General features: G+C 39.6%; 3 protein-coding genes across 5 annotated transcripts in view; all 3 read left to right on the top strand.

The window, feature by feature from the left end:
* Positions 1–3838, top strand: part of lars1b (leucyl-tRNA synthetase 1b) — a 32426-nt gene extending 28588 nt beyond the window's left edge. The window contains exons 29-32 of the mRNA XM_057820458.1: positions 1245–1349; positions 1455–1550; positions 1627–1759; positions 3383–3838. Of these exons, the coding sequence (XP_057676441.1) occupies positions 1245–1349; positions 1455–1550; positions 1627–1759; positions 3383–3588 (540 nt within the window). The 3' untranslated portion in view covers positions 3589–3838. The remainder of the gene's footprint in view (positions 1–1244; positions 1350–1454; positions 1551–1626; positions 1760–3382) is intronic.
* Positions 3839–4003: 165 nt separating this feature from the next.
* Positions 4004–15733, top strand: plac8l1 (PLAC8 like 1). Its single transcript, XM_057820466.1, has 4 exons — positions 4004–5606; positions 9685–9902; positions 9971–10107; positions 13271–15733. The coding sequence occupies exons 1-4, from the start codon at positions 5356–5358 to the stop codon at positions 13337–13339; spliced, it is 675 nt and encodes a 224-aa protein (XP_057676449.1). The 5' UTR covers positions 4004–5355; the 3' UTR covers positions 13340–15733.
* A 35301-nt stretch (positions 15734–51034) lies between these two features.
* Positions 51035–71169, top strand: LOC130906724 (glutaredoxin domain-containing cysteine-rich protein 2). Of its 3 annotated transcripts, none has more exons than XM_057821294.1 (5): positions 51035–51196; positions 56313–56470; positions 60950–61059; positions 65156–65368; positions 69979–71169. In XM_057821294.1, exons 1-5 carry the CDS (start codon positions 51081–51083, stop codon positions 70204–70206), a joined length of 825 nt encoding a protein of 274 aa, XP_057677277.1. In that variant the 5' UTR covers positions 51035–51080; the 3' UTR covers positions 70207–71169. The 3 variants fall into 3 exon arrangements, with proteins under 3 accessions (XP_057677277.1, XP_057677276.1, XP_057677278.1); XM_057821293.1 differs by having other exon boundaries at positions 56289–56470; XM_057821295.1 differs by having other exon boundaries at positions 56284–56470.
* The last annotated feature ends 920 nt before the right edge of the window (positions 71170–72089 follow it).

Raw genomic sequence — 72089 nt, 5'->3', positions numbered from 1 at the left:
CCCCCAAAAAGTTGCTTCAATCAAAAACAATATTTTCAATCAAAGAAAAAAATCATTTGAAAAATAAAATTGCCCTCCCCTAAATTTTTATTCTTATTTTTGAAAATCATTAGCAAAGCAAATGACCGTCTGAGTTGCCAGTCACATGATCTGTTCTAAAAATAATTTTGACCCATTATAAAAATATATTTTTTTGTTTATTTCGTTCATTTTTGTTGCAGTTTTATTGCTTTACAGCTTTTATATATACAGTGTATTTGATACAGTGTATCAAATACTTGTTCTCCCCACTGTGTATATGAAAGTCAGTTACATGCATTGACACTCTTCGGCCACCAGGGGGGGCATGGCCCCTCCTTAAAATCCGCGTATGACAGTATTTAACACATACACAAGGCGCACCGCATTATTGGGTGCATGAAAAACATACGTTAGCATGCGTGCTAGCATTTTTTTTTTTTTAAAGGCAGCGGGAGCAAAACTGAGTTCAATTGAACTTTATTAAAGAATTGATAAAAGTACTCACATCAATCTTAAACAATCCACAAATCTGTCAAAGTGCTCACCTTCTTCCTCTTAAAAATCACCATATGTGGAAGTTCCTTTTTGTTTCGCGTAGGTGATAGTCTTGAGTTTAAACCGGGCTTGGTAAGCGTGTGTCTTCACAGTCGATACCATTTTCGGGGGTCCTTCGCCAAACCAATGTTATTTAGCCTAACCCCAGTAACACACCAGGCACGTCTATGGCGCGTCAGTGATGCCAGCGCGACAACGCACCACTGACGCTCGCCCCCGATTTCCATAGGACGCGTTTTAGGAGCAGAGCGTCTGTGGAGCGGTTCGATAGGTTCACACGACCATTTGCCTTTCAGACCCTGCGTATTGGTCAGCTTTCTTTCTGACATATGTACACTTACGTTCAGAACGACACACATTTTTACAATAAAACACTTGACACAAAATAATTGGTGTTCAAACGTCCATCTAGTCTGATCAAAATGTAAATTTAGTTGATTAAATCAGCCTAATTTGCCCAACAAAAGTCCGCTAGCTTAAATGCTACAAATGCTAACGTATTTACAATTCTCATAGCAAATCGCTCACACGCAACTCCACAAACTGTAGTTGTAAACTTAATTACAAATGCATACACAAACATATATTAGCTGAAATAACTTACAGCCTTATGTGGGCCAAAGCAGAGCACAGCTTTATCCAGTCTAAACTGATGCCATCTGTTGCAGGAGAACCTTGAAAAAAACGGGCCCAGGGTTTTGGACCTTGAGCTGGAGTTTGACGAGCGGGCAGTTTTGATGGAAAACCTGGTCTACCTAACCAATTCTCTCGAGGTATGTTTACGATAGGCATCTCAACATACAATTAGCTGATGAGTTAATTAGCAAGCTTTTGAATGCATTTCTCAAGTGTTTGATGGATTTCCATGTTTCATGCAGCTGGAGCAGATCGACATCTTATTTGCATCCGAGGGCGACGACAAAGTGAAGGAAGACTGTTGCCCGGGGCAACCGTTCTGCGTGTTCAGATCCGAGGTGACTGCTCATGTGAAGGACGGCTTTGTGATTGTGAAGGTTACATGAATCGGAAATGGACAATTTGTCTCGACAGTTGGCGGTGTGCGTGTCTCTGGTCAACCCTCAGCCGTGCAATGGCCTCTTCACTACCAGGGTCGACATCAGACAGGGGGACAGCAGGGACAACATTGTCCGCAGACTGGTCAAGGTTAACAGACTCATCAAAGGTCGGTTATCTGTGATGGTTCATTTTAAGGGTGCTATGAAATACTACAGCAAGTGATTTTAAAATGATAGCAGAAGCTATCTTGGACACAAATAGTAAAAGGAAAGGCTTCATAATGAAATTCAATCCTAATTAGTCTTCCTTTCTCAGCTGCCTAGGCCCCGCCCACTAAAAAATCTCCAGATTTTTGCAGTTGGCTAGAATGCTCTCCATAGGCTTTCTCTTCTCTTGTTGACATGCGAGCGTTATGCCATTCTGTCAACATGTACTAGCTAGCGCAGCACTGGAAAGCTAGGCATGATCATTAGTTCTGGTTGTGATGTCACAACCAGAATTGCTGAAAAAAAAGTGGGGGGAGTTCCCTCATGCATTGTTTTGGATGGAATAACTATGAAATGGTCACCCGGCAAACCAGATTGATTATTCCATATATGCACTATGAATATATTGAACATATCAATCTGGGAAAGATCTAATCGAGATCTGCATTAATGTCTGTCATTGTGTTGTACATGAAAGTGTGCAGACAAAGTAAATGAGGAAGTGTTGACGACATGTTTTATTTGACAATACCACTGCAATCCTTCTACATGTACAACAATACTTTAATTTAGGGCTGTCAAATGATTAATCGAGTTCATCACAGCTTAAAAAATAATTAATCGTAATTAATCGCAATTCAAACCATCTATAAAATATGCCATATTTTTCTGTAAATTATTGTTGGAATGGTAAGATACTGTACATAAGTACTGTATTTGTTTATTATAACAGTAAATCAACAAGATGGCATTAACATTATTAACATTCTGTTAAAGCGACCCATGGATAGAAAGATAAATGTTAGTACAAGTTAGAGATTTTATATTAAAACCCCTCTTAATGATTTCGTTTTAATAAAGTTTGTAAAATTTTCAATCAAAAAATAAACTAGTACCTCACCATCGTTGATGTCAATAATAATTATGTTGCTGAAGCCTGAAACCCATAAAATCAGTCGCACCCAAGTGCCAGCAGAGGGCGGAAAAACACCAAAAAACACAAGTAACAAGTGGAAAAGACACTTTCCTGTCATTTTAATCTGTTTGAGCGGGGCATGTGCGTTAAATGCGTCAAATATTTTAATGTGACTAATTTAAAAAAAAATTTAATGCCCGTTAACGCGATAATTTTGACAGCCCTACGTTATTTACATCATGAGATAAATTGCGTAACGCCATGAGTAAGTGTATTGCGTCCCAAAGTTGGCTGAGCAAAAGTAGCAGAACCGCCGTTAGCCATGGTTATTGTTGTTCATGTTCTTGACTGCGCGCTCTCGTGGAAGGAAGTGGAAATGCAGAAGAAATTACGGCAGTTTAGATTAAAAAAAGGGGCATTTTTTTAAAAGTACCGATTTGAACGGTTTAAAACATTGTTTTAACCCTTTAAATCAACAGTAATTACAGCATAACAAGGCTTCAAAAATGATATGCGTAAACGTGTCTCTGCGGACATGTCCGGTGTTAAAGGAAAGTCTGTTTCGGTTCAAAATCGATTACTGGAACAGCCTTAGTTCGTGCTTCATGTTTTCATCTTGACACTGTTCCGTTTCTAGATGCGTTAACATCACATTTCCTTTCACCAGATCTCTCTAAAGTGAAGCTGATGAGGTACGAAGACCCCTTGCTGGGCCCCCGTCGGGTGCCCGTGCTGGGGCAGGAGGAACAAGGCAAAGTGGTCATTTCTCCTCAGTCAGTGTTTAGCATCAACCTGGAGGAGAAGAAAGTCACCGTGGCTGATAACGGCCTCACTGTGGACATCGGCGACACGCTGGCCTATCTGGTTCATTAAAATTTAAAGCAAGCTGTCATCATGAAATGTTACAACATGGCAACCAGTCATTTGATTTCAGAACTACAACTAGAAGAAAAAAAACACTTTCTAGAAGCTCATCGTTAAAAAAGTAAGACGGCTATTGTTGTTTTTGTACTGATGGACTCGTGTCTGCTGCTTTGTTTTGTACATCGAAGGCGAGGCATCACAGTCCCTTTTGTTGTGTCTCTATAGATGCTGTTTGCCTACAGTTTTTTTCCCAGAGAAATAATAAAACATCTGAAATGAAATGTTTATTGTGGTGCTTGGTAAAAGAGGGAACTTGTAATTGAAAACCACAATAGACGTCCCATATATTTCAACTGTTTTGGATTGGACGCCTATTTCTGTCAATGCCTGCCAAAAAGCTTTATGAAACAGAAAATAATACAAAAACGGGCCCTCCCAGTTTGGTGCAAACCGGACGTCACGCCAACTCAGACGGCACGCAGGTCAGGGTTGTGGCAGATTGTCCTCCTCTCGTAATCTCATGAGAACCTAACTTGCTCGAAACTCTCCTTAATTCAAGGGGACGCCACTGAGCCATTTTGTTACGGTTTTTCGTAATGTCGCAAGATTATCGAAATTTACGCCAAGTCGCATGTACGGGCAAAATTTGGTCAGTTTTCGTGCCTGTTCAGGCCTCCAAATATAAACTACTATAAATCGATAAAAATTTCACATTCGATCCAAAATACCCGATTTCCTGTTAGATTTGGAATATGGGTGCAGCGACTTTTTGGAGCAGTTTTGCGTAAGGTAACGACTCCCCAAATTTCATTGCTCCATGATGAAAAAACCTAATAGGAGAGGCCTTTTTTTAAAACCCCTGTCACCACTACTTCACGCTGTAGGGTTGACGCAAATGACCCCTACAGGACCTGTCAGAGTATGACTCAACAAGCACAGGAAGTTTGGCCCAGAAATGTTGTATATCTGCCGAGTTATGACTTAAAAAATTTTGGGTGAGACAAAATGTTGACATTCATTTTCGCTTTCCTGCTGGACCCTTCTGCTTCAACCAAACCTCAATATCTTTCATCAGGCACCTGAACACATGTCTTAATCTCCCCTGATGTAGGTTTGAAGTCAATAGATTTTTTTTCCCTTGGAGGAGGAGCCTGTCTCGTTTAAAAAAAAAAAAAAAAAAACATTTCCTGTTCCCACTCGGGGGTGCTAGTCCTAATGGGTAATATTTCAATGCACTTGTGTTAAGGATGGGATACCGCATATATATGAGCGTTGTGTCAAGGAGCTATCAGTCATTTACTGAATGTCATTTTGCCCAAAAAAATGGCCGACTTTGGCACCACCACGCCCAGGTCAGACCCATGAATGAAAACACACCGTTTTAAAAACTTAAGATCTCATGTCTCCTGAACAGTCTCACTGATTTTGAAGACGATCCAACTAGCTCCCTCAGCGAAAAGGTCTCAAATCTGCACCCTGTAAATTGATAAAAACTTGACATTTGATCCAAAATATTGTTGCAAAATTATTGAAATTTAAATTTTGCCGCAAGTATGTGCAAATTTTGGTGAGTTTTTGAGCATGTTCAAGCCTCCAAATTGACTGTTTTCATTTGCCGAGAATTTATTTATTTATTTTTTTTAATCCTTTGCAGAACAATAGGGCCTTTGCACGCTTAGTGCTCGGGCCCAAATGACTAGTGAGTTCATAACTTTCAATTTGAATTGAAGGGGGGAAAAAAGTCTAAAATGGCACATTTGCATCACGTTTGTTTTCATGTCTACGTCCTACATGTATTTTCTATATCATTTAGTGCCGAGGACAGCGAACAGACTTATCTCGACTGAACAGCGCTTTTTTACCGAGCCTTGCGTCGGGCTGTTTTATCTGCTCCTGACATGCTTCCTCTCACTGGGTGAGTGTCACTTCTTCCTTCTTCTCATCCTTACCGAATCTCCCAGGGCCTCGCTCACTTTCTCCGGATGCCAGCAGCTTGAAGTGATGGAACAGAACATTGTCACACACCAGTAAGTGTTTGGCTTGTTTTCGCCACTGAACATTTCCCAATATTCTGTTTGGTTCCGCTGCTGTGTTGATTTCCTTCTTGGTGTTGCATTCACAAGCTAGAATTGTAATGCAATTACGGTATATGAAAATGTGATGGCGTCCAATATCTATCTTCTCGCCAGCCTGTTCTATCACGTGGCGTCTTTAAAGCACCGTAAAAAAATAAGTATTTGATATAGAGCGCTGCCATCAACATGACTCGAAAGCGCGGACTTTAAACTCCCAGTTTTATTTGGCACCGATTGACCACAAAAAAAGAGATGTGATCCTTTTAATTTCATAATAGGAACTATGAAGGAACTGTTCACTGTTCAACTATTTGAACTAGGAACTATTTTCACCACTAGAGGGCAATCATGCTCTTTGGACAAATGATTTTTCGGCTCTAGATTTTTTCTCTCGCCGGATTACAAGGATTTTTTTGTATTTCTTTGGCTTGATGGGGTTGTGTAATAGGTTATGGTACAGTACAATAATTGGAGGAAAACACTCAGGTGACTTGAAGTTCTGCTCTGAGACCCCCAATTTGGCCAACTTTCAAAATGGTCCGATATACATGTGTGATACATCATTGGAAAGCTTAAAATCTCAATTTTCTGGGGGAAGAAAAATTTTGAACTGGACGGCATTTTTGGGACCAAAAAAAAACAAAACAAAAATTAAACAGCAAAACCCTAACTGTAGGTGAGAGCACACGAGAGCAGAATTCAAGACGCCAAGACTTTAACGAGATATTATCGCATACTTACCTTGTTTCGATCCAAAAACTCCATGTAGCATGTATCACTGAGTGTCAAGACACAGCTGTGAATTGAAGGGAATAGGTACTGTTCTCTCACACACCATATAATTGTTTGCATTAGTCTAACACATTTATCATAGTAAAGCATCTAGCCATAGTTTAGGCAGACTCCATGCCCTTTGACACAGTAAAGTGAATCACCTTATCAGCCCTGTCGCGGCTCGTGAGGGGGAATGAAGGAGATGGTACCGTTTCACGTAGGCACTGTCTAACTGTTTGCATTACTCTAACACACGTAATATAATCAATCAGGGAATAGTATCATTTCTCATATTTACTATAGGACTGTATTAGTCTAACACACCTAATATAAGATATATAGCATTTACACCATAGTTTAATGAAAAGAAGCAGAATAGAGGGCATAAAAGATACACAACGCCATCTTATCACAGAAGCCCAACGCATCATGAGCAAGATTGATGTACCAACTCTTGCAATCAGTTCTCCCGAGCATTCCAGGACAAAGAGCAGGGCGCTCTGTCCTAAAACAAGTAGCATCGGAGAACACCCTCGCCCAACCAGGATAACAAGATGATAGCGCGGGCGCCTTGGATGTCAAGACCTGCGTCGGTCACCGTGGCAACCACGTCCCAGCCACGAAGTATGACGCACGAACCTGACCTGCCACAGAGGGATGATCCCAAGACAACACCCAGCCACGCCTTCGGCCCGGCCCACTCCACCGCAGCTTTCAAAAAGAACTGAACATTTCGATAACAACTGCCGCTGCTCTGGAACATTTCAATGTAGCCTTGTTTTGCCAACCCTGGACCCAGCAGGGTCTCTCAGTCGTCTGTATTTGACCATTGTCGACGAATAAATTGTCAACCTGTTTTCGGTGAGCCTTCGTCAAACTTTTGGAACATGGAGTCAGTACAAAGGGTTAATACCGGAGAGAACACGCGGAATTTTGGCCCTTCCGGCCGACTTGCGGGAGCGGTGCCAGCGGAACACCCATTTCGTTTGGCTGTCGCTGTTTCCGCGGCTTGGCTGGGGTGGCCGAGTTCCTTCAAAATGGTCACAGCTGGATTTTTGGGGGGATTTTATGGGTGAAACATGGTAATATAACACGGGTTGCGATGCAGAAATCACAGACATCAAGGAGTGGTCGAGATTTTCTTTTCCATATATTTACGCTTTTAAACGTTTTTTTTTTTTTCTTTGTTTGGATCGATTATTTATCATCTAAAATATCGCAGAAAATGCTACAGTAATAAAAAAAAAAAAAGAATTAAGCGATAGTTATGAGGTAGATATCCATGACGTTTTTTTCAGACGTTTACAGACATTTTTTCATTGTGATGTAATTTGTTTAGAAGTTCAAAATATGCGAGTGAATAATTTTTTAAAGTTGTTTTTTTTTTTTAAACAAAATATGAAACCTCAATTAATGATTCAAAGCTAAAAACGACAGACATTTTGAACAATAACTATCATTAATTACCTTCGTTTTATGGCTGGGTTGAAACAAAAGCGGTTGCGCGACATCTGTAAACGGGGGTTTCCAGGGTAAAACGGTCGAATTAAAAATAGTTTGTGGACTTAATGCGCCATGAATCTGCAATTACAGCATATAGACATATTGTTCTAGCAAACACAACAGTTCTTTTGGCATAAAATACAGTAGTTTATTTTAAAGAGGAGTGCAAGAGCAGAAACTGCTTTTTCAGTCTGTTCTGTGTTTTCCGCCATATATTCTATAATTCATATTAGGGCTGCAGCTATCGAATATTTTAGTAATCGAGTAATCGACTGAAAATTCTATCGATTAATCGAGTAATCGGATAAAACAAATATATTTTTAGGTGAAGAGCAATTATACATATACATGAGAAAACAAGACATTTCATCTAATCTTGAACCATTTTCAGTCAATCAATGTCTTTATTTTCGTTGTATATTGTTGAAAACAGCCAACAATTGCATCTCAGGTGTAACTAGAATTAAAAAAAAAAAGACTAATTCACTGCTTTCACTCAAAAAACTTTTAGATCTTATTAATATATATATATATCTTACCTAAAAATGCCGTTACGCTTGATAACACACATCACTTAAAAGTTAGGATTTTTTCCCCACGTGTTTCAATTGAATTTCTCTTTGTGTCAAGCCATTTTTAAGTTCTAGTTAAGTTTTAAGTTAGTCTAAACTGTAAGTCCTGACAGGATTTTGAGTTTTTGCAGTGTTCAAAATAAATGTATGATACAGGCTGTATTGGAGCACATTAGGGACCAGTGCTACTTGGTGTTTTATCCAGCAATGACTACTGAGCTAAAATTGATAGTTAGCATGATTAAGTTTTTATTTTACACCCTCATCACTCCACAATGCTATGTTATGTTAAAGCCTGTATGTAAGACACGTTAGCCACGCATCGACAGTGGTCATAATTAATTGAAACCTAGCCCTCCGCAGGGCTAACGTTCCGTGAGCTAGTAGCGACAGTAACGTTAATCTTATTTATTAGCGCTTAGCGCTCTTTATTAGCGCTCTTTATTAGCCCTTAGCGCTGTACTGCTTTAAGATGGCGGCTGTTTACAAACGCTGCCCAGACGCGGCAGAGTCTGTCATTTAGCATCTAGTTCAACATACATGTGATCTCTATGAGACGCGCCAGACGCTGCCTGTTACCAATGTAGCATTGTGCGGGCTAGTATTTAGCAACGTCGGCGTCGTTTGTGGCGGCTGTCGGCTGCGGTAAGTTTTTTTTTTTTTTTTCCCTTCTTCCTCTCCGCACGTGACAGCGCGTTGTCCCGCATTAAAAGTTGTCCTAGCAAAACGTGATGCTTAGAGCTGTCAAAATAAACGATTACTCGAGGTGAATAAAATTACTCGGATCAGTTTTTAAACTCGAGTTACTCGAGTTGCTCGAGTAATTGTTTCAGCTCTAATTCATATAGATTACTTTGTGCTGTGAAAAAAAAAAATCAAACATCGTAAGCAGTTACTCACAATGTTACTCTCTTACTTGAGTAATATTATTAAGAAGTAAAACTAGTAAAGATTTTTGCTATTCTACCTACCTCTGGCTGTAAGGATAATTTGCTATTCATTTTTATTTAGAAATAATAACTTTCCCACAGTGTTTTGGCTTTAAGGTGAAAATACAATATCTACAAAATATACAATATTTCAAAATCATATTTTGTCATTTTGTGGAGGGGGGGGTCAAGGCTACACATTCACCTTGGGCCAGCAGGGTCACCTGTTGTTCATAAATCTATGTGAAAAAGACCCTCTCTGTCAGGGTCCATGTTCCAGGAGAAGGACGACAGTGGCTTCACCATCGGACATGACATGAACTGGAGGTTGAATAACATACCTTACGCGAGCTCAGTTGCACTGACTCAACCCGGCACGGGAGTCACAAGGACCACGGTCACCACCATCACGCAAACAGGAGGCGACTGGAGCAGCGGACTCTTTGACATCTTTAAAGACAAGTTCACATGTAACTCATGATCTGCATGCATTACTATTTTTTTGACAAAAGGTTAAAGTTGTCATATTCCTTTGCAGGCATTGTTGGTGCTTTGGCGCCGTGCTGTTTGGACCTGAATCTTGCTCACCAGTATGGTGAGAGCCTTTGTTTTCCTTTCCTGCCGGGGTCCACCTTTGCGATGCGGGTTGCACTCAGGGAGAGGTACAAGATAAAAGTGAGTGACATTTACCTGAAAACTTCCAAATTTAGACATGAAGTCCTTGTTTGAACGAAGCACTTTAACAAAAAGGCACTGGAAGTCACAGTTAGGGGTGTTTTATTTTGTTTTTCTCCCATACAAAAACAGCCGTTTTGGTCCAAATTTGTCATGCTAGTGCTTTTTGTCCATGCAAGGCGTGCACAATTACACTACATATGCATGCTGGATAGTACATGCTACTACTAGGCTACTATGAAGACAGCGTTCTAGTTCTCCTACAGTGTGTGTTGTAGTTTTATTTTTTCATAGTTTGGCTGGAGGTGCGACTTATACTCCGGGGCGACTTATGTGTGAAATTATGAACACATTATTCACTCATATCACGTTATTTTGGTGTTTTGGAGTGAGTATGGTAAACGTGTTAGTATGTTCTTTATGCTATAGTTATATGAATAACTCTTAATAACTATGTTACGTTAATATACCGACCACGTTCGCATTTCGTTGTTCATGCATCATGTAACATTATCATACTGTACACTTATTCAGTATGTTGTTCTCTATTGTATTTTCATTTTAAATTGCCATTAAAGATGACATATATGTTGTCTGTGTTGGATTTTATCAAGTAAATTTCCCCCCAAAATGCGACTTACACTCAGATGCGACTTATATATATATTTTTTTCCTCTTCATTGGACATTTTATGGCTGGTGTGACTTATACTCAGGTGCGACTTATAGTCCGCAAAATACGGTAAACACCCGCTTTTCACAACACAACGGTAGCTCAACAGCAACAACAAACAATAAGTATGGCTACAATGCAAACTATCTGAAATTCTCTACGGTCTAAATCTGCAGCTAACTTTTCCTCGCGAATAGGCTATTGTTTCAATTCGTTTGATTTATTAATTTATTTTTGACACACACAAAAAAAAGAAAAACCTACCAAAACTTTTTTTCCCTCCCCAACACCAGGGGGTGCTAGAGCACCCTCAGCACCCTACTTCCTGCGCCACTGTAACGACCGCATTCTGGCCTGTGCAACTTGACACACCGATCTCCCTGCCTACTATAGTGACTAATCCGACTAGAGATATGTGAACTTCACCCCCTAGTGGTGGTGGCCGTTACCGTGGTGATTAGACACCTCAATAGTAGCCCAGCCTCAGTCAATGAAAACAATAACGTTAGGCAAGGCAAGGCAAATTTATTTATATAGCACAATTCAACACAAGGCAATTCAAAGTGCTTTACATCACATGAAGATCATAAAAAGTTAGTTAACAAAAGAAAAAAAAAAACTTTCTACATATATATTTAATCCCTAGTCAAATATGCTATTGTTTAAATGTTTTTACGTTTCCCCCCCTCCCTAACAACCAGGGGGTGCTGCAGCACCCTAATCACCCCACTTCCTGCGCTACTGTAACGACCGCATTCTGGCCTGTGCCTCTAGACACACTAATCTGCTTGCCTACTCTACTGACTAATCAGAGTAGAGATATGTAAATGTCACCCTCTAATGGTGGCGGCCATTACTGTGGTGTTTACACACCTCAGTAGCAGCCCAGCGTCAGTCAATGAAAACATTAACATTAGTTAACAAAAAAAAAAACTTTGCACATATTTATTTAATCCCCAGTCAAATATGCTATTGTTTCAATGTTTTTAATTCACTCCCAGCCATTTTCACCGGTGCAACCCCCTTCGCTCCTGGCCCACTGAAAATTTTTGTTCTATTGGTATATAAAACATGGTACCCACCAAAAGAAAGATTAGACTCTCTTCTTTCAGCAGCAAAAAAAGTTAGTTCATATCTTTTTCCATTCTGTAGAAATCATCATTAGAAAATAGCTTAGATTGAGCAATTTTCCAATTTCTGGTGAAAAAAACAGAAGTTGAGCTTTTTGTGAAAGCATACATTTCATAACTTTGACTTTAGCACAGCGATTTTTTGCTTTAGTTACATCCCAAACATCTGAATAATGTTTTCTTTTTACAAAATAACATAAACAACAAGACAAATACCTGTAGAGCTTTTGATAGCAAAGTAACAATTTATTTACACATAACTAACTGAGAGATGACACTGTTGTGGCCACGACAGCCGGGTAAACTTTTCCCTCATCGCTGCCTGTCTCTGCTCGGCGAGCAGCACGGACTCAACGGCATCGTCGTTCTGCTCGGTCGTCCGCCGCCTGGCATCTTGGATGTCCATTCGGTCGTCTTCCGCCGGCGCCCCGGCCGTGCGGCCATTCCATTGAATCATGTTGCGGGCCTTACCAAATGCGCTTCTGCCCTCCAGTGGCCAGTTTTATTGCTTTAAAATGGATTTTCAGCGTTGTGCTTTGGAGCTAAGTTGAATCAGAACCCAGGGATGTCTCTTCTGAAAAAAAAAAAAAAAAACGTAAAAGACATATAAATACGTCTTTGGGACACGGAAACAATTAAAACTAGAACGTATTTATACGTTTTTGGGAGCTAATGAGTTAATTGATTTATTAAAAAAAAAAAAAAAAAAGAATATGCCAAAACACGTTTTTTTTCCCTCCCTAACACCAGGGGGTGCTGCAGCACCCTCACCACCCCACTACTCGCGCCACTGTAAGGACCGCATTCTGGCCTGTGCCTCTTGACAGACCAATCTGCTTGCCTACTCTACTGACTAATCAGAGTAGAGATATGTGAATGTCACCTTCTAATGGTGGCGGCCATTACTGGGGTGTTTACACATCTCAGTAGCAGTCCAGCATCAGTCAATGAAAACAGTAATGTTCAATTTACTTCCCAGGACTTGGACTTTATTTAATTCACCTACTCTTTCTGACTGTGTATCATATTGCCTCTGCAAAGCCCTTTGAGACAACCTTGTTGTGATATAGGGCTATACAAATAAAATTGAATTGAATTGAACTTCAACATAGTTACGTGATCCTGGTGCCACTAGCCATACCAAATGGGAATCAGGTAAAAAAAAAAAAAAAAAAATTCCATGCAATGAATGTGGGATTCAATACTTGTTTTGACAATGAAAAAACACTGATCAAAGTTGTCTGATTAAAAGCACTAAATTGACCTTTATCACATGACCAATACATTTAGTAGATTGGTAAGAAAGTGTTGAATAGGATCCTTTCTTAAGTCAATGTCTGTTTTGTTGTTTAAATCCAAAGGGGAACATGTGTGACGACTGGAGTGCCGTGTGTTGCTGTTACTCCCTAGCCGTGTGTCAGATGGTATGAGAGATGAAGCGGCGCACTGTGACTCGGACGTATCAAGTGTCCACTGCGCTGGCGTGTTCTTAAATGGAGCCACCGCCAGACCTGACCCCTGAATGTCTCACGCAAGCAAACTCTCAGCAGTTTTGCTTCAGATTGTCTGAAGGAAGCCTAAATTGGCATCTTTATTTAGCTTAGCAAAAATGTTGTCTTTATCAAAGATGCTAATGTTCACCTGATTACTGTCAATCATCATGATTGTTTGATACATCTCATGCATGGAGCTCCACTTTTACACCCTTGGCTAGACAGCCAAATAATGAATGTACTGAATTATTAAAGAAATGTCTCCTTCAGTTTCAAATGAAAATTGTACAGTATTTAACATAATGAGTCAATATCGCTATTAGGAGACATCCCAGTTTCTTCCAACAAATCAGTTTCCATTGAACATTATTTTCATCGAGAAAAATGAACAACACTGAGATTGAAATGTTTCAACCTTGCATGAATGCATGAATTATCTATGTAATGTAACACATTTCTGCCCACCTCTGTGTACGTACTTGCCAATGACGGCCATGTACAGTGAGGAGCAGAAGTATTTGCACCCCTTGTGATTGGGAGGGTTGTGGGAGGGGATCATGCTCTGCTGCAGTATTTCACATCACATATTGGAGTTCATGTTTCCCTCAATGGAATGTAACTCTCCAACACCTGCAGCACTCATGCAGCCCCAGACCATGACATTACCACCACCATGCTTGAATGTAGGCATGACAGACTTGCCTTTGTACTCCTCACCTGGTCGCCGCCACACATGCTCGAGACCATCGGAACCAAACAAATTCATCTTCGTCTCATCAGAAGGTAGGTCATGGTTTCAATAATCCATGTGCTTTGTTGACATGTCTTCAGCAAACTGTTTGCAGGCTTTCTTGTGTACAATCTTCAGAAGAGGCTTCTTCCTGGGGTGACAGCCGTGCACACCAATTTGATGTAGAGTGCGGCTTATGGTCTGAGCACTAACAGGCTGAGCCCCCCACCTCTTCAATCTCTGCAGCAATGCAGACAGCACTCCTGTGACGATCTTTCAAAGAAAGCATTCAGATGTGACGCTCAGCACGTGCGCTCAGCTTCTTTGGACGACCAACCTGAGGACTGTTCTGAGTGGACCCTGCTCTTTTAAAACGCTGGATGATTTTAGCTATTGTGCTGCAGCTCAGGGTGTTGGCAATCTTTTTGTAGCCTTAGCCACTTTAATGTAATTTAATGTAGCGCAACAATACGTCTTTGAAGATCCTCACAGAGTTCTTTGTCATGTGGTGCCATGTTGGAACTTTTAGTGACCAGTACGAGAGAGTGTGAGAGCTGCACTACAAATTTGAACACACCTGCTCCCTATGCACACCTGGATCTAGTATCACTAACGAGTCACATGACATTTTGGAGGGAAAGTGACAAGCAGTACTCAATTTGGACATTTAGGGATGTTGTTTCTAAGTGGTGTACTCACTTTTGTTGCCAGGGGTTTAGATATTAACGGCTATATTTTGAGTTATTTTGAGGGGAAAATAGATTAACTCTATGATATAAGCTGCACACAGAATACTTTTCATGGTGTCAAAGTGTCATTTTGTCAGTGTTGTCCCATGAAATGATATACTTAACAATCTGCAGAAATGCGAGGGGTGTACTCACTTTTGTGATACACTGTATATATACCGTATTGGCCTGAATATAAGACGGCCCTGATTATAAGACGACCCCCTCTTTTTCAAGACTCAAGTTTGAAAAAAGACTTTTTGAACACCAAATTAATTTTTATACAGAAAATAATTACAGTACTTCCGGGGGAAAAAATGATTATAACAATATATTTGAGAGAAAAAGCATGTTATTTTGCCTCATTCAAATCTTAATATCTGAACATTTAAATATGTAAACTAAAGTGCAATGACATCCTTAAACGAATGGCTTCTGGTTTTGGAAATGTAAATAAACCAATCTATTGTGATTAAAACAACAAAACTGCAATAACTGCATTAACCATCAAAGGGAAGTCTAACTGTAACTGTAGTTTTGAAACAAATCTGAATAAGGAAAACTGGTTAAACTTGAGAGTAGCTGAGATCTGTAATGACACAACATTGCTTCAAGGATATCTGGCGCCATCTAGTGTCGTGAATGGGTATAATGTCTAGACCGCGAATATAAGACGACCCCCTCTTTTTCAGTGTTATTTCAATGCAAAAAACACCGTTTTATATTCGGGCCAATACAGTACTTTGAAATCTTTGTGCGTAGTACCACCAAAACAAAATATTTATTGTTAATTTTTTCCAATTGGGTTCACCGGCTTTACATTCGACACTGTGACATCATTTGAATATGTGCGACTCGAAAGACTTTTGAAAGATTGGAAATCTGACTTTCGCCGTATTACTCTGAATGAGCTGCCAGGTAGTCAGCCATCTTGACTAGATTGTAATAAATGGCATGTTTGCCCTTTGAGCAGCCATCTGCTTTGTGTATAATGATGTTTTCACACCCTCACGGCGAACGCTCGCTGGCTGGCATTTCAAATTGCGGTAAAGCGTGGCAATCAGGACGAATAACATGATTGACCGCCTGTAGGATGGTGAAAAGGGAGTAAAGACGTAACAGCAAGAATGAAAACTCAATTCATTACCAACAAACTGGCAGTGGATAATCAACGCCAGGCAAAATGAATTGCATGTCTATAGCAGGCACGTGCAGGAGGGGGCGGAGGGTGCTTGAGCAGCTGCCCCTTTGCCCCTACATGCCCAAAGTGCCCCTTTTGACTGGGCTTTTTTTTCTTTTTGGTGCGTATGTGCGTGCTGGCCGACTGTGCTGACACGCCACCCAGTACTTCACTTGAACACCGAAAACACTTTTTTAAAAAAATGTCGTCTGTGTGCCGCTAAGCTGCTGCATAACCCCTCCCCACCCTGCACATTTTCCCTCTTTGACCTGGGTGTGTGGTGAGGAGCAGTGGCGGACTTGGCAGTTTTGGGCCCTAAGGCGAACATATCCAGGCGCCCTCTTCATGGGTCAGGCGTTAAAAAGGTGAGAAGGGTGTGGAGGAAATATGTTCTGGTACACTAGGGCTGTCCAAAACGACAAATTTTCTCCTGATTAGTCAGCCGACTAGTTTTACGATTAATTGACTAATCTAATAATTTTCTTTTTTTTTTTTTTTTTTTACTGAAATTTTTGTTGACGCTTATTAATTCACAAAACTATTTTGGAACACTTAAATTCTTTATTAAAGTACAAATAATCATGTAAATAACAATAATTGATCACAAATAAACAATGAGGTTAAAGCTGATAGCATTTACTAGTGCAAAAGAATGGAAAGTAAACAGATTCATAACACTGACTTTGCCTTTCCAACATTATTCAAAACAATTCTTAAAAAAATTCTAGCAATATTATTATAGTATACTACTATATATAATAGAAGCAGAATAATTATAATAATAATTCATTGCCAATCATATTTGTCATGAAGAGTGTCATTTGAAAGCTATTCTTAGTGTAGAACCTGTATTTGTATAGTATTTACTCAACATATTATCATATTAATTCTGAAGTATGTGGGATTAACTCCAGAAATCATTATTTATATGATGAACATGGCGTGCTTTTGCTGTTTACCGGCTGTTGAGTGTTATTGTATGACTAATTGGAACTGTACTACATTGTTTCGCCACAGGGTGTGCTGTCGTGTATTTTATGTTCGGTGTGAAGAAGAAGAAGAAAGTTAAACGAGGCATTAGCGGCCTGTTCTCAACTTCTCCCTCACTGCACTTTGGCTCTCATGGAGAGCACGTTCGCTCATTTGTTCGAAATAAATGATAGCTGACGTACAAAGTAGCAAGTGAGCTGTAAAAATAGCGAGCTTAGTGGCGTGACAACTGCGGGAGAGCTAAGTGAAGCTAACGAACAGCTAAGCGGAGCTAAGCGATGCTAAACGGCGCTAAATGAAGCTAAGCGACTGATACTCAGTCCGTCGTCGTGGAACAGTCCATTGTAGTGCGTGGGTATAAATGCAGCATTCAAATGGCTTTCTTTTTTGTTTTGTTATTTGTTTGTTTGGTATACTGACATAATTATACATGACGAATAGTTGGGGGTGCGTCTGGCTCCGGTGGCCCAAGCCGTTGCTTATTGAGGCAAGGGCAGCTGGTTGGGGGCCCCCTACTGGTTGGGGGCCTAAGGCAGTCATCGACTTCCCCTGAATAGTAGATTCGCCTATGGTGAGGAGCCCGAGGACATGTGGTGGTTGGAAACAGTGTTACCCTTATAAACCACCAAAATTCTCACACCGGGTTTATAGGGGGGATTAAAAAAAATAATAATAATACGTAATTTTCTCTTATATAGTTTTCTACTTTAATAAATAATTACCCCGCCCCATGGCTATTTCGACCCGTGTGTCTCTACTCTCTATAGGCAACCATATTTGTCTGTTCTCTTCACAACGTTATCTAGAAAGGCACACATCTTAGGGTTAAATTCTCATTTTCATCTCAATTTAATATTTGCAATTCGTCCCTTTTATTTCATTTTCTGTGATTCCGATGTTTGTATGCATGCTAATGTTATAATTTGGTAAATCAATTTCGATGTATTTTTTTGGCAAAATTTATTTTTATTATGTAGACATGCTTCGTAAGGAAAGGTTGAGGGATAAAAAAAGGCTCAAGGCAGTGAATCCCTCATCAGCTGGGTGAAGAGCACTATAGGTAAGAATAACACAGTTTGCAAGGATATTCAGGTATAAAATCCAACAGTTATAAACACAATTACAAAGTTATTTTATAACATTTTATGTAATCATTCAGGCTGTCAAACGATTAAATTTTTTAATTGAGTTAATCACAGCTTAAAAATTAATTATGGTAATTGCAATTCAAACCATCTATAAAATATGCCATATTTTTCTGTAAATTATTGTTGGAATGGAAAGATAAAACACAAGACGGATATATACATTTGACATACTGTACATAAGTACTGTATTTGTTTATTATAACAATAAATCAACAAGATGGCATTAACACTATTAACATTCTGTTAAAGCGATCCATGGATGTAGTTCTGAAAAGATAAATGTTAGTACAAGTTATAGAAATTTTATATTAAAATCCCTCAATGTTTTCGTTTTAATAAAATTCGTTAAATTTTCAAACAAAATATAAACTAGTAGCTCGCCATTGTTCAGCACCACCAATTCATGGTGCTGAAACCCATAAAATCAGTCGCACCCAAGCGCCAGCAGAGGGCGACAAAACACCAAAAAACGCCAGTAACAAGTGGAAATGACACTTTGCTGTCATTTTAATCTGTATGAGCGGGGCATGTGCGTTACATGCGTCAAACATTTTAACGTGATTAATTGAAAAAAATTAATTACCGCCCGTTAACGCGATAATTTTGACAGCCCTAGTAATTGTTAATTATTTGGTGCTAGATGTGTCAAATTTGGATAATAATAAAGCAATAGTTTTGGAAAAAACTGCTGATGGTGGCTTAGTGAACATCTGATGTGGTTTGTTCTCAGACGAAAAATAAGTTGAGGAAGGAAGTTTTGATATAGAGGTTGAAGGAATAGGCAAAGACTGACTGAGTCATAGCCAGAAAGTGCTGATGACAGCGTTGATTTCTATTCGCTGTCCCCCCCTCCCAATTAAAGTCTGTCAGTCACAACCAATTATGCTGTAAAGCTGGTTAAACTTGAAGTTATGTTGTTGTAAGTAGAGATGTCTCGATCGATCGGGGCCGATCACGTCATTTTCAAAGTATCGTAATCGGCAAAAAAATATCGGACATGCCTTTTTTAAAACATATATATTTTAATTAAATCGTTGTCTAATTGTATTTAACGTTACAGACATAATATGTTACACTCATCCAGAGTCTTTAGTTTAGGCTTAAGGTAGGGTTATCAAATTTATCCAGTTAACGGCGGTAAATAGTTTTTAAAAGAATTTATCACGTTAAAATATTTAGCGCAATTAACGCATGCGCTGCATGACCCACTCACGCATTGTCGCATTCAATCTGTAAAGGCTCCGTTTCACCTATATATAGAACTAAAAGGTGGCGTAAAATGAGTAGAGTGAATTTTGGCAGCCTTTGGAGCCTTTTTTTAAAATAAAAACCCTTACAATCCCTCTCCCTACGATAAGAAATATCGTGGGAAGCAATGTGGGGAAGAAAGGTACTAATTGATCTTTTTTCTTAACATCCTATGTTATTTCCCAACGCAGAGAAGATATATCAATTGGTACCACTACGCACAGTCATGGTTGCACTTCCCATCATGCATTTGGGCAGAACAGTTCAATGGCTACAGTATCATTTACTGAAAGCTCAACAAATACACTAGATGGCAATATTTAGTCACAATATACAAAGTCACATTTATCTTTTAAGAATTACAAGTCTTTCTATCAGTGGATCCCTCTCACAGAAAGAATGTTAATAATGTAAATGCCATATTGAGGATTTATTGTCATAATAAACAAATACAGTACTTATGTACTGTATGTTGAATGTATATATTCGTCCGAGTTTTATTCATTTTTTTCTTAATGCATTGCCAAAATGTATATGATCGGGAAAAATTATCGGGAATGATTGGAATTGAATCGGGAGCACAAAAAAAAAAAGCAATCGGATCGGGAAATATCGGGATCGGCAAATACTCAAACTAAAACGATCGGGATCGGATCCGGAGCAAAACAACATGATCGGAACAACCCTAGTTGTAAGGTCTATTAAATTCTTATTCATGAGCCCTTTTTGATCTATGAGCACCTGCCCGTCCATTGGTCTCTGCACGTTCCTAGTCTATAGCCGTCAATGGCACTGAAGTTTTTACTTTGGAAAAATATGAACATTTTAATACCATCTGCAGTGGCTCTGCAGTTGCCATCTTTGCGCCAAGCTGCAACACTTCCTCGTTTATCTCTTTGTCATGTACGAGAGGGATTACATTTAATGTGTCAGCTGACCTTTGGCGTTCAAGACAAAAAATCAAAAAAGCTCCGACCTGCAAAATCCATAAAGCATTACAATGTGGCGCCTGCAAAGCTTATGAGGCTCCTATCTCTAGATGTGCAGTAAAAAATTACAGATAATAGGATTTTTTTAATGACATTCTGATTAAAATCAGACAAAGCTGCTGATGGTTAACATACAGTATTTTATATTTTCATTTTAACTAGAAAATGCAATGGTAGCTTTGCTTTAGCAGGTGAATCCCTCTTGGTCACCTCCTGTTGATTTGGGAACATTTCTGGATCACTTCCTGGTTATATAAGGTCACTTCCTGTAATTTCGGGACATTTTAGGGTCACTTCCTGTTGATATTTTGATGTACATGGTCATCAGTGGCATCGGTTTCCAAATGTGTCAATGGAATCCAAGTTCATTGGATTGGATACATTGTGATTTTGCAAGTTCGCCCACCTTGAAATTTCAGATCTCTACCTATTTTCTATCATAAATGCATTTCCACTCATAGAGACATAATCTAAAAAAAATCAGAAATCTTTTTAATAATTTATTTGTAATTTGCTGGGGTTCATACGTAAGTATTTGGACCCTGAGAATCGGCAATAATTATGACACTCAAAGAGTTGTCCAGTCTACCTGACAAGCAGTACTCAATTTCGACATTTAGGGATGTAGTTTCTAAGGGGTTTACTCACTTTTGTTGCCAAGGGTATAGATATTAATGGCTATATTTTGAGTTATTTTGAGGGGAAAATAAATGAACTCTATTATATAAGAGTGTTGTCCCATGAAAAGATAAATATCTGCCGAAATGCGAGGGTTGTACTCAATTTTGTGTTACACTGTAAGTTGGTTTTGTCCTTCTAGACCAGGGGTGGGCAAATTATTCCACAAAGGGCCGCAGTGGGTGTGGGTTTTTGTTGCAACCCATTAAGAGGACACCTTTTCACCAATCTGCTGTTTTACAAGTGCAATCAGTCGATTGCAGTCAGGTGCTTCGCATTTCTGCTGAAACCGCATTGGTTAAACTATCTGTGCTGGGTCAGTTGGAACAAAGACCAGGACCCACTGCGGCCCTCGAGGACCGGTTTGCCCACCCGTGTTCTAGACGCTACAACATGTGCTTGTCTGTCTATGTTCATTCGAAATTGTTGCGAATCTTAATTTTGGACTGAATCTTTTGAATTTTACAGACAAAAACATTTTGAGTAATTGTCAACTAAAACTAGATGAAATTCGCATGAAATTTCGTCATCTAAAAGTAGACGACCCATATTGAAATGATTAAAATATGACTAAGACTAATAAATATCCTCAAATAATAAGACTAAAATAAAAAAGGGCTGCCAAATACAAAACTGCTGACAACAAATCTAAACAAAATGGGGGATTTTAGGTCATTTTGGGTTATGATAACAAGCTCCTTCTTTATGAATTTAGCATAAGCGGATTTTAAGGGGGGGCCAGGGGGGCCAGGCCCCCTCTGGTGGCCAAGAAGTGTCATTGCATGAAATTGACTTTCCTCTCTCTGTCTCTCTCTCTCTCTCTCTCTCTCTCTCTCTCTCTCTCTCTCTATGTATATATATATAATAGTTGTAAAGCAATAAAACTGCAACAAAAATGAATGAAATGAACAAATTTAAAAAACATTTTTTTTATAATGGGTCAATGTCACTTTTCGAACAGATCATGTAAATGGCACCTTAGATGGTCATTTGCTTTGCATATAATAATAAAAAATAAAAAAAAATTAGGGGAGGGCAATTTCATTTTTCAAATGATTTTTTTCTTTGATTGAAAATACTTTTTTTCTTCTTCTATTGAAGCAACTTTTTTTTGGGATTGAATGATTTGGACACAAATGTCCTACCCATAAATGGCCCAAACACAAAAAGAATCGATTCAATCAAAGAAACTTTTTCAATGAAAAATTAAGTATTTAAGTGCAAATTTTTCAATCTCACATATTTTTTCGCATTCAAAAATGTTTTCTATGATTGAAATTTTTCTTTTTTTTGATTGAAGTGATTTTTCTTTTTGAAAATATATATTTTTTGAAGCAACTTATTTTTTGATTGAATCATAAACACAAAAAAGCCCTAGCCAAAATGTGGCCCAAACACATATCAACATTACTTCAATCAAAAAAGTTGCTTCAATCATATATATTTTGATTGAAGCAACTTTTTTTTGGATTGAATAATAAAGACACAAATCTATCTCCATATGGCTCCGCCCAGCGGATACAATTTTTTTGAGTGGGGTAACTACATTGACACGACACCGGCAGGCGTGCCATATTCAATGGATGACGATCTTGGTGAAAAGTATTGCCTAAGCAGCCTGATTTAGAATTCCCCTCAAGAATGGTGGGAAACAAAAAAGTCTCATTGTCAACTTATTATTATAAATATTCTTGTAAGTTAATTTTATTGCTGACACTGCGTTTCGGGGTCATCAACATGTTGTGCCCCCCCCTGCCCCAAAAGTCAAACTCCGCCTATGGAATTTAGAGGATTTATCAGGTTCAGGATCCAGTCTGAGCTGTGCCGTGCAGTCCAGGAACATATTTTGAGTACTGCCATCTGCCCTACTGTGGCCTGAATCGATGCCTTCTGAACCACCAGGGGGCAGTCTTGCTAAAGATGTGACTGCTGTTTTGTAATCATCATAAGGGTTGAAGTGAAGCTGCCCATAGGGGAAAGTAGTCTTGTGTGCTGATCTGAAATCAGATCTGGATTCCCACAGCGGCAGAAGAGGTCAAGATTTGAAGCATCTGAAGTCAGCAGGCAGGCCCATAAAATGTGTGAGATCATATTACATCCTGCACTTTCAGCAACAAAACACACAAATGCATTGGCTCGAGCATATAGAAAACAGCCCTTTGGGGAAATGTGCGCATCTGAGTAATTTAGGCTGTGTATCTCGGTGATGCCATTGCATTTCCACCACTCGCAAAAAGATGAAATCAAAACACTCGCTCTAGGGGGAACACATCAGGCCTCGAGTCGCACACCCACCACTTCTATGGAAAGATGATGAGGTGACAAAGACTGGAGTTTTATGTATACAAAGCTAAAGTGCCACTCTTATCTCCTAGTGCATTCATGTTAAAAAGTAGAGTTGTTGGCTGATAAAAGCATTTTAAAATGATATTGGATAATATTGAATTTCGGTTTTGGGCCAGTATGCATGTTGTCTTTAAAGTGAATGTAGAAGGGGTGTGAGAACCACAAGGCACTTTAAGATACGATTTGCGATACAAGCATTACGAGAACGATTTTCTCACAATATCGCGATAACGCGATTATCGATATATTGGTCAGAAAATTGATATATTCTACTGTACAACTTTTAAAAATGAAAAACAAGATGTTTCAAAATAGAAAAAAAAAACAAACTGTTTATTCAGTCATTTATTTAACAGTGACACATTTTCTGTGCAACATTGCTGTAAATATGAATCTACTGCAATTTTTTTACCTTCACATACTGTACCGTGGTATGAAAAAGTATCTGAACCTTTTGGAATTTCTCACATTTCTGCATAAACTCACCATCAAATGCGATCTGATGTTTGTCAAAATCACACAGATGAAAAAACCGTGTCTGCTTTAACTAAAACCAACCAAACATTTATAGGTCCTCATATTTTAATGAAGAAGGGGAAAAATAAGTAAGTGAATCCTCTGCCTAAGGAGACTAAAAGAGCAATTGAAACCAATTTTGACCAAACAATTTAAGTCAGGTGTTTGCCCTATCACTGATGAGTGGCTTAAAGCTGCCATGCCCACTATAAAACACACACCTGGTAAGAACTGTCTTGATGAAAAGCATTGTCTGATGTGCATCGCGGCTCGGTCAGAAGAGCTATCTGAAGACCTGCGATCCAGGATTGTTGATTTGTATAAAGCTGGGAAAGGATACAAAACCATCTCTATAAGTCTGGATGTTCATCAATCGACAGCCAAAGAAGTTGTCTACTTATGGAGAGAGTTTGGCACTGTTGCTTCTCTCCCTAGTAGTGGCCGTCCACCAAAGATGACGCCAAGAGTTCAGCGCAGAATACTCAAAAAGGTAAAAAAGAACCTTAGGGTGTCTACTAAAGACCTACAGAAATCACTGGCACTGTCCAATATCTCTGTGCACACATTAACTATATGTAAAACTATGGCCATAATGGTATTCCTGGGAGGACTCCATGGAGAAAGCCACTGCTGTCTAAAAAAAAAACAACAAAAAAAAAACATTGTCGCTTGTTTAATGTTTGCAAAAAGGCACTTGGACACTCCACAGAAGTTTTGGCAAAATATTTTGTGGACTGATGAAACCAAAGTTGAATTGTTTGGGAGTAACACACAATATCATATGTGGAGGAAAAATGGAACAGCTCAAAAACATCGACACCTCATCCCCACCGTGAAGCATGTTGGAGGGAGCATCATGATTCGGGGCTGTTTTGCTACTCAGGGCCTGGACAACTTGCAATCATTAATAGAAGAATTAATTCAACATTTTATCAGGATGTTTTGCAAAAAAACCTGAGGCCGTCTGTCAGACAGTTGGACCTAAAAAAAAAAAGGATGGATGCTACAACAAGACCTGATCCAAAACACAGAAGTAAATCAACTTCAAAATGGTTTCAGACGAACAAAATGCACGTTCCGGAGTGGCCATTTCCAGACTTGAACCAGTGGCGCCTCCAGAAATTTTTCATAGGGGGGGCCAGATGGGGCCACTTAAAATCTTGGGGTGGCACACCAAAGCTAAAAGCCATAATTTCAGGTTTTCATTATATTATTGCAGTAAAAAGGTCAGGGGAAAACTATCAGAAAGACTTAAGGACAGTTAAGGATATACTTTGGTGTCTTGTGTAATATTTGATGTTACTAATGATTTAATGTGCATAGTTCATAACTGTCCAGTCATCATTTTGAGTTCCACAACAATTCTGTTTTATTGTGTTATGTATATATTAGGCATAAGGTGTACATTTAACAAAACAAAATAATTACTTGGGAAAAGCAGGTGCTGGCAGATACAAATAAAAGCAAGTACAACAATGTAACTATATACTGGCAAGCGGGGTGGCCAATAAATTTATATATTGGTGGCGCCACTGACTTGAACCCCATTGAGATGCTGTGGCATGACCTAAAGACAGTGATTCATGCCAGACATCCCAGAAATCTGACTGAACTACAGCAGTTTTGGAGAGAAGAATGGGCCAAGAATAGTCCTGATTGATGTGCCAGACTGATATGCAGCTACAGGAAGCGTCTGGTTGAAGTTATTGCTGCCAAGGGGGGGCACAAAATATTAAATGTGATGGTTCACTTACTTATTTCCCCCCCTTCTGTCGTTGTTTGCATACTATCCTCATTGAAATAGGAAAACCTGTAAATGTTTGGGTGGTTTTAGTTAAAGCAGACACTGTTTTTTCATCTGTGTGATTTTGACAAAGATCAGATCACATTTGATTGTGATTTTATGCAAAAATTAGGCCTGTCAAAATTATCGCGTTTAATTAATTTTTTTCATTAATCACGTTAAAATTTTTGGACGCAATTAACGCACATGACCCGCTCAAACAGATTAAAATGAATGCAGTGTCATGTCCACTTGTTACTTGTTTTTTTTGTCTCCCTCTGCTGGCGCTTGGGTGCGACTGATTTTATGCACCATGAGCATTGTGTAATTATTGACATCAACAATGGCGAGCTACTAGTTTATTTTTTGATTGAAAATTTTGCAAATTTTATTAAAACGAAAACATTAAGAGGGGTTTTAATATAAAATTTCTATAACTTGTATTAATATTTGTCTTTTACGAACTATAAAGCTTTCTATCCATGGATCGCTTTAACAGAATGTTAATGTTAATGCCATCTTGTTGATTTATTGTTATAATAAACAAATACAGTACTTATGTACAGTATGTTGAATGTATATATCTTTCTTGTGTCTTATCTTTCCATTCCAACAATAATTTACAGAAAAATATGGTATATTTTATAGATGGTTTCAATTGCCATTAATTACGATTAATTAATTTTTAAGCTGTGATTAACTCGATTAAAATTTTTAATCGTTTGACAGCCCTAGCAAAAATGTGACAAATTCCAAAAGGTACAAATACGAATACGGATCACACCCAGGCTCTTTTCATATTTGTTGCGCCACTGTGTCAAACCTATATTTATATTGGATGTGCTGTCTGGTGTTTTTTCCACTCAAAGTTGTGTCGGAATACTGAGTCACTTAGCTCCGAAATACCGAAATTTGTAACTTTGATGACCGCTGTGACACACTATTCAGGAGAGTGTATAGGAACTATGCAGAATTGTATTATTTGTGCGTAGCAATTGGTGACACTGAGATGGAACTGAGTAGAGGAGAAAAAGGTTTGATCAAAAAGCTTTTTCGCATCAAGGACATCACACACCGCTAGATTATTATAGATTTAATTTTTGGTGGTGGAAGCACTTGCACTACTTAATAGATTCACTTTTTTTTAGTAAAATTTCTCAACTTCAATGGGACTACGAAGGTGTCGTGATGCATTCAGGGATGTTTTGTGTTACTATTCCAACTAGAATGCCAACCAAAGTCGAACTGTTACTGCGAGGTGACGTTTGTGTGTTCATTTGTTTGTTAATTTTAAAATTTCTGTTTAAAAAAAATGCTGCTCATTTGCTAATTAGCAGGAAAATTAATTTGCTGTATGAGTAAAGTGAATTATGAGCTTGTTCATGCCATTAAAGTTAGTACTGTATAATCCAGTCTTGTTTTCAGAGCTTTCTTTTTCGCTTTCAAATTGGATTTGAAATGTTTGTCCGCTCAAAGCTAAATGCTAACTAATGTGTCTTCTATCTGCAGGCAAGCTGGAGCCATATTGCGGAAGGAGGAAAACCAGAGGGGGAGAAAGAGACTGCTTTGAAGGTGTCATTTCAGCTCCTTTCATGTGATGGCTTCAAAGTGAATGTTTAGGCTCATTCTACAAGGACTATTTGTTATTCTGTTGCACAGCGTCGTCTTTGGTGGCCCGTGATGCCGACGGGTTCCTGGTGCATTACTGGAGGCCTGCCGTTAACAATTTATGTGCCATTGCTGTCATAACACAGTCATAAGACCGTCATAAGTATGACATGACAGTCATGAGCATTAATTAACGCTTATGACAGTTGTCATTAAGCGTCATTAGGCAAATTATTTGACTTCTCAGGATATGAGGCAAGGCAAAAATTCAGTGTATGTGGTACTCGTAGCTCCCAGAGTTTACTGAACTTAACATACTTATAGCTGCTTTGCCATTAGCTATTGCCTACAGTGGTATGAAAAAGTATCTGAACCTTTTGAAATTTCTCACATTTCTGTATAAAATCACCATCAAATGAGAGCTGATCTTTGTCAAAATCACACAGATGAAAATGGCTGCTTTATTTCAAATTTTTAAATTTATTTATTCGTTTTTTTTTTAACCTGTCCTGTTCAGCTGTTTGACACAGAGAATGGAAGTCTAAGTGCCCGGATATTCTGAGCAGTTTTAATGTTTTATATTGAGAGTCTGACATACTCCCATTGTGATCAACATACCTCGTTTATTATGACAAAGCAGCGAACAGGAAGGATTTATGGGGGAACAGAAGAAAAGAAACACAGGAGAAGAAAGAAAAACACAAACTAAAACAAGAAATACATTGAACATCTAGACCAATTACTAATATGTTGGTGCTATCGTATAAGCTGAATGAAAGGGGTAGAGCAGGGGTCGCGTTAACCGAATATTTTCTGTCGTTGACCGATTTTTTAAAACGGTGACGGAAAAAACTGAAGTCCATCCGTCATTTTGACAGGTTGCAATTCACACCCCAGACCACAGGGTGGCGAGTGAGCATATTAATTAGCTATTGTCTCCCTTGATGCATGACGTCGTTGGCCTTACTCTGAAAAATGTCAAGGCAACTGAGTGTCCCAAGTTTCTTCAAAAAGCCCCAAAACGACGATGGCGTTGATAAAAGAGGTGAAAAAACAGGGACTGCACAAGTGGGCACACAATTCAAGTCCATGCGCACCAGGAGGAAGGTGTGAGACTACGTTCAGGCCACAGCAGGTGAACTGTTAATTTCATTGTTCCATATGCTACATATGGTAGGCTACCTACCTACTGGGGCCACAGTCAGCTGTTTTTGTCACTGCGGAGAAAAAGTTACATATTCATCTGCTTGATGTGTGATGGCACTGTGGGGATTCTCTGTTAAGCTTGTTCGGACAGAATATTAATTTAAAATGAATGAAAACTAAATACTATTGAATATGTTGAAGCGGTATGCAATGTTAAGAGTCTTGTTAGCTCGAATTGCTGTGTCCAGCCGCTGTAGCTCTGCTGCTCTCTGTGAACTCTCTATTCAAGCCGGAACGCGCGCGGCTCTTAAGTGTCTCTGTCACATGACGCTAACGCGCTCGGCCAAATGGACACACAAGTACGGAAGGTGAATTATGCCAAACAAAGGGTCACCACAATGTCATTATCATCATTTTAAAAATTTAAGTGACGGGTAAAAATAGATTATGACCGGATTTTTATGACCCTGTCAGTCAAAATGACAGACAACGAAAAAGTCCAGCGCAACCTCTGGGGTAGAGTGTACACAAATCAGCTCTGTGATCTAGAACCCAGTAAATGTGTGAATCCCTTGTGAGTGTAAGCCCGTTGGCGACCAACCCTATGCCGCCCCATCGCCAATCCTGGCACCGGGACCCCCCACCCGAGCGCGCCCCTATCACATCCAGCCGCACGCGAGCCTCACCAGGCGCGCGACAGCCACGCAGATGAGCGGAGACGCCACGCGAGCCCCAACCCAGGGCCACGGCCTCCACCCAGCCAGCCCTGAGAGGGAGGGCGGGGGGGGTCAAGTGTAGCCCATCCCTCCTCCCGCAGCCCAGCAAAGGAGCCATCGCCCCCCCCCCCCCCCCCCCCGCCGGGATCCAGGGTGGTCCCCTGGGCCACCCGCGCACCCATCAACCAGGCTTCATGGATGGCAAGAGGGGACGCAGACGCACCACCAACCCCACGCCTACCGCCTTCCATTAATGATTGCAAGTTGTCCAGGCCCTGAGGCAGCAAAACAATCCCAAATCTTGATGCTCCCTCCACCATGCTTCACGGTGGGGATGAGGTGTTGATGTTGATGAGCTGTTCCATTTTTCATCCACACATGACATTGTGTGTTACTCCCAAACAATTCAACTTTGGTTTCATCAGTTCACAAAATATTTTGCCAAAACTTCTGTGGAGTGTCCAAGTGCCTTTTTGCGAACATTAAACGAGCAACAATGTTTTTTTTTTTTTTTAGACGGCAGTGAGTTCCTCTCTGGAGTCCTCCCATGAAAACCATACTTGGCCATAGTTTTACACAGTGTTGTTTTCGTCAACGATCACGACAATGAAAATATTTAATCAACGAACACTTTTTTCATGACGAGACGATAACGAGATAAAAACGTGTCTTGGGAGACTATAACATAACGAGATGAATGCCAGTTTTCATCTGACGAGACGAGAACGAGACGAAAATGTCCAATAGTTTCTGTCAGATGTTCACAATGTGTGACATTTTATTTGTAGTTAGCCTGCATCGTAGCAATTGTGTTGTTTTGTCACTCGTTTGACGTGCTGCGCCCCTAAACCCCCACTCCAAATGCGTCAGTGACCTCTGCTCTCAAGGCTTGTAACGTTGTAAGACTTGTTTTCTGATCTTCGCCAGAGAGAATATGCAATGTTACTTTAGCCTTTGTTCATTTCACATTATTGCACATGATTCTTTGTTCTCATAATTGTTTGTTTGGCCCTTACTGACGCATTTTGATGAAAGAGTACCTACACAAATGGCAGGATCAGGTGAGTATCTGCGAATAGTGTATATTTGAGCATTAGGTCATACTAAACAAAATCTCAACAAGGCAACATATACACACGCGGGTTATATGGAACGGCTGACAAGGACATTTAATGTGGTGTGACATATTGCAAATAGCCCGCAGGTGTAGTTTTTCACACTTAACAGTGATGACAAGGTGAAAGAGCATTCGTGCAGTGGGAGAGTCTGCAATTAAGACCAGCATTGGAAAATTCTATATTTTTATGAGGGAAAAATAACCCACTGAACATATACAGTGGTACCTCGACATACAGTGTATCACAAAAGTGAGTACACCCTTCGCATTCCTGCAGATATTTAAGTATATCATTTCATGGGACAACACTGACAAAATGAGACACAATGAAAAGTAGTCTGTGTGCAGCTTATATAATAGAGTTGATTTATTTTCCCCACAAAATAACTCAAAATATAACCATTAATATGGAAACCCCTGGCAACAAAAGTGAGTACACCCCTTAGAAACTGCATCCCTAAATGTCCAAATTGAGTACTGCTTGTTAAAATAACTCGGTAACACTTTATAATAACTATCCGTTTTACTAGTTAATAGATCATTAGTAAACTGTTGATAAATGATTTATCGTTGATATGTGAAGTATTTGTTAACAGTTTGTTAAGCATTTACAGGGTGTTCCAATATGGTTGACTCAACTCTAAATTCCCATGCTAGTTGATGGATCTTAATAAAACTATATACACATTTTATGTTGAAGGTCAAACGTTTTATAGGTTAAATATACAAAGAAAAGCACAAATATTTGTTGGTTCTATGGCAGATTTTCATAAATGTGCAACATGAGCGCTGCCTGCAAAATGCCTTTTCTTTTGAAGTGAACGGCATTTCTTAACCTGAAAAGATGGAAATGGCAAACGTTACACACAAAAACTTGAAACGTTTCTACAAAACTGTGTTTCAGGTTAAGAACACCCTGTAAATGCTTAACAAATGTTAACTAATACTTCACAAATCAACAATAAATCTAGTAAAACGGATAGTTATTATAAAGTGTTACCAATAACTCAAAATATAGCCATTAATATTTATACTTCTGGCAACAAAAGTGAGTCCACCCCTTAGAAACTACATCCCTAAATGTCCAAATTGAGTACTGCTTGTCATTTTCCCTCCAAAATGTCATGTGACTCGTTAGTGTTACTAGGTCTACTAACTCTATTATATAAGCTGCAGACAGACTACTTTCCGTTGTGTCAAAGTGTCATTTTGTCAGTGTTGTCCCATGAAAGGATGTACTTAAATATCTGCAGTTTACTAATGATCTATTAACTAGTAAAACGGATAGTTATTATAAAGTGTTACCGAGTTATTTTAACAAGCAGTACTCAATTTGGACATTTAGGGATGCAGTTTCTAAGGGGTGTACTCACTTTTGTTGCCAGGGGTTTCCATATTAATGGTTATATTTTGAGTTATTTTGTGGGGAAAATAAATCAACTCTATTATATAAGCTGCACACAGACTACTTTTCATTGTGTCAAAGTCTCATTTTGTCAGTGTTGTCCCATGAAATGATATACTTAAATATCTGCAGAAATGCGAGGGGTGTACTCACTTTTGTGATACACTGTACGATCCTTTTGACATCCGACGTAAAATTTGACTCGTCATTTGTCGAGGTATGACGACATGCTCGAAATGCGATTTACGACAGCGTCTCGCAAGACGGACGCGTGACAGATTTTTTTGTGAGAGAAATCAATTGTATGGGGTGGACAGGTGTCTTTATGCAGCTATCAACCTCAAATCAGTGTTCAAATACTTATTTGCAGCTGTATCACATAAATAAATTGTTAAAATATCATGCATTGTGATTATGGATGTTTCTTTTTAGATTATCTCTCTCACAATAGACGATGAAAATTTCAGACTCCGACATGATTTCTAAGTTGGAGAATTTGCAAAATAGTAGGGTGTTTAAATACGTATTTTCTTCACTGTTAACATTTTTAAATTAAAAAAAATAATTTTTTTTTTATAAATTGAAAAAAAAATCCGCAATGGGATTTAGGGTACAAAATTTGAAGTGCGAAATAGCGAGGCATCACTGTACACTGCTTTGATAAGTGTGTAAAATGTGTAGGTGGCACACGGAAATGATAGCAAGAGAGTGCAAGAAGTGATGATGAAAAGTCCTCGGGAATTATTTTTCCATCCCCCGCTGTGGCCGTCCTTGCCGCGTTCCCTATCTTCTCTGTATTGCGGTGGTGGTTGTTCATGTGCTGGAACTCTGATTAATAACTCAATGGAAGTCAACTTGGCTTGATCTGATTGGCCAGCCATTGTTAAGTAAGCAGAATCACACGTCGTACTTAATGAGGCATAGCTAGACAGGAGTCAGTCGCTTGAAATGTATGTTCATTCAACATAATGATTGAGCTCTACGTCAGTTCACAAATGGACAAATAAACAAATCACTTGTTAAAAATTATGAATTAGTTCAAAAGTGCAACTCCTTAGCATTCAGAAACACTAAAAGAAATGAATAAAAAACATTTTGGTTGTCAGTAAAAGGTTACTTTTATAAAGCAAGTGCAGGGAAATATATATGGAATCACTCCATTCTGAGGAAAAATATGGAATCATTAGAAACAAACAAAGAAATAATAATCAAAACACATCTCTAGTATTTAGTAGCACCACCTCTGGCTTTTATGACAGTTTGCAGTCTCTGAGGCATGGACTTGATGAGTACTCTTCATCAATTTGGTGCCAACTCTCTTTGATTGCAGTTGCCAAATCATCCTTGCGGGTAGGAGCCTTGTTGTGGACCATTTTTTTTTCAATTTCCACTACAGGTATAATATATATATATAATAATAAGTTGAAAATGAGCAGTTTCCCCATCATTCTTGAGGGGAATTTTGAATCAGGCTGCTTAGGACAGTTATACTATTCGCCAAGATTGTCATCCATTTAATATATTACGCCCGCCGGTGTCATGCCAATGTAGTTACCCCAGTCAAAAATTTTATCCCCTGGGCAGAGCCATATGGAAGTAGATTTGTGTGTTTGTTATTCGATCAAAAAATGTGTTTGAATGCAAAAATCAATTTGAAACCAAAAAAAAAAAATGCATTTGAAAGCTATTTTTCTTGGAATTTTCTTTTAGATTGAAGTCGTTTTTTTTTTTTTTTTGATTGAAGCAGCTTTTTTGATTGTAGTTTTGCGTTTGGGCCACATTTGGGCTAGGACATTTGTGTCTTTATTATTCAATGAAAAAATAAGTTGCTTCAAACAAAAAATATAATATATTTTCAAACCAAAAATCACTTCAATCAAAAAAAGAAAAAAATAATCATTGAAAAAATGCTTTTGAATACGAAAAAATATTTGACACTCAAATATTTGCATTTGAACACTTAAATTTTTTAATTTAAAAAGTTTTCTTTGATTTTAGCAATCCTTTTTGTGTTTGGGCCGTATTATGGGTAGGACATATGTGTCTAAATCAGTCAACCCCCCCCAAAAATGGCTTCATTTAAAAAAAAAAAAAAAAAAAAATATATATATATATATTATATAAAGAAAAAAAAATCATTTGAAAATAAAATTGCCCTCCTCTAATTTTTTAAAAAAAAAATTATATGCAAAGCAAATGACCATCTAAGGTGCCAGTCACATGATCTGTTCCAAAAATAATATTGACCCATTATAAAAATATCTTTTTTTTGTTCATTTCATTCATTTTTGTTGTTTGCTTTATTGCGTTCCAACTTTTAAATATATAGGAAAGTCAATTACATGCAATGACACTTTTCAGCCAAAAGGGGGGGCCTGGTCCCCTGGGCCCCCTTTAAACTCCGCTTATGTGTCCAATGCAGATTCTTGACTCTTGACAAGGTGATGATGCTGGAACTTTTGTTTGGTGCTGTTCCAGTGAGATTTACAAAATGACTGCCTGAAGAAAACATCAAAATTCCATCAGTCCTTAATGATATGGGGCTGCATGTCAGGCTAAGGCACCTGGGAGATGGCTGTGGTTAAATCTTCACTAAATGCTGAAGTTTACATTGAAATTTTAGACAGCTGTCTTATCCCTTCAATTGAAAATATGTTTGTCATTTTCCAAGATGACAATGCATCATGCCACAGAGCTAAAACTGTAAAAGCATTCCTTGGAGAAAGACTCACCCAGTCAATGTCATGGCCTTTAAATAGCCCAGATTTCAACCCTATTGAAAACCTGTGGTGGAAATTGAAAAAAATGGTCCACAACAAGGCTCAGACCTGCAAGGATGATCTGGAAACTGAAATCAAAGAGAGTTGGCACCAAATTCATGAAGAATACGCTCAAGTCCATGCCTCAGACTGCGAGTTGTCATAAAAGAAAGTGGTGCTACTAAATACTAGAGATGTGTTTTGATTGTTATTTCTTTGTTTGTTTCTCATGATTCCATATTTTTGTCCTCAGAATGGAGTGAGTCCATATATATTTCCCTGCACTTGCTCTATAAAAGTAACATTTACTCTACCTACCACCAAAATGTTTTTAATTCATTTCTTTTAGTGTTTCTGAATGCTAAAGAGTTGCACTTTTGAACTAATTCATTATTTTTTCAAGCTTGTTCTATATGATAAAATGTCTGAGTGAGTGCTCGTCCGAGACTGGCGATTCCATACTTTTTGCTAGGGGTTGCAGCGAAACCAATACTGGAGCTCATGTATAACCACCCAGGTCGGATCTCTTCAAACAAAGTATGTGGAGTGTGAGCAATTCTTAGAAATCTAAAAATAAACAAGAAACCAGCAGCCTTGTCTTCCTACAAAAGCGAACACAGGCTGTGATTATGTGAGCGTGTCCAATCTAGTGAGCGAGGCTCTTCAGAAGATGAAGTGTCACTCAAAGGCGGACAAAAACAATAGAGCGCAATGAGGTGTTGAGTGATCTGATTGGTGGAGGTGGACTTCTGAGACGAAATCTTAAAGTATTTTAGTTTTGAACTATGTGTGCAATGTCAGTACATACATCCACTGTTCTGTTTGTCGAGCAGTCTTCCCGGTGATAAACATGTCCATCCGTCTGTCCTTTAATCCAGAGGTGTTACATGCTGGGGGTTGAATCCAGCCCACGGGGATGTTCTGCCTGACAGTAGCTCATTCATACTGTACATACAAAGTCACATGCTTTTATTTGACACTGGTGCCGTAAAACCATAGATTTGTGTGATCAAGTGTGAACTCAAAAGTTACCTTCGTATATTCGATCCTTCCAAGTCGAAATGGATTGGACAGTGGTATGAAAAAGTATGTGAACCTTTTGGAATTTCTCCCATTTCTGCATAAAATCACCATCAAATGTAATCTGATCTTTGTCAAAACCACACAGATGGAAAAACAGTCTGCTTTCATATTTTAATGAGGATAGTATACAAACAAAGCAGATAGCATACAAACAATGACAGAAGGGGGAAAATAGGTAAGTCAACCCTCTGCTTAAGGAGACTTAAAGAGCAATTGAAACCAATTTTTACCAAACAATTTTAGTCTGGTGCTTGCCCTATCACTGATGAGTGACTTAAAGCTGCTCTACCCACTATAAAACACACACCTGGTAAGAATTGTCTTGATGAGAAGCATTGTCTGATGTGCTTCATGGCTCGGTCAAAAGAGCTGCCTGAAGATAGGCGATCAAGGAGTGCTGATTTGTATAAAGCTGGGAAAAGATACAAAACCATCTCTAAAAGTCTGTATGTTCATCAATCGACAGTCAGAGAAGTTGTCTACAAATGCAGAGAGTTTGGCATTGTTTCTTTTCTCCCAAGGAGTGGCTGTCCGCCAAAGATGACACCAAGAGCTCAGCGCAGAATACTCAGAGAGGTAAAAAAAAGAATGCTAGCGTGTCTGCTAAAGACTTACAGAAATCACTGGCACAGTCCAATATCTCTGTGCACACATGAGCTATATGTTAAACTACGGCCAAGAATGGTGTTCATAAGAGGACTCCACAGAGGATGCGACTGCTGTCTAAAAAAAAACATTGTTCCTCGTTTAATGTTCACAAAAAGGCACTTGGATACGCCACAGAAGTTTTGGGAAAATATTTTGTGGACTGATGAAACCACAGCGTCATGTTTTGAGGAAAAATGGAACAGCTCACCAACATCAACGCCTCATCCCCACCGTGAAGCATGGTGGAGGGAGCATCATGCTTTGGGGCTGTTTTGCTACCTCAGGGCCTGGACAACTTGCAATCATTAATGGAAGAACGACTTCAAAAGTTTATCAGGATGTTTTGCTGGAAAACCTGAGGCCGTCTGTCAGACAGTTGAAGCTAAAAAGAGGCTGGATGCTGCAACAAGACAATGATCCAAAACACAAAAGTAAATCAACTTCATAATGGTTTCAGAAGAACAAAATACACATTCTGGAGTGGCCAAGTCAAAGTCCAGACTTGAACCCCATTGAGATTCTGTTGCATGACGTAAAGACAGCGATTCATGCCAGACATCCCAGGAATCTGACTCAACTACAGCAGTTTTGTAGAGAAGAAGAAAGGCCAAGATTCGTCCTGATGGATGTGCCAGACTGATCTGCAGCTACAGGGAGCGTCTGGTTGAAGTTATTGCTGTCGAAGGGGGTCAGTGTTGTTAATAACAGCATTAGAATATAACTGTGTTACTAACGGCATTATTTTCTTCAGTAGTGAGTAATCTAATTAATTAATTTTCTCATCTTGGCAACGCCGTTACCGTTACTGAGGCGGGAAAGGCGTGCGTTAATATGCGTTATGATTAATCGTAATTAATCGCAATTCAAACCATCTATAAAATATGCCATATTTTTCTGTAAATTATTGTTGGAATGGAATAATAAGACACAAAACGGATATATACATTCAACATACTGTACATAAGTACTGTATTTGTTTATTATAACAATAAATCAACAAGATGGCATTAACATTAACATTCTGTTAAAGTGATCCATGGATAAAAAGACTTGTAGTTCTTAAAGGATAAATGTTCGTACAAGTTATAGAAATTTTATATTAAAACCCCTCTTAATGTTTTCGTTTTAATAAAATGTGTAAAATTTTCAAACAAAAAATAAACTAGTAGCTCGCCATTGTTGATGTCAATAATTACACAATGCTCGTTGTGCTTAAACCCATAAATTCAGTCGCACCAAAGCGCCAGCAGAGGGAGACAAAAAACCCAAGTAACAAATGGACATGTCACTGTGCTGTCATTTTAATCTGTTTGAGCGGGGCATGTGCGTTAATTGCGTCAAATATTTTAACGTGATTAATTTAAAAAATTAATTATAGCCTGTTAACGCGAAAATTTTGACAGCCCTAATAACGGGTTGAAATTATTTTTTGAACAGATCATGTGACTAACACTTTAGAGACTGCTTCAAAACTTAATTTTATTGCTGACACTGCGTTTCGGGGTCATCAAAATGTCTTGTCCCCCCACAAAAGTCAAACTCCGCCTATGGTCGAGCGCCGTCAATGGGAGCCAGTGAGTTAATTTGGCCAGTAAAAAACTAGTCCGACCTACATGAGATCTAAGTGCCATAAATGTGGCCCACGGACCAAAATGAGTTGGACACCCCTACCTTAATCCATTCATTCATCATGTAGTTAATCTGCCCATCCATTTCTTTCCATGTATCCTTTTGATTTGTCCTGTTTTTCCTCTTGCCATCCATCTCATGATCTCCTTGTTTATCTAGCTGTCTAAATACTGTATATCTAAGCCCGGGATTTATGAACCCACCTCAATCAATCCATCACTCTGCCTATTGTCCATCTGTCCAGTCATCCTCGGATATGTACGGCCATCTGTCAGTGGATCCGTTCATCTAATTATCAAGCTCCGTGTTGGTCCACCTATTCATCTGCATGTCTACCTATCCATCTAACCGCTAGCCAATCTGTCTATTTCTCGATCTCATGGCATCCGTATTTTGAACATCTACCCAAGTCGCCGAATACGGTTCCTTTTCCAATAAGGAGTGGTCACACATAAATGGCCCTGCTATCCAGGACCAATTTCTGAATTTATGGCACACTACATGCTTCTAACAGGGTCCTATTTTATTTGAACCCTGCCAAAAAAAGTGATACAATGGTCAGACAAAATCCCTGAAAAGAATCCTAAGAAAAGACAAATATCTTTAAAACAGACAAATGACAGCGCAGAAAGCGGGATAAAGCCTCAAGTAAAGAAATGGCCGTGTAGGGTGTAAAAAAAGTGAGAAGCCATCAAATTGGGGGACTGGGAAGACTCCCAGTGAATCAAATGGAGTGTAAAAGAAATGAGATGGGAAGAATACGCCGCAGCTCCGATCCCACGTGACAGACTGGTGGGCAAGTGAAGCGAGTTATTTAAAGCTCTTGACGTGTTCTCATTGTTGCCAACAACAACGCAGAGCTCAGACCTCAATAGCTACAAAAGAAGGATTTGAGGGGGGAAAAATTATTTAAATAGTACTAAAAAAAAAAAAAAAAGAATTGAAAAAAAAAAAAAAAACGCCATCAGTTGTCAAAACAAAAAAATATAAATAAAATTAGTAAAAAAAACAATTTAAAACAGATTAAAACAAATTCTAATACATTTTTTTTTTTTTTTTTAAAAAGAAGAAAGACTTCAAATTCATTTAAGTTTGGCTTCAGTGTTTATTTTGCTGTGGGAATTTTACTTAGGTAGTTCCGCTTTACTTTCTATGCTATGCTTACGTCGGCTCGTTTTTTTTTCTTTTTCAGCCTTCGACACTCAAGCCATCTCTCTAACTGAACATTTTTATGTTCTTCCACAGCTTTGCCAGTGAATTTGGCACCTGAGGCATCATTTTCGGAGAGAATTGGTAGGTTTAGCTCTGTAAAAATCTCCTTCGTACACGATTTCCATTCATTTCTGTTTTTTTTTTTTTTTAAGCCTGTCCTGTTCAGCTGTTGGACACGGAGAATGGAAGTCAAAGTGCCCGGATAGTCTGAACAGTTTTAATGTTTCACATTGAGAGTCTGACATACTCCCTTTGTGATCATTCAACATACCTCATTTATTATGACAAAACAGCAAACAGGAAGGGGTTATGGGAGAACAGAAGAAAAGAAACACAAGAGAAGAAACACAAACAACTACAAGAAATACATTGAACGCCTAACTACACTAATTACTAACATGTTGGTACTATCGTCAGCTAAATGTATTTCCGTTTGACACCATGTGGGGGGCCTGTTGACCAGGGAAAGAGGGGGAAGAAGGTGGGGGAGTCTATAAGGTAAGTGATAGAAAGGGGTAGAGTGTACACAAATCATCTCTGTGATTAAGAACCCAGTAATCGTGTGAATCCCTAGTGAGTATAAGCCCGTTGGTGACCGACCCTACGCCGCCCCGTCACCAATCCCGGCACTGGGACCCCCCTCCCAAGCGCGCCCAATAACATCCAGCCGCACGTGGGCCCCACTGGGCACGCAGCAGCCACGCAGACGAGCGCCCCCCACCCAGCCAGCCCGGGGAGGGAGGTCGGGCCCTGGGGGGGTGGGGCAGCGCAGCCCATTCCTCCTCCGCAGCCCAGCAAAGGAGCCCCCCCCCCCGGAATCCAGGGTGGTCCCCCGGGCCACCCGCACGCCCATCTACCGGCCCTCGGGGATGGCAAGAGGGGACGCACCACCAATCCCACGCCCATCCCCAACCCCGTCCGCCCACCCTGGCCACGAACCGCCGCCGCAGCCTCCCAGCCGACACGGCATGCCACGGGGCCCCCAGTGGCCCACCAAGCCCAGGGCAGGGCAGGGCAGGGTCCCCCGCCGTAGCAGGCAACATCCAGCCGATACACCGCCGCCCAGCCAGCGATCTGTGGCGGAGCACAGGGCGGATACCCAGTTAGAGAAGAGAGGGGAAGGCGGAGGCAGGAGAAGGCCGAGGAGCCGCCGTGGGGCGACGCGAGACCGGAGCCCCGACCTCCCTCCACTCCCAGGCAGAGATGAGGCCACGCCTCGGGAGCCATGCCATAGAAAAAAAGTGTGGGACCCGCCTACCACCCTATTACTGTGGCTGCCAGATTCCCGGCTGGCCCATGTATTTCCTATTAGGGACAAACGTTGGCGTGTCCCCCCTTAGCAGCAATAGCTAATGTCATGAATATAAATGAGCGGAAGTGACGTGCAGTACACCATTAGAACACAGATAAACTAAAATAATGGAAATGCAAATGTAAAATTAATAATATTAAATTCCATCATATTATTCAATTAAAATATGTACTCAATTATCTATTGGGTTACATAATAGTGAAGTCTATGGCCAAACAATAAAAAAACTGCGGCTTATAGTCCGAAAAATACGATAACTACCACAGCACATACTCTGTGACCCTCGCTGGCTGTGAATGAGTAAAGCTAATAACTTTCGAATTTGTCCACTGTAGTGATTGCTGTTCCTGAAAGGGTTAAAGCTATTGCTCACTAAGCAACACTGCTCAACTCTCGTGCAATCAGTTTTTATGAGTGAGAGAGTATGAGAGCCTTGAAAAAAACAATGAAATAGAGAAGTTACAGCATTGTGTGCAGGAATTAGACAGCTCCCTGAAGGTCTAGTTTAACAATGAGTTTGATGCTTGTGTGATTATTGTCTGCTGTATTTGTTGATAGAAATGGGCTGAAGTTCAAATTTCCCAAAGTGGTTGTTTCAACGTTGACGGAACAATCATTGAAAAATAAAGCTTTCTAGGGAGGAAAATCAGATTTTGGCTTTGTTTTCAAAAGCCCGGCTCATAAATATCACAAATTTTAGCTTGTGCAAGAGGCTTTTTCTGGGTGATGGTGTAATTTATCAGTCCCTGGTACGCGGAACCTTATCTCAAGGATAACGTTGAAATAAGAATCCGGGCTGCACTAGAATGTACAATGTTTTCCAAACAGAAGTTATTTTGAACACTGAAGTCTCTTTTTTATTTATTTATTTTTGTAATCCGTGTGAAAAATCATTGCTTCATATAACTCTAGAAGATCAATCTTTTCCGATTTGCTCCAATTTTCTGTTGCACTCGTTCTCATTGCGAGTCCCGTCTTTACCTGAAATTATTATCTCAAGCGCCCCATTTACTGCAAAATGGACCTAAAAGGATGCCATTTTTTTGTGCTACGTTAGTGCTAGTTGTTGGGACATGAAGGAATCCGACCTTTTAGCCAGATTGTCGGAATCACGCCTGCCGAACCCCTAAACCCGTGCTGGCGCAGCTCCAATGATCCGGGCCGGCGAAACCCGACAACCCGGCCAAAAGACCAAACCCCGCGCGTTCACCTTAGTCTTAACCCCTTGTACTGACTCCATTTTGAAAGCTGGAAAAAGACTTCGAAACACAAGTTGACAAATAATTCAGGTCAAGAGCGATCAAATGGCAAGGCAAAACAGCAACAGACGCAAGTGAGGAGGCAGACTGGTTCCAGGGTCGCCATATCACAAGTCAACAAAAGATTCCCGAAAAAAAACAACGATTATTAAACATTCATTTTCAATGCTCTCCCAGGGCGGGCTGTGGGCAGTAAGAAGGGTGTGTTTGGGTCTTCTTCTGTTGCAGATTTGGGCGGTCAAGTTCTTGTGTCACCGTTGCTGGGTCATGGTGAATGAGGCAACTGAGGTGGGAGGTTCAGCACGCCTCACCATCTGAGAGGCGCTGGGCTATCAAACTTAGAGTTGTTTTTGTTATCGGGTGTTGTGGTAGTACAGTATGTCCCGCCATTTGTTCTGGACTGTCATGAAGAGCTGATTGCGGGATTCTGTGTTGCCGATGTGGGCTTGTAGATGTCTTGCTTATCACCTGGTAGTCAACATCAATCTTGCTCAGTCAGCTCCATGATGCACGCGTTGGCTTCCGTGGTCAGAAGGCGTCATGTATCTCTTATGCCCTATGTCAAATACAGTGCCCTCCATAATTATTGGCACCCCTGAAAAAGATGTGTTTTTTTAGCTTCTAATATTTTTTTTAATTCAAATAATATGGAACCTTATTGGAAAAAAAGAGAAAATCCAACCTTTAATACAAGTGCATTCATTCAGTGGGGAAAAAATCCCACATAAAGACAACATTATTTGACATCAAATAATGTGTGTCACAATTATTAGCACCCCTGGTGTTAATACTTTGTACAGACCCCTTTTGCCAACAAAACAAGGTCTGGGGACTGAGATGGCCATGGGAGGAGCTTGATTTTGTGTCTGGTGAACCATTTCTGTGTAGATTTGGCCATATGTTTAGGGTCATTGTATTACTGAAAGACCCAGTGACGACCCATCTTCAGCTTTCGGGCAGAGGGCAACAGATTTTGATTTAAAATGTGCTGGTATTTCAAAGCATTCATGATGCCATGCACCCTAACAAGGTTCCCAGGGCCTTTGGAAGCGAAACAGCCCCACAGCATCACTGACCCACCCCATACTTCACAGTGGGTATGAGGTGCTTTTCAGCATGCACATCTTTCGTGGCATGCCAGACCCACTTAGAGTGTTTGTTGCCAAAAAGCTCAATCTTGGTCTCACACAAAAATACACACGGTCCCAGGCTTCATCTGGGACCGTGTGCGTTGGTCAGATGAGACCAAGATTGAGCTTTTTGGCAACAAACACTCTAAGTGTTTTTATAGTTTTTTTGTTTTTTTTTCAAATAGGGGATATGAGGTTGCCATGGCAACCACTCAAGCGCTCCTTACAATTACAACGCAGTTTTTTGGAGAGCCATAAGATGAAGTGAAGAGCTCGACACGAGATTTTGTTGACACACACGAAAGACCGTCAGACACCCTTCAAAGCGCAGCTCGCTATCTTTGCCTTCGCTTTTGATTGACACACTAATTAAGAAGATGAGGTTGAAATGTTCCAGTTTAAAACATTGCAAGCCGTGGAACTGATTTCCTTTAAATAGCGGCCTAATCGAATCCGTGGCTACTGCGTCGTCATCATATTTTCCTCATTATTGTAAAGTAAGCTTGGATTTCTCTACGTGAACATGACAACTTATTATTTCCTCCACCAAGCGTGACAGATAATGTTTTGATTGTCGTTCAGTTTATGCATTAAAAATGCTTTAACATCATAACTCATTTTTGCTACAGGAGTTAAAAAGTCCAAAAATTTTTTTCTCGACGTGTCAAAAAAAGGCCAGTTTCTAGCAAATGTGGCTAACCAATCTGTCTAAAATTTCAAGATAACCACTTCCACTGATAAAAGGCCAGTCTAAATCCTGACTGTTGTATGCTTGTAGTATAAATCAGTAATGTTTAGTGAGTTCACGTCTAGTTTATCTTCCATTTTTCTTCATGTAACCTTCAGTTTGAGTGTGAGTGACATGATTTCTGACATTTGTACGGTCTTTCACATCAATCTGCACTTCATCACTCCTCTCCTGTCTTCCCGTGTTTGACATCGTAGTCTCATCCATCTCCGTTGCCGTTTTTCTCCGCGCTTCCATCTGTCTTTCCCCTCCCTCGTATTCCTCCTTCCTGTCACGAAAATGCCTGAAGGCAAAGCCGGCGATGGAACGTGAAGTTTGGTGCACGGGGAGGGCACTGGATAATCTAATGATAGCTACAAATGATTTTTAAGGAGTAAAATGTTGCATTTTTTCCCCAAACAAAAACTTTTCTACCTTATTAGCGGCCATCTTCCATAAATGCAGAGATTTTTTTAAGTGAATACAAAACAAGTGCAATGTGCTAATTCAAATTTTCAAATCGCCATTAACTTTCAGTTTGTGCGATGAATAATTAGCAAATAGGCACTTCAACATATTAATGTTTTCGTTTTATTAAAATTTTCTATCAAAAAATAAACTAGTAGCTCGCCATTGTCGATGTCAATAGTTACACCATGCTCACTCATTGTGCTGAAGCCCATAAAATCATTTGGACCCGAGCGCCAGCAGAGGGCGCCAAACACCAAAAAGCAAGTAACAAGCGGACATTACACTGCTGTCATTTTAATCTGTTTGAGCGGGGCATTTTGATAAAATTTGTAAAATTTTCAATCAAAAAATATACTAGTAGCTCGCCATTGTTGATGTCAGTAATTACACAATGCTCATGGTGCTGAAACCCATAAAATCAGTCGCACCCAAGCGCCAGCAGAGGGTGACAAAACACCAAAAAACACAAGTAACAAATGGAAATGACGCTGTGCTGTCATTTTAATCTGTTGGAGCAGGGCACGTGCGTTAAATGCGTCAAATATTTTAACGTGATTAATTAAAAATATTAATTACCGCCCGTTAACGCGATAATTTTGACAGCCCTGATTATATCATATGATATATGATATGATATTATATTATATTATATTTTGGGCTGTCAAGCGATTACAATTTTTAATCGAGTTAATCATAGCTTAAAAATTAATTAATCGTAATTAATCGCAATTCAAGCCATCTATAAAATATGCCATATTTTTCTGTAAATTATTGTTGGAAGGGAAAGATTAGACACAAGATGGATATACAGTGGGGAGAACAATTATTTGATACACTGCCAATGGGATAACCCATTGGCAGTGTATCTGTAATCTGTTGGATGTAAAAAAAAAATTAATTACCGCCCGTTAACGTGATAATTTTGACAGTCCTATATATTATATTAAATTTATATTATATTATATCATATAACATTATATATTCAATTCAATTATTATTATTTTTTAAAAATTTTATTTACTTTTGTTCTGTGAAGAATTCATAAAGGGTTATTTGATTGTGGCTTTCTGAAAAACAATACATTTTTACATTTAGGCACTCCTGCAATCGTCACACTTTTTCTGTTACAAACTGACCTGGCCCCTCATCAGAGAAGGAAAAAGTTATGTGGCCCTCACAGGAAAAAAGTTTGGGGACCCCTGTTTTATAGTGTTGTTCTGGTCTGAATTTGATGATTTTTGTGTCATTTTTTTGGCCAAATATGATCATGTAATAACTTATAGTACGTTATAATAACATAAAGTTGTGCGAGAAAAATAAATACACCATTCTTTTAAAAAGTCTGACATTGTCGGCAGTTATTCACAATGTTACTCATTACTTGAGTGTTTTTTTTCAACGCGTATTTTTCACTTGTACTTGATTAATTTGTTGATGACTACTTTTATTTTCACTTGAGTAATATTATTTTGAAGTAACGCTACTTTTACTTGAGTAACATATTGGCTACTCAACCCACCTTTGCATAAAAGTCCAAACTATTTTGACTAGGAATTGTCCATCAAGATGGATTTGGATGTCTATTGCTGTCGAGTGCACTGAAACATGAGCAGCCATCCGGTAGCCCTATTTGTCTACAAAAATACGGAAAAATACATGTTCCATTACATGCCACTTTTGAAATTCTGCCTTGTCTTTGAAGGGATATTCATTTCACTATGAATGTCTTAGTAGTACAACTGCACTGCAGCCTCTCTTTACTCTTGAGGATAGAACCAAAATAGCGCAAGGAGTGCTTTTTTTTTTTTTTTAGTCTTTACTCATGCACAGTGAAAAAGTACATCGAAAAAGCACAGTCAAGGAGTCAGAATGAGATACAAAGAAGAGAAGAAAGCATACGATGAGAAGCTAGAAATGTATGTAAACTTGATAAAAGAGAAATAATCATGTAGTGATTAACGTCTATAATACTTTCCCTTAAATTGGTCAATATTTTCAATGATTCCCGTCACGTTTTACCTGTGAGCAATCCAGAAGGACATTTGACATTTTGCAAGCACCACACACACGCAAGAATGCAAAAGTGCGCACACAAAAGCGATGCCCCCAAGAATACAAAATACATTGTGATGTCAAACGTGTGACGGCTTTTGTATCGAGGCGTAAACAAGGTGATGCGAGCGTGCACGCACCTGCTGATACGCACAACATGATGAATAGATGAAGCTCGTGTTAGGTGTTTGAATGGACACGTGGTGTGAAGCAAGGCTATAGATTTTCAGAGGGACAGTAGGGAGATAACACTACTAACTTTTAAGGATGCTCAAATTGTCCCCAGCAACCTTATATGCATTATACAGTGGTATGAAAAAGTATCTGAATCCTTTGGAATTTCTCAATCTGATCTGATCTTTGTCAAAATCACACAGATGAAAAAAAGAGTGTCTGCTTTAACTAAAACCACCGAAACATTTATCGGTTTTCATATTTTAATGAGGATAGCATGCAAACAATGACAGAAGGGGGAAAATAAGTAAGTGAACCTTCTGCCTAAGGAGACTTAAAGAGCAAGTGAAACCAATTTTTTACTAAACATTTTAAGTCAGGTGTGTGCCCAATCACTGATGAGTGGTTTAAAGCTGCCCTGCCTACTATAAAACACACACCTGGTAAGAAATGTCTTGATGTGCATCACTGTGATCAAGGATTGTTGATTTGTATAAAGCAAAAACCAATGTATGTAATGGACAAAACCATCTCTAAAAGTCATGTTCGTCAATTGACAGTCAGAGAAGTTGTCTACAAATGGTAAGAGTTTGGCACTGTTGCTTCTCTCCCAAGGAGTGGACGTCCACCAAGGATGACGCCAAGAGTTCAGCACAGAATACTCAGAGAGGTAAAAAAGAACCCTAGCGTGTCTGTCAAACGTGTGACGACTTTTGTATCGAGGCGTAAACAAGGTGATGCGAGCGTGCACGCGCCTGCTGATACGCACAACATGATGAATGAATGAAGCTCGTGTTAGGTGTTTGAATAGACACATAGTGTGAAGCAACGGTGTAGATTTTCAGAGGGACAGGAGGGAGATAACACTACTAAGTTTTAAGGATGCTCAAATTGTCCCCAGCACTCTTTTATGCATTATACAGTGGTATGAAAATGTATCTGAACCTTTTGGATTTCTCAATCTGATCTGATCTTTGTCAAAATCACACAGATGAAAAAAGAGTGTCCGCTTTAACTAAAACCACCCAAACATTTATAAGTTTTCATATTTTAATGAGGATAGTATGCAAACAACGAAAATGGGGGGAAATAAGTACATGAACCATCACATTTAATATTTTGTGAACCCCCCCCCCCCCCCCCCCCCGGCAGCAAAAACTTCAACCAGACGCTTCCTGTAGCTGCAGATCAGTCTTGCACATCGATCAGGACTAATCTTGGCCCATTCTTCTGTACGAAACTGCTGTAGTTCCGTCAGATTCCTGGGATGTCTGGCATGAATCTCTGTCTTTAGGTCATGCCACAGCATCTCAATGGGGTTCAAGTCTGGACTTTGACTTGGCCACTCCAGAATGTGTATTTTGTTCTTCTGAAATCATTCTGAAGTTGATTTGCTAATGTGTTTTGGATCATTGTCTTGTTGCAGCATCCATCCTCTTTTTAGCTTTAACTGTCTGACAGATGGCCTCAGGTTTTCCTGCAAAACATCCTGATAGACTTTTGAATTCATTCTTCCATTAATGATTGCAAGTTGTCCAGGCCCTGATGGAGCAAAACAGCCCCAAATCATGATGCTCCCTCCACCATGCTTCATGGTGGGGATTAGGGGTTGATGTTGGTGAGCTGTTCCATTTTTCTTCCACACATGACGTTGTGTGTTACTCCCAAACAATTCAACTTCGGTTTCATCAGTCCATAAAATATTTTGCCAAAACGTTTGTGGAGTGTCCAAGTGCCTTTTTAATAACATTAAACAAGCAACAATGTTTTTTCTCTAGTCAGCAGTGGCGTGGAGTCCGCTGGAGTTTGCTGAAGACATGTCAACAAAGCACATGGATTACTGGAACAATGTCCTATGGTCTGATGAGACGGGCGGGCTCTCTTGTGTACCGTCTTCAGAAGAGGCTTCCTCCTGGGGTGACAGCCATGCACACCAATTTGAATTTGAGTGCGGCTTATGGTTTGAGCACTAACAGGCTGACCCCACACCTCTTCAATCTCTGCTGCAATGCTGACAGCACTCCTGTGACGAGTCACATGACATTTTGGAGGGAAAATGACAAGCAGTACTCAATTTGGACATTTAGGGACGTACGTTTTTTCATCACAACTCACTTTTGTTGCTGGGGTTTAGATATTAATGGCTATACTTTGAGTTATTTTGAGGGGAAAATAAATTAACTGTATTATATAAGCTGCACACTGACTACTTTTCATTGTGTCAAAGTGTCATTTTATCAGTGTTTTCCCATGAAAAGATATACTTAAATATCTGCAGAAATTTGAGGGGTGTACTCACTTTTGTGATATACTGTATAGTAATGTCTGTATTGTGAGACGGTTACCTGGCTGAAGTCACTTTCGCCTTCTTCCTTAACCCGAGACTCCAGCCGGAAGTCACTCATTTTCATGGCACGGGATTAAAACAATTATTATAAATATACCGATCGCCCCTACACACATTCAAGCAGTCCATTTCATTCAGGAGCATAAACTACCACAAGTAATATGAAATAAACATGCCCATTTTTTGTGTCACAGGCACTTTAAAGAATAGTTTGAAATGTAAATGTAAATAAAAATATTAACAATGAAAATAACTTATATAAAGTAATGCATAAGTAATATAGATAATATGTACTGTACAATCATTCTCTCACTCTCATAATACAGTGGAGCAAATAAGTATTTAGTCAACCACCAATTGTGCAATTGTGCTCCTACTTGAAATGATTAGAGAAGCCTGTAATTGTCAACATGGGTAAACCTCAACGATGATCCACAGAATGTGGAACCCCCCCCCAGAAAATCACATTGTTTTATTTTTAAAGAATTTATTTCCAAATTAGAGTGGAAAATAAGTATTTGGTCACCTACAAACAAGCAAGATTTCTGGCTGTCAAAGAGGTCTAATTTCTTCTAACGAGGTCTAACGAGGCTCCACTCCTTACCTGTATTAATGCCACCTGTTTTAACTCATTAGCAGTATAAAAGACACCTGTCCACAAGCTCAGTCAGTCACATTCCAAACTCCACTATGGCCAAGCCCAAAGAGCTGTCGAAGGACACCAGAGACAAAATTGTAGACCAGCACCAGGCTGGGAAGACTGAATCTGCAATAGGTAAAATGCTTGGTGTAAAGAAATAAACTGTGGGAGCAATTATTAGAAAATGGAAGACATACAAGACCACTGATAATCTCCCTCAATCTGGGGCTCCATGCAAGATCTCACCCCGTGGCGTCAAATTGATAACAAGAACGGTGAGCAAAAATCCCAGAACTACACGGGGGCAACTAGTGAATGACCTACAGAGAGTTGGGACCAAAGTAACAAAGGCTACTATCGGTAACACAATGCGCCGCCAGGGATTCAAATCCTGCACTGCCAGACGTGTCCCCTTGCTGAAGCCAGTACACGTCCAGGCCTGTCTGCGGTTCACTAGAGAGCATTTGGATGATCCAGAAGACGACTGGGAGAATGTGTTATGGTCAGATGAAACCAAAATAGAACTTTTTGGTAGAAACATAGGTTCTTGTGTTTGGAGGAGAAAGAATACTCAATTGCATCCGAAGAACACCATGCCCACTGTGAAGCGTGGGGGTTGAAACATCATGCTTTGGGGCTGTTTTTCTGCAAAGGGACCAGGACGACAGATCTGTGTAAAGGAAAGAATGAATGGGGCCATGTATCGAGAGATTTTGAGTGGAAAATCTCCTTCCATCAGCAAGGGCATTGAAGATGAGACGTGGCTGGGTTTTTCAGCATGACAATGATCCCAAACACACAGCCAGGGCAATAAAAAGAGTGGCTTCGGAAGAAGCATTTCAAGGTCCTGGAGTGGCCTAGCCAGTCTCCAGATCTCAACCCCATAGAAAATCTGTGGAGGGAGTTGAAAGTCCGTGTTGCCCAACGACAGCCCCAAAACATCACTGCTCTAGAGGAGATCTGCATGGAGGAATGGGCCAAAACACCAGCAACAGTGTGTGAAAAGCTTGTGAAGAGTTACAGAAAACGTTTGGCCTCCGTTATTGCCAACAAAGGGTATATAACAAAGTATTGCGATGAACTTTTGGTATTGACCAAATACTTATTTTCCACCATGATTTGCAAATAAATTCTTTAAAAATCAAACAATGTGATTTTCTGTTTTTTTTTTCCACATTCTGTCTCTCATGGTTGAGGTTTACCCATGTTGACAATTACAGGCCTCTAATATTTTCAAGTGGGAGAACTTGCACAATTAATGTTTGACTAAATACTTATTTGCCCCACTGTATGTGTGCGTACATACATGTGTAGATTTAATAAAATGTACATACATTTTTTTTTTAGAACTCTTTGGACGTGAAAGTAGCAAGCAAGCACTGTATTGAATAATCCAAACAGGATTTCTTATAGATCGGATTAGATTGCATTTTATTGATCGCAGTGAGGAAATTGGATATACAGTAGCTTTTTTTGGATCACATTTGATATTGTATACATACAATAATATTGTGGCCACTGGCATATGTACAGCACTGACACCCGGCTCTATTGACAGGAACGTTGCATAACAATACCCCCCCCCCCCCCCCCATACACACACCCACACACAAACACGCATGCAGGCTTCTTTTCTAGCAGGCATCACTATTTGATGACAGCTTCTGGTTTCTTCACCCTTTGGTACACATGATCCAGTTGTGAATAATTTAACATGCTTACCAATAAAGGTGGGCCAAAGGTAGCTCATTGTTAAGCACAGGAGGCACGGTGAACACACACACACGAGAAAAATAAGGGCTCCATCCACCCACCTTCTTAGTCAAAGCTCCTCAGCGAGAATCTCATCGCCGCCGTGCTCGCTGCCTATCGCCGTCCGTCACAGAAAGCGATGCGGTGACTGCTTAATGCTGACGGTCTCACTTTACGGACTGACCCGCCTGCTCTCTGTGTCCCGTCAGCCATCATGGAGGAACCCCAGAGAAAAAAGAGTCAGCGACATGAAGGCACCAAGCCCAGGAAGGTGAGTTATCTGGGGAAAGATTGCCAAATGCTTCGTGTTGGGCTGTCAAAAGGTGAAAAAAATGAGTCGGAATCAATGGGCCTACAGTTGGCAATTGCTAAAGGTATCGTGGCCTTCAGGAGTAGCAGAAAATATTGAATAATTCATTTTAAATATTCATGTATTACAATGGCGGATGCTGGTATTTTAATGAGGTGGAGGGGCTGCTCGGTAGGGAAAGAAACTAGAGTGCCAGAAGTAAAGTCTCCAAACACAAGCTGCTGCAATACAAAAAACACCAGAAATAAACTAGATTTTTTGCTCGTCGTTTTGAAATAAGCAAGTGTCGCTCAAATGATTAGGGAAATTTCCAGTTCAACTTAGAACAACAAGGCAAGGCAAATTTATTTATATAGCACAATTCAACACAAGGCAATTCAAAGTGCTTTACATCACATGAAGATCATAAAAATCACATTTAAATCAATACAACGTAAAAACCAAGACAAAAGATCGCATTTAATCACAAATAGAAAAAAAAAAAAAAAAAAAAAACAGAACGAAAATTGAAAAATGCCGGATGTTAATATGACTAGATCACTGATTCGCTCATTTCGCTGTCAATCAAAAATCGATTCAGCCTCAGACAGGTCATACAATCATCATGCAGAGAACCAGAACGTCCGGGCCAGCCAAGCCCCGCCCACTACCCATAGACCCAGGGGCGGACTAGGTGGCCTGGGGTCATTGAAAGACCGGCCCAGTTCATGGACAGTGTTGGAGGCCCTCCACTACTAATATTCACTGAACTTAGCCAGAACATATTCAGAACTGGGGATTTACGGTTCCACAAAAATGTGAACTGTAATCTGATCCAAGTATGCATGTAGGAATTTTAATTCAAATTTTCTAAACTTTGGTACAGTAAAAATGCAGTTTTGAGTATGTGAGTAGTCAGAGAGGTCCACTATTAATAAGCACTGACCTTGGCCGGAACTTATCCAGAACTGGAGAGTTACAGTGCCACAAAAATGAAAACTGTTACCTCATCAAAGTATGCATGTAGGAATTTTAATTCACATTTTCTAAACTTTGATACAGTAAAAATGCAGTTTTGAGTATGTGAGTAGTCAGAGACGTCAAATACTAATATTCACCAACCTTGGCCAAAACTTATTCAAAATTCTGGATTTACAGTACCACAAAAAGGAGAACTGTAACCTGTCACCAGATCAAAGTCCTCATGTAGCACTTTTAATTCAAATTTGCTATATATGTGTACTGTAAAAATGCATAGTTTTGGGTATGGGAGTAGTCAGAGTTGTCCACTTCTAATACAGGATTCACCATCCTTGTCCAGAACTGGTAATTGACAGTTCCACAAAAAAGACAACTGTAACCTGATTAAAGTATTCATGTATGATGTTTATTTCTAATTTTCTAAACTTTGATACAGTAAAAATGCATAGTTTTGTGTATGTGAGTAGTCAGAGACTACTCAGCTACTCATATTCACCAACCTTGGCCAAATCCTGTTAAAAATTGTGGATTTACACAACCCAAAAAAAAAAAAAAAAAAAAAAAAAGAGAGAAATGTAACCTGATCAAAGTATGCAAATACGACGTTTAATTCAGATTTTCTAAACTTTGGTACAGTAAAAATGTAAAGTTTTGCAAATGTGAGTAGTCAGAGAGGTCTGATACTAATATTCAAGAACCTTGGCCAGAACTTATTCAAAATTGTGGATTTACAGTCCCACAGAAATGAGAACTGTAACCTGTAACCAGATGAAAGTCCTAATGGAGGAATTTTAATTCAAATTTGCTACATATTTATACAATAAAAACGCATAGTTTTGAGTATGGGAGTAGTCAGAGAGGTTCACTTCTCATACAGTATTCACCATCCTTGTCCAGAATTTATTAATGACTGGGGATTTACAGTTCCACAAAAAGGAGAACTGTAACCCGATCAAAGTATGCATGTAGGACGTTTAATTCAAAATTTCTAAACCTTGGTACAGTAAAAAGGCATAGTTTTGAGTATGTGAGTAGTCAGAGAGGTCCACTACTAATATTCACCAACCTTGGCCAAATCGTTTTCAAAATTGTGGATTTACAGTACCACGAAAATGAGAACTGTAACTTGATCAAAGTATGCAAATACGACGTTTAATTCAAATTTTCTAAACTTTGGTACGGTAAAAATGTATAGTTTTGCAAATGTGAGTAGTCAGAGAGGTCCGATACTAATATTGACGAACCTTGGCCAGAACTTATTCAAAATTGTTGATTTACAGTCCCACAGAAATGAGAACTGTAACCTGTAACCAGATGAAAGTCCTAATGGAGGAATTTTAATTCAAATTTGCTACATATTTATACAATAAAAATGCATAGTTTTAAGTATGGGAGTAGTCAGAGAGGTTAACTTCTCATACAGTATTCACCATCCTTGTCCAGAATTTATTAATGACTGGGGATTTACAGTTCCACAAAAAGGAGAACTGTAACCCGATCAAAGTATGCATGTAGGACGTTTAATTCAAAATTTCTAAACCTTGGTACAGTAAAAAGGCATAGTATTGAGTATGTGAATAGTCAGAGAGGCCCACTACTAATATTCACCAACCTTGGCCAAATCTTATTCAAAGTTGTGGATTTACAGTACCACAAAAATGACAACTGTAACTTGTAACCAGATCAAAGTCCTAATGTAGGAATTTTAATTCAAATTTGCTATAAAATTTGTCCAGAAAAATATAGTTTTGAGTATATGAGTAGTCAGAGAGGTCCACTAGTAATATGCATTGACCTTGGCCAGAACTTATCCAGAACTGGGGATTTACAGTTACACAAAAATGAGAACTGTAACTAGATTAAATTATGCATAGGACTTTAAATTCAAATTTTCTAAACTTTGGTATGGTAAAATGCATATTTTTAAGTATGTGAGTAGTCAGCAAGGTCGACTACTAATATTCACCAACCTTGGCTAGAACGTATCCAAAATTGGGGATTTACATTACCACAAAAATGAGAACTGTAAACTATAAGAAATCGAAGTCCTCATGTTTAATTCAAATTTGCTATATATTCGTTCAGTAAAAATGCATAGTTTCGAGTATGGGAGTAGTCAAAGAGGTCCACTTCTAATATTCATCATCTTTGTCCAGAACTTATTCAGAATTGTGGATTTACAGTCCCACAAAAATGAGAACTGTAACCTGATTAATGTTCACATGAAGGACGTAAATATAGTGGGGCAAATAAGTATTTAGTCAACCACTAATTGTGCAGGTTCTCCCACTTGAAAATATTAGAGAGGCCTATAATTGTCAACATGGGTAAACCTCAACCATGAGAGACAGAATGTGGAGAAAAACCTCCAGAAAATCACATTGTTTGATTTTTAAAGAATTTATTTGCAAATTATGGTGGAAAATAAGTATTTGGTCAATACCAAAAGCTCATCTCAATACTTTGTTATGTACCCTTTGTTGGCAATAACGGAGGCCAAACATTTTCTGTAACTCTTCACAAGCTTTTCACACACTGTTGCTGGTATTTTGACCCATTCCTCCATGCAGATCTCCTCTAGAGCAGTGATGTTTTGGGGCTGTCGTTGGGCAACATGGACTTTCAACTCCCTCCACAGATTTTCTATGGGGTTGAGATCAGGAGACTGGCTAGGCCACTCCAGGACCTTGAAATGCTTGTTACGAAGCCACTCCTTTGTTGCCCTGGCTGTGTGTCTGGGATCATTGTCATGCTGAAAGACCCAGCCACGTCTCATCTTCAATGCCCTCTTTGATGGACAATTTTCACCAAAATCTCTCGATACATGGCCCCATTCATTCTTTCCTTTACACAGATCAGTCGTCCTAGTCCCTTTGCAGAAAAACAGCCCCAACACATGATTTTTCCACCCCCATGCTTCACAGTAGGTATGGTGTTCTTCGGATGCAATTCAGTATTCTTTCTCCTCCAAACACGAGAACCTGTGTTTCTACCAAAAAGTTCTATTTTGGTTTCATCTGACCATAACACATTTTACCGGTCCTTTTCTGGATCATCCAAATGCTCTCTAGCGAACCGCAGACAGGCCTGGACGTGTACTTTTTTTCTCAGTGCAGGATTTGAGTCCATGGCGGTGCATTGTGTTTCTGATAGTAGCCTTTGTTAATGTGGTCCCAGCTCTCTGTAGGTCGTTCACTAGGTCCCCCCGTGTGGTTCTGGCATTTTTGCTCACCATTCATGTTATCATTTTGACGCCACGGGGTGAGATCTTGCATGGAGCCCCGGATCGAGGGAGATTATCAGTGGTCTTGTATGTCTTCCATTTACTAATAATTGCTCCCACGGTTGATTTCTTTACACCAAGCGTTTAACCTATTGCAGATTCAGTCTTCCCAGCCTGGTGCAGGTCTACAATATTGTCTCTGGTGTCCTTCGACAGCTCTTTGGTCTTGGCCGTAGTGGGAGTTTGGAGTGTGACTGACTGAGGTTGTGGACAGGTGTCTTTTATACCGATAATGAGTTAAAACAGGTGCCATAAATACAGGTAACGAGTGAAGCCTCGTTAGACCTCGTTAGAAGAAGTTAGACCTCTTTGACAGCCAGAAATCTTGCTTGTTCGTAGGTGACCAAATACTTGTTTCCCACTCTAATTTGGAAATGAATTCTTTAAAAATCAAACAATGTAATTTTCTGTTTTTTTTCCCCCACATTCTGTCTCTCATGGTTGAGGTTTACCCATGTTGACAATTACAGGCCTCTCTAATCTTTTCAAGTAGGAGAACTTGCACAATTGTTGGTTGACTAAATACTTATTTGCCCCACTATACATTGTATTAAATGTATTTTTTAGGACTAAAGCTCTGATGATGGTACAGTATTGGTACAAGAGATCTTTGAGGATCCACATTTCTCGTTATAATTTTACTCCCACTCTGTCTTGAAAGAGACGAGATGACAGCCTGCACACGTACGCTCCAGTTATAGATCAAACCTTTCCACTTTTACTGATCGTCTCCTCGACTACCGAGTAGTAGCGAGTAGCCCGACGGCTGGTAAAGTAAAAGCCCGCTCTGCTGGCGAATCGGCAGGTCAGGTTCAAACTGGCGTCGTCCTACAGCGGCCGGGTCCTGAAGCACGTGTACGAGGACGGACAGGAGCTGGACAGCCCCGAGGAGAAGTACCCTCACAGTTTCCTCCCGCACGGCAAGATACCGCCCAGCCACCTGGAGATGGAGCAGTTGTGCGGCTTTCAAGAGCCTCCGTCGGAGCAGCGGGGTAGGTTGTTATCGTTATGTGTTGCGCTTGCTCATGTAAAATGGATGGCCGCACTTACGGTAGCTTTGCATGGGAGGGCCTCTGTCGAGGATGCTGGAAGCCTCGCAGATCATTAAAGGCCGCTTTTATCCGAGCACCTCGAGCTGCAGGTTCGCATCAATTCAATCAGGCCAATTACCTTAATAGTCATGGAAATGTGGCTGCTTCATGATAATGAGGCATAAAATGGAGTACGCTCCAACTTTATTAGCTCATCCAAAGTCATACAGCGTTTGGAATTTGTGTTGTTGTTCCTCTCACATAATGCCAACAAAATACTTGGCATTGAAGTTGTGTTGTATTTTTCTTTGCCTCTATGCAACATTTATTATCTTGAAAATACATTATTTATAATCCTATTTTATTTCACATCTTCAATTTTCCATGAATTCATATTTTTATTTTTCGTTTTGGGACTTTCGAGAGCTTCGTTTATGTGTATTTTATTCATGATGTAACCAGAGATGGGTATTAACAAGTTACATTTACTGGAATAACTTTTGAAAAAATGTACTTCTTAGTGTTAGGCGTGGCCGTCAAAGCTGACCGAGTGGAATCATAGACAAAGGGCATTTTTCGTTGAAAATACTTGTGAATAAATGCTTAAATCCCTGAATTCTTTACAGATATGGACGCAAAACAGTCTCGATTCTTGGTTAAAAGCAAAAAAAAAAAAAAATAAATAAATAAAATTAAAAAAGTGCAGTTAGCATTTATTTTACGTAAATATGTCGAAGTACAATGCTAGTCTTTTAGTCAATGTAGCAGCCACCATATGTAAACTAGTTTTGCACCGATACCATTTTTTGGCCCCGATACCGATACTGATACTTGGCTTTGCAGTATCGGCCGATACCGATACCATACCGATACCACCCCGATTATATACATACAATTCCCCCCCCCAAAGAGCTACATAATTGGATGTGAAATCATTGCTATCAAGGCTTTGTCAGGCTGTTGCTTACCTTTGCAAAATAGGAAAAAGACTAGTACAAAGTATAATACTAGCCCAACAGTAAGAAAGTAAAAAGTTCATAATAATAAACTCTGAATGAACTGAGTAAACTTTTTTTAAACCTCTCAAAGGCCAAACAGTGCAACTTTCATGAAATTATTGTCACATTCTGCTGCTGGTTAGATTGTGTTTTGTTGCTGGGCTGTTAGTGGGGGCGTTCCTGACGTCACACCTGAATCCAATGCGGGCTCATCAACGCAGCATTTAAGCACGGGTGAGCTCAGAGAAGGCTGCCGAGATATTTGCTTTGCTGATCGCCATTTGACATCTCGCACTATAGTCTCGCTACATTTGCTTGTTGCGCCCCTGCATTGGGTTTTTTCTGGTAGTGTGCTGCACTCCTTTGTAACCTCTACCCTGTGCAGGTATTTGAGTGTTTTTATTTTGGCTTTCTGGCTCGCTGCCTATCGTCTTAGTTATTAAATCTTCGAGAGCTTTTCCGGTGAAAATTCTTGTGAATAAATGCTTAAATGCCTGAATTCTTTATAGAAATTGACCCCCAAGAGTCTCGATTCTTGGTTAAAAGCAAAAAATAAATAAATAAATAAAATAAATGTGCAGTTAGCATTTATTTTACGTAAATATGTCGAAGTACAATGCTAGTCTGTTAGTCAATGTTGTGGCCACCATATGTAAACAGAACTTTTCCGGTTAAAATTCTTGTGAATAAATGCTTGAATCCCTGAATTCTTTATAGAAATGGACCCCCAAGAATCTCGATTCTTGGTTAAAAGCAAAATAAATAAATAAATAAATAAATGTGCAGTTAGCATTTATTTTACGTAAATATGTCGACGAAGTCAATGTGGCGGCCGCCTAAACAGAGCTTTTCTGGTGAAAAGTCTTGTGAATAAATGCTTAAACCCCTGAATTCTTTATAGATATGGATGTAAAACAGTCTTGATTCTTGGTTAAAAGCAAAAAAATAAAAACGTGACCTTAGTTTTACGTAAATATGTCAAAGTAAGACGCTAGTCTGTTAGTCAATGTGGCGGCCGCCATATGTAAACAGAGCTTTTCCGTTGAAATTTCTTGTTAATAAATGCTTAAATCCCTGAATTCTTTATAGATATGGACGTAAAACAGTCTTGATTCTTGGTTAAAAGCAAAAAAATAAAAACGTGACCTTAGTTTTACGTAAATATGTCAAAGTAAAATGCTAGTCTGTTAGTCAATGTGGCGGCCGTCATATGTAAACAGAAATTTCTTGTGAATAAATGCTTAAATCCCTGAATTCTTTATAGGTATGGACGTAAAACAGTCTCGATTCTTGGTTAAAAGAAAAAAAAACCAAAAAAACCCCCCAACTTCAGTTAGCATTTATTTGACGTAAATATGTTGAAGAATGATGTCTGTTAGACAAAGTGGCAGCAGCCTTACAACAAAAAGCTTTTTACATTGAAAATTCGTGTGAAAAAAACGAAAAATATAATAATTACCTTGAATCCTCGAACAAATCACTCCTGAGACAATCCTTTCTGTTTGTATGCGGTGCAGCTTTCATACTTTTTCAACCTAAATCCGCCGTTGGATCGCTGCAAGTGTCTCTGCGACCGACTGCGAATAACTGAAGCGGATTGTGGGATGGCCCCCTACTTGAAGGCGTGGTGCAGTTAAAGTCAAATTTGACAAGTCTATATCATTATTTAGTCTATGCACAATACTGTATACTTTTACTTGAGTAGATTTGTGAACAAGCACTACTCTTACTCCACTGCTTTGGTCAACACTATAGTCGTTATTAAAGATGTCCCGATATGCCGATCGATTGGGTCCGATCACGTCATTTTCAAAGTATCGGAATCGGCAAAAAAATAGCGGACATGCCTTTTTTTAATATATATATATATATTTTAATTAAATTGTTTTCTAATTGTATTTAACGTTACAGACATAATATGTTACACTCATCCAGAGTCTTTAGTTTAGGCTTAAGGTAGGGTTATCAAATTTATCCCGTTAACGGCGGTAATTAATTAAAAAAAAATATTTTTTATCACGTTAAAATATTTAACGCATGAGCTGCACGACCCAGTCACGCATTGTCGCGTTCAATCTGTAATGGCGCCGTTTTACCTATATATAGAGCTAAAAGGCAGCGTAAAATGAGTAGTGTGAATTTTGGTTAGCCTTTAGAGCCTTTTTTAAATTGGCTAAAGCCTTACAATCCCTCTCCCTACGATTAGAAATGTCGCGGGAAGCAATGTGGGGAAGAAAGGTAGTAATTGATCTTTTTCTTAACACCCTATGTTATTCCCCAACGCAGAGAAGATATATAAATTGGTACCACTATGCACAGTCATGGTTGCACTTCCCATCATGCATTTGGGCAGAACAGTTAAATGGCTACAGTATCATTTACTGAAAGCTCAACAAATACACTAGATGGCAATATTTAGTCACAATATACAAAGTCACAAGTCTTTCTATCCGTAGACCCCTCTCACAGAAAGAATGTTAATAATGTAAATGCCATCTTGAGGATTTATTGTCATAATAAACAAATACAGTACTTATGTACTGTATGTTGAATGTATATATTCGTCCGAGTTTCATTCATTTTTTTCTTAATGCATTGCCAAAATGTATATGATCGGAAAAAATTATCGGGAATAATTGGAATTGAATCGGGAGCAAAAAAAAAAAAAGCAATCAGATCGGGAAATATCGGGCTCGGCAGATACTCAAACTAAAACGATCGGGATCGGATTGGGAGGAAAAAAACATGATCGGAACAACCCTAGTCGTTATATTTTTTGTCTTTATTCTACATATTGACTTTATTTTTGCCAGAGATGCCGACAGTAGCTGTCTCAGTTTCACCAATGAGACGTCGGAACAATAACAAAAACAATCCGATCTAACAATGTTTTCCTCCACTAGAGGCCACTCATGCTCTTTAGTCGGTTGGTTTTTTTATAGTGTTGTTCTGGTCTGAATTTGCTGATTTTTATGTAATCATTTTGGCCTAATACGGTCACGTAATATGTTATAGTAAAGTACAGTGCTGGCCAAAAGTATTGGCACCCCTGCAATTCTGTCAGATAATGCTCAATTTCTCCTAGAAAATGATTGCAATTACGAATGCTTTGGTAGTAATATCTTCATTTATTTTGCTTGCAATGAAAAAACACAAAAGAGAATGGAAAAAAAATTAAACCAAAAATGGGCGGGACAAAGTATGTGCACCCTTTAAAAAATCATGTGATGCTTCTCTAATTAAGGAAGAAAGGTAGTGCAGTATATGCATTAAAATAGAAGAGCCCGGCTGAGGGCAGTGGGACCGCTGCATATCTGCACTTTTGAGTACTATGCACTAAAAGGTTGATTGCTAATTGAAGACTGTAGACTAGAGGCATATGTTGCATTTGGGGACAAGGGCAGGGAAAGTGTGTTAGCGTGACGTGTTTTTGTTTGCCCAGGTGTCGAGCCTCCAACCGGGCTCATTGCCCAGAGAATCAACGTGTACAGAGGAATGGGAAGCTACAAGGCTGCTGCAGGCCCGACCGACCAAACAGATGGAGATACTAAAGTAAGCAATGGAAATCTGGGGCTCAGTAGTGACATGAATTGAAATGTGTTATGGTTTGATCGGCCCACTACAATGAGAAGCACTCACATGGTTTAGTTTCTTTTTTTTTCCTGATGGGAAAAGGAAGGCAACGATCTGGAAAGATGTGTTTGTTCGAATGGACACTTCGCTTTTTCAAATGATTAGCTGATAAAATGACTTGACAAGCATCAATCCCTAAAAACTTGAAGTTGGCATCTTAGCTGCTAGCTGGCCCTGTCAAATCCGTGTCTGCCTCTGTCCCCAACATGTTTGCTTTCTCTATCTATACAACTTATAACTACTATGCCAGCAATTATTTGCGAGTGTGCACACAGTATCAGAAGCATCTTCCTCTCCATTACATTTTCGGCACTACCACTCACGTGTTTAAGAAAGATCACCGGCGCAGATGTCTTTGAAGTCAATTCCACTGTTGTGCTCTCGTCTACAGTAGAGCCAACTTTACTGTTGTCTGATAGGGCCATATTTTATGTACATCTACAGTGGTATGAAAAAGTATCTGAAACTTTTGGAATTACTCACATTTCTTGATCTGATCTTTGTCAAAAGCACACAGATGAAAAAACAATGTCTGCGTTAACTAAAACACCCAAACATTTATAGGTTTTCATATTTTAATGAGGATATTATGCAAACAATGACAGAAGAGGGGAAAATAAGTAAGTGAACCATCACATTTAGTATTTTGTGGCCACACCTTTGGCAGGAATAACTTCAACCAGACGCTTCCTGTAGCTGCAGATCAGTTGGCACATCAATCAGGACTAATCTTCACTCATTCTTCTCTACAAAACTGCTGTAGTTTAGTCAGAATTCTGGGATGTCTGGCATGAATCGCTGACGTTCGGTCATGCCACAGCATCTCATTGGGGTTCAAGTCTGGACTTCGACTTGGCCACTCCAGAACGTGTATTTTGTTCTTCTGAAACCATTCTGAGGTTGATTTACTTCTTTGTTTTGGATCAATGTCTCGTTGCAGCATCCATCCTCTTTTTAGCTTCAACTGTCTGACAGATGGCCTCAGGATTCCCTGCAAAACATCCTGATAAACTTTTGAATTCATTCTTCCATTAATGATTGCAAGTTGTCCAGGCACTGAAGCAGCAAAACAGCCCCAAATTATGATGGTCCCTCCACTATGCTTCACAGTGGGGATGAGGTGTTGATGTTGGTGAGCTGTTCCATTTTTCCTCCACACATGACGTTGTGTGTTACTCCCAAATGATTCAACTTTGGTTTCATCAGTCCACAAAAGATTTTGCCAAAACTTCTGTGGGGTGTCCAAGTGCCTTTTTGCAAACATTAAACGAGCAACAATGTTTTTTTTTAGACAGCAGTGGCTTCCTCCGTGGAGTCCTCACATGAACATCACTCTTGGCCATAGTTTTACGTATAGTTGCTGTGTGCACATAGATATTGGATGTGCCAGTGATTTCTGTATGTCTTTAGCAGACACTGTAGGGTTCTTTTTTACATCCTTGAGTATTCTGCGCTGAACTCTTGGTATCATCTTTGGTGGACGGCCACTCCTTCGGAGAGAGCAACAGTGCCAAACTCTCTCCATTTGTAGACAACTTCTCTGACTGTTGCTTGATGAACATCCACACTTTTAGAGATGGTTTTGTATCCTTTCCAGCTTTAAACAAATCAAAAATCCTCGATCACAGGTCTTCAGACAGCTTTTACAGAGCCACGATGCACATCAGATAATGCTTCTCATCAAGACAATTCTTACCAGGTGTGTGTTTTATAGTGAGCAGGGCAGCTTTAAACCACTCATCAGTGATTGGGCACGCACCTGAGTTAAATTGTTTGGTAAAAATTGGTTTAAATTGCTCTCTAAGTCTCCTTAGGCAGAGGGTTCAGTTAGTTATTTCCCCCCTTCTTTCATTGTTTGCATGCTATCCTCATTAAAATACGAAAATCTATAAATGTGTGGGTGGTTTTAGTTAAAGCAGACACCGTTTTTTTCATCTGTGTGATTTTGACAAAGATCAGATCACATTTGATGGTGATTTTATGCAGAAATGTAAGAAATTCCAAAAGGTTCAGATACTTTTTCATACCACTATACCATATAAACCCATAGAATAGATTAAAACAGACACCCATTAACAAACATACCTGAAAAAGACGCTTAAGACAGCAAGGGACAAAAAACAGCAAGACTTTGAATACAAGATGGAACAAATCCCCATGCAATTCAAGTAACTTTAAATTGCAATAGGAAAAAATACCCAGCAAAACAATTAACAGGAAAGCTGACACTTTGGCAACGATATCACAGAGGCCTTCTGGCTTAGCGTCAGCTTCATCCGTCGCACAAAAAGCCACACGTCGTCTCAGACGCCACAATCTTATCACGTTTATCAGCGGAGGACAGAAATGTGGATTTTATACAGGGGTGGTATTTCATTTTAGGGCCATTTAAGGTTCACACACTTGGCTGCCCTCCTCTAGACTTCCATTTTTTTTTCCTGAAAGACAGACTCCACTGGAGCACAATGCTCCTTATCTGATTGTCATTTCACCATGTTGGAAAAATGCAAATTGCTACTGATATCTTCTCCCAAAGAGATAAAAAGACAGGTTTGCGTGATCAGTAAGAGAAAGTAATACAGGTAGTCCCTGGGTTACAACGTCCTCGTCTTACGTGATTTTGACTTTTTGACGCCGGTGTCTCATCCGCCATTGTGTCTCAGTCGTTTTTTTTTTTAGTTGAGTTAGCAGTACCTTATTGTACCTCACAGTATCTTACTTTTTACTTGATTAATATGACGTGTTCTGCCCTCACTAAACGTGAAGTTGGTCAGCTTGACAGACAGCAAACAAGGCAATTGTGGTTTTTAAAGCTTCTTACTTTTGACGATTTGTAAAGTTGTAACACACATATGTACATTGATGTTCAAAACGACACTCATTTTAACAATATAACATTCGACACAAAACAATTGGTGTTGAAACGTTCATCTTGTCTGATCAATATTTAAATTTAGTATATTAAATTAGCCTCATTTCCCTAACAAAAGTTAGTTAGCTTGAATGCTACGAATGCTAACGTATTTGCAATTCTCATAGCAAATCGCTCACATGTAACTCCCCAAACTGTAGCTCTAAATTTAATTACAAACATACACAAACACAACAGACACAAAACACAACATACACAACACACACAAACATAGTGTATATTAGCTGAAACAACTTACAGCCTTACAGTCCCTGTCAAAAGTCTTGTAGCATATCCATTTTGTTGAAATAATTGCTTATAACCTGACTTTTAATTATTCAATTGGTTTCAGAAATGGCTTATATGAAAGCTAAGGCACTCCCAAATGATGTTGAATGTACAAAAATATATTTGCATTATGCATTAATGAATGCATTAACTAATGCATTAACTCATGTTAATTAATATGTTAATACATGTTAGATAATCAATTATATTAATTATTGTAATGTTACTTAAACATTAGTTATTGTCTTAAAATGCTTTAACTAATGCATTAACTCATGTTAATTAATATATTAATAAATGTTAGATAAGGGATTAGATTAATTATTGTCATGTTACTTAAACATGAGTGACTGTCTAAAAATGCATTAACTAATGTTAATTAAGGGAACCTTATTGTAAAGTGTTACCAACAAAGAAACCGCGGCGCTGTCATAAATCGTCGTATTTCGAGCATGTCGTCAGATGTAGAAACAAATACCGAGTCAAATTTTATGTCGGGTGTCGAAAAGATCGTGTGTCGAAGAGATCGTATGTCGAAGTACCACTGTACTTTTGGATGGTTATTTTAAGATTTCGGGGTTCTTTATAGGGTTAATTCCGACTTATACGGAAATTCGAGTTACGTCGCTAGCGTAGGAACGTAACTCGTTCGTAACCTGGGGATTACTTGTATACGATAACTGTCCGTATAGTTTAAAATTATTTTTATTTTTTTTAACATACTCTTCTTATCAGAATGCAACAAAATCAGATGATTTCTCTTCCCGTTGCTGTTACTCTGTATTCATAAATATGAAATCTATATTTTACGCAAAGTCGTCGGTGTTGGACTTTGGAAAGATCATCATCTACACCAGCAAACTGCGCATCGTACGAGCACCCGCCAGGAAAAGCGAGGCATTGTGTTACGGTGCGGCGCCCCCTGTGGACGCGGAGGGACACCCGCAGGCCCGTGAGCGGGGCAGCAGGAGGCGAGCCAAGGCCGTCGCGACGCAGGAGGGAGAGCGGAAAGTGATGACACACACGCAGGTAACGATCCTTGACTTGAGGATTCTTGCAAAGCTTTTGTTAGCTCCATTTTTGTTTTTCACTCATTTCACATTCTGTATACTGTATTTCTCACTTTTTCTGTGTTCACCAAGCAATCTCATAACAAGCACAGTTAGGTATTTCGGATAGGGATATCCCGATCCGATCACGTGATCGGAAATTGGGCCGATTTTTCAGAGGATGGGAATTGGGTGACAAGGATCGGGTTTTTAATTTAAAAAATATATTTGTTTTTTCTGCTTCATGCTGGTACAGCCTCTCAACTCTCTCCTGCTAGCTAAGCAGTGCGACCAAACTTGTTTTTTTTTCTTGGTCACATGTGCAGCTGGTGTTTGGTACTTAAAGTTAACGAGATTCAAGTGTATCAATCATCGTTTAAATTGTTACACACCAGTCTGTGGCAATTCATTCAAGTAGTAGGCTGTTCTCGGCAGCATGAGCGTCAAAGCGTGACTGAATTTGAGTGGATTCACTCAATGAAGCATTTAATAAAGACAATTGTTTATCTATGCTATTCTTGTTTAAAAATAATTCACATTATGAAGGCGGCACGGAGGGACAATTGGCATGCTAGGACGGGCCCAGTGACTCGCGCTAGCTTAGCCACTCCGGAGGCCTGTGACTAATAAACAACTACTGTAATATTCGGACTATAAAAGGCTGCTTTTTTCCCTCATTTTGAATCCTGCGGCATATAAAGTCCAGTGCGCCTTATTTGTTGATTTATTTGGTTTAATAGGTACCGATTTATTTGACAGTGTCATTATCACAGTATCATAAGACCGTCATAATAATGACATGACACTGTCATGGGCATTACTGAATGCTTATGACAGATGACATTGAATAACATCAGTTATGAGCATTTATTAATGCTCATGACAGTGTAATGTCATAGTTATGATTGTCTTATGACAGTCTTATGGTGCCACTGTCAAGTGTTACCAAATACCGTAACTAGCAATTAATGAAATGACTGGAACAGTAACTGAAGAAATAATTAGCACAGAACATGAATTTTGATTGTTAATTACATCTGTAGTGCTGCAATGCATGCTAGGAGGCATGTTGGACGACAACAGTTTTGACATCAGGTGGCAGCAGAGGTTGACTGTCTCCCCCAAGGGAGCAGTGCTGGCCAAATGAATCTTCTTGAAGCAATGATGTGGCTGTACAATGAAGTGTTACAGGTTAACTCATTTGCTCCCAAAAACGTATGAATACATTCTATTTTTAATTGTTTCAGTGTCCCAAAGACGTATTTATACGTCTTTTACATTAAAAATTTTTTTTTTTTTTTTTACAAGAGACATCTCTGGATTCTAATTCAATTTAGCTCCAAAGCACAAAGCTGAAAATCCATTTTTAAGCAATAAAACTGGCCACTGGAGGGCAGTAGCGCATTTGGTAAGACCTGCAACCTGATTCAACGCCAACGAACGGCCAGGCTGCGCGGCCGGGGCGCCGGAGGAAGACGACCGAATGGAGAACAACCTAGAAGACGCTCGGGATGCCAGGCGCTGGACGACCGAGCAGAACGACCGGGACCACCAGTGCAGTGTACGATGCCGTTGAGTCCGTGCTGCTCGCCGAGCAAACCCCGCAGAGACTAAAAAAAATCCATGTTTATGAGACAGGTAGCGATGAGATAAAAGTTTAGGGGGCAAGTTTTTCCGGCCACAACAGCGTCATCGCTCAGTTAGTTATGTGTAAATAAATTGTTACTTTGCTATCAAAAGCTCTATTTGTCTTGTTGGATATGTTATTTTGTAAAAGGAAAACATTATTCAGATGTTTGGGATGTAACTAAAGCAAAAAATAGCTGAGTTAAAGTCAAAGTTATGTTTGAAATGTATGCACAAAAAGCTCATTTTTTTCATCAGGACTTGGAAAATCGCTCAAACTAAGCTTTTTTTAATGCTGATTTCTAAAGAATGGAAAAAGATATGATTGGTTACATGTTTATATAGCAATAGAACAGAATTTTCTGTGGGCCTTGCAAAATCAGTCAAAATCCAGTAAAACGGCCGGGAGCGAAGGGAGTTGAAAATGGCTGGGAGTGAATGAGTTGAATGAGAAACACTGAATTAAAAAGAAAAATGCTTACGTTAGCCCGATTGTTAGTTTGCACGTACCCATCTTTAGTTCCTCTGTTCTCATCTCCTTGAAGGATTACCCTTCTTCTTGCTTTAATCCTTTTTTCCCCCTCTCTCATCTTGCCACTCTCCCATTTTTCTTGCAAAAGAAAAGTTTACCGTCTGTTTGTTTTTTTTTTTCCTCAAGTTGCCAATTTTCTCTTCGTCTCGGCTGCGCAAAGTCCAGGAGTTAATCTTCTTTTGTGATTCCCCCATTCCTTTCTCCGAGACATTTTACATTTGTTGAGGCAATCTGGAGTTCCATTTTTCTGCAGTATACATTTATTTATATACACAGAACAGTCATGAAGCTTAGGGGCAAGTAAAACACAGAGTTAAAAGGGAAGGTTTTGCTTGGCTTGCAAAACATGTATGCCAGCTGAACATACAACTCGAGGTGAGGAACAGACACATAGGCATGGGCATACAGGTACAGTATTTAGTCAACCACCAATTGTGCAAGTTCTCCTACTTGAAAAGATTAGAGAGGCCTGTAATTGTCAACATGGGTAAAGCTCAACCATGAGAGACAGAATGTGGGGGAAAAAAAAAAAGAAAATCACATTTTTTGATTTTTAAAGAATTTATTTCCAAATTACAGTGGAAAATAAGTATTTGGTCACCTACAAACAAGCAAGATTTCTGGCTGTCAAAGAGATATAACTTCTTCTAACGAGGCTCCACTCGTTACCTGTATTTATGGCACCTGTTTTAACTCATTATCGGTATAAAAGACACCTGTCCACAACCTCCGTCAGTCACACTCAGAACTCCACTATGGCCGAGACCACAGAGCTGTCGAAGGACACCAGAAACAAAATTGTAGACCTGCACCAGGCTGGGAAGACTGAATCTGCAATAGGTAAAACGATTGGTGTAAAGATATCAACTGTGGGAGCAATCATTATAAAATGGAAGACATACAAGACCACTGATAGTCTCCCTCGATCTGGGGCTCCATGCAAAATTTCACCCTGTGGCGTCAAAATGATAACAAGAATGGTTCTGGGATTTTTGCTCACCGCACTGGGGGACCTAGTGAATGACCTACAGAGAGCTGGGACCACAGTAACAAAGGCTACTATCAGTAACACAATGCGCCGCCAGGGACTCAAATCCTGCACTGCCAGGCGTGTCCCCCTGCTGAAGAAAGTACACGTCCAGGCCCGTCTGCGGTTCGCTAGAGAGCATTTGGATGACCCAGAAGAGGACTGGGAGAATGTGTTATGTTCATATGAAACCAAAATAGAACTTCTTCTTGTGTTTGGAGGAGAAAGAATACTGAATTGCATCCGAAGAACACCATACCCACTGTGAAGCATGGGGGTGGAAACATCATGCTTTGGGGCTGTTTTTCTGCAAAGGTACCAGGACGACTGATCTGTGTAAAGAAAAGAATGAATGAGGCCATGTATTGAGAGATTTTGAGTGAAAATCTCCTTCCATCAGCAAGGGCATTGAAGATGAGACGTGGCTGTGTCTTTCGGCATGACAATGATCCCAAACACACAGCCAGGGCAACAAAGAAGTGGCTTTGTAAGAAGCATTTCAAGGTCCTGGAGTGGCCTAGCCAGTCTCTGGATCTCAACCCCATAGAAAATCTGTGGAGGGAGTTGAAAGTCCGTGTTGCCCAACGACAGCCCCAAAACATCACTGCTCTAGAGGAGATCTGCGTGGAGGAATGGGCCAAAATACCAGCAACAGTGTGTGAAAAGCTTGAGAAGACTTACAGAAAATGTTTGGCCTCTGTTATTGCCAACAAAGGGTACATAACAAAGTATTGAGATGAACTTTTGGTATTGACCAAATACTTATTTTCCACCATGATTTGCAAATATATTCTTTAAAAATCAAACAATGTGATTTTCTGTTTTTTTTTCCCACATTCTGTTTTTCATGGTTGAGGTTTACCCATGTTGACAATTACAGGCCTCTCTAATATTTTCAAGTGGGAGAACTTGCACAATTAGTGGTTGACTAAATAGTTATTTGCCCCACTGTACATATGAATGGTTACTGTCTGTCAGACAGCGACTTGCTAATTCAAAAGCACTTGGGTCATTTTGGCCACCTCTGGGTTTTTTCTGGAGGAGAGTCCAAATCGGCCATTGCTTGGGAATATTAGGGGTATTTGTCTTGAGAAAGGCCGAGTCGGCCTCTGTTGGGTTTTCTAGTGTTAAGTCTAAGGCCATCATTGTAAATTTGAAGCTGTTGAAGCATTTTTTTTTCTTAAATTGCTGTTCATCATCTACATGCTTTAAAAAATATATATATCGACTTACAAATTCGCTTTTGAATTGGTCCACCTCTACGCTATATTTAATCAATGCTATTTTTTACTGTATATTGCCTAGTGCCTGTCTGCTCTTTTAGTCCAAAGCAACGAGGGACTGTGACTTGAACGTTACTGGTGTCCTACCACTTATCTCCGCATGCGTCTCGCCCCCTCTGTAGGAATGGAGCGACTGCCAACTCTGCGGCGGCTCGGGCTGCACGCCGTGCTCGCTGTGTCACGGCAGCAAGCTGTCCATGCTGGCCAACCGCTTCAATGAGTCCATCAGCGAGCTGCGTTGCCAGGCCTGCTACCCTCACGGTCTAGAGAGGTGCCAGGCCTGCGCCGGCAAGTCGCCATTTTCGCCCGCCGCTCGCGCTCGGCCCGAGGGGGAGCCAGCCAGCCAGTGAATGCGAGCGTGTTTCACACTCAAGTGTGTGTCCAGGCGCCACTATTGCTTAATCCCAAATGTTCATGGCGGGGTTTCAAGCGTAAACCATGGCTGAATTGGGGAATTACAACCATTCAGCATGCCCGTAAAAGAGAATTTTTAATGCGTGCAGTGTACATAATCTTCTCCCTTTTTTTTCAGGTCACATCATTTTGCATCTATCCGATCCTTGATTATATATAGTGCTGCAACGATTAATCGATTAACTCGACTATTCGATTAAAAAAATATTCGAATTAAATTTTGCTGCTTCGAGTATTCGTTTAATTAAAATGGCATTGTGATGGTTTGTTCTGAAAGTGTTTGCATTTAGTTTTATTGATTTGGATGGATACACTGCCCTCTGGTCTGCCTTATTTCACATGGCTGAATCCAGCTGCTCCCTGTTAAGACCAACATAAGTTTTTGTTTGAGCTTATGTTTTTTTAATGCATTCGTAATTTAGTTATAAAGGTATATTTATGTGTTTTTTTGTGGGAATATGTGTTTGAACTATTTGTTAAGAGCATTGTAAAAAAAAACAAAAAAAAAACGTTGGCATTTTATAGCATTTAAACTAGCGGACTTCTGCTATGAAAGTTAGCCAATTGTTTTTATGTACATACAGTGCCTTTCAAAAGTATTCGGCCCCCTTGAATCTTGCAACCTTTCGCCACATTTCAGGCTTCAAACATAAAGATATGAAATTTAATTTTTTTGTCAAGAATCAACAACAAGTGGGACACAATCGTGAAGTGGAACAACATTTATTGGATAATTTCAACTTTTTTAACAAATAAAAAACTGAAAAGTGGGGCGTGCAATATTATTCGGCCCCTTTACTTTCAGTGCAGCAAACTCACTCCAGAAGTTCAGTGAGGATCTCTGAATGATCCAATGTTGTCCTAAATGACCGATGATGATAAATAGAATCCACCTGTGTGTAATCAAGTCTCCGTATAAATGCACCTGCTCTGTGATAGTCTCAGGGTTCTGTTTAAAGTGCAGAGAGCATTATGAAAACCAAGGAACACACCGGGCAGGTCCGAGATACTGTTGTGGAGAAGTTTAAAGCCGGATTTGGATACAAAAAGATTTCCCAAGCTTTAAACATCTCAAGGAGCACTGTGCAAGCCATCATATTGAAATGGAAGGAGCATCAGACCACTGCAAATCTACCAAGACCCGGCCGTCTTTCCAAACTTTCTTCTAGAACAAGGAGAAAACTGATCAGAGATGCAGCCAAGAGGCCAATGATCACTCTGGATGAACTGCAGAGATCTACAGCTGAGGTGGGAGAGTCTGTCCATAGGACAACAATCAGTCATACACTGCACAAATCTGGCCTTTATGGAAGAGTGGCAAGAAGAAAGCCATTTCTCAAAGATATCCATAAAAAGTCTCGTTTAAAGTTTGCCACAAGCCACCTGGGAGACACACCAAACATGTGGAAGAAGCTGCTCTGGTCAGATGAAACCAAAATTGAACTTTTTGGCCACAATGCAAAACGATATGTTTGGCGTAAAAGCAACACAGCTCATCACCCTGAACACACCATCCCCACTGGGGGCCGAATACTTTTGCAAGGCACTGTATATCCTCATTTATTTTTTATACCGTTTGAGGCTCAGGTCAGGTATTTTTTATGTTCCTTATCCGATTACTCGATTATTCGAACTAACTAGTTCATCGATTAATCGACTAATCGATAGCTGCAGGCCTAATTATAGTAATGCAAAACATTAACAGTTGACCTTTAAAGGTGCACAATGTAAGAACTGTACTTTAATTATTGATGTAATGGCCATAATGTTTCAATAGACTAGAGCTGAAACGAGTACTCGAATAATTCGATTGACTCGA

Source organism: Corythoichthys intestinalis, chromosome 18 (genome assembly GCF_030265065.1).
Source record: "Corythoichthys intestinalis isolate RoL2023-P3 chromosome 18, ASM3026506v1, whole genome shotgun sequence".
Taxonomy (NCBI): Eukaryota; Metazoa; Chordata; class Actinopteri; order Syngnathiformes; family Syngnathidae; genus Corythoichthys; species Corythoichthys intestinalis.
This window is presented reverse-complemented; position numbering and strand designations above follow the sequence as displayed.

Excerpts from the sequence above, each read along its gene's own strand:
- plac8l1 (XM_057820466.1), top strand. The coding sequence starts at position 5,356 with ATGTCTACGTCCTACATGTATTTTCTATATCATTTAGTGCCGAGGACA. Across the intron at positions 5,607-9,684 it reads CAGAACATTGTCACACACCA|ACCCTCTCTGTCAGGGTCCA; the intron begins GTAAGTGTTTGG and ends TATGTGAAAAAG. Across the intron at positions 9,903-9,970 it reads CTTTAAAGACAAGTTCACAT|GCATTGTTGGTGCTTTGGCG; the intron begins GTAACTCATGAT and ends ATTCCTTTGCAG.
- LOC130906724 (XM_057821293.1), top strand. The coding sequence starts at position 51,081 with ATGCTGACGGTCTCACTTTACGGACTGACCCGCCTGCTCTCTGTGTCC. Across the intron at positions 56,471-60,949 it reads GCCTCCGTCGGAGCAGCGGG|GTGTCGAGCCTCCAACCGGG; the intron begins GTAGGTTGTTAT and ends TTGTTTGCCCAG. Across the intron at positions 61,060-65,155 it reads AAACAGATGGAGATACTAAA|TCGTCGGTGTTGGACTTTGG; the intron begins GTAAGCAATGGA and ends TTTTACGCAAAG.